The sequence below is a fragment of the Hippopotamus amphibius genome, chromosome 4 (genome assembly GCF_030028045.1).
Source record: "Hippopotamus amphibius kiboko isolate mHipAmp2 chromosome 4, mHipAmp2.hap2, whole genome shotgun sequence".
Taxonomy (NCBI): Eukaryota; Metazoa; Chordata; class Mammalia; order Artiodactyla; family Hippopotamidae; genus Hippopotamus; species Hippopotamus amphibius.
This window is the reverse complement of record NC_080189.1, coordinates 23,202,637-23,274,725: the sequence shown is the minus strand read 5'-3', so window position 1 is coordinate 23,274,725 and position 72,089 is coordinate 23,202,637. Positions and strand designations below refer to the sequence as shown.

At 36.7% G+C, this 72,089-nt stretch overlaps 2 protein-coding genes across 3 annotated transcripts; one reads left to right on the top strand and one right to left on the bottom strand.

Annotated features, from left to right (window-relative positions):
* The first annotated feature begins 14,931 nt into the window (after positions 1-14,931).
* KLHDC10 (kelch domain containing 10) lies at positions 14,932-71,576 on the top strand. 2 transcript variants are annotated; one of them, XM_057731450.1, is made up of 10 exons: positions 14,932-15,365; positions 47,248-47,334; positions 62,212-62,433; positions 63,823-63,977; positions 65,142-65,290; positions 66,889-66,973; positions 67,833-67,899; positions 68,583-68,630; positions 70,432-70,571; positions 71,203-71,576. In XM_057731450.1, the coding sequence occupies exons 1-10, from the start codon at positions 15,188-15,190 to the stop codon at positions 71,410-71,412; spliced, it is 1,341 nt and encodes a 446-aa protein (XP_057587433.1). In that variant the 5' UTR covers positions 14,932-15,187; the 3' UTR covers positions 71,413-71,576. The 2 variants fall into 2 exon arrangements, with proteins under 2 accessions (XP_057587433.1, XP_057587434.1); XM_057731451.1 differs by having other exon boundaries at positions 15,101-15,269.
* Positions 24,158-25,431, bottom strand: LOC130851093 (UDP-GalNAc:beta-1,3-N-acetylgalactosaminyltransferase 1-like). Its single transcript, XM_057730961.1, is given in 1 exon segment — positions 24,158-25,431. A coding segment is annotated over 1 exon segment (996 nt). The 5' UTR covers positions 25,154-25,431.
* Positions 71,577-72,089: the final 513 nt, after the last annotated feature.

Genomic DNA, 72,089 nt, shown 5'->3' with positions numbered 1-72,089 from the left:
ACTCTGTCAGCTGAATATGGTTAAAGAAAAATGCATGACATGCTGATTTGTCTCTCTTTGTATTGTTGACCTCAAGTGGGCCCTTAATTCTGCCCAATAATCATACTACATTTCCCTAGTGAACCTTCTCTCCAACTTTCATAGGTGACTTTCATATCTCTCTCCTCAAGTCTTCAATGCTTCTTCAAATCCATCCTCCGTCTGCTGATGTCCTTGTTCCCTATTTCACTTATAAAATTTAAGCAATCAGATGAGAATTTCCACAAATTTCTACCACCACATCTACCCACTAGCATATAGAGTACTGAGAATTTTTAAGTTCCCACATTCTTGTGGTAGTAGCCAGAAATCAGAGCCACTTTTAAGTTCAATAGATTGTTAACTCACTGCAGTGAACATGCTTTTGCAAGCCCAAACACAACCCATTGATTCTGAAAGTCAGCCAATCACAGACACACTTCAATACACACACCTCTGAATGCCAACCAGTCAACAATGGTCTCATCCAAGTCATCACTTCTGTAGAAAATGTCAACACACTTAGACCATTGAAAGGTCACCAATCCTTGAACTCCCCACTTTCTCAAAATCCAACACGAGATTAGCAGTTTGGCCTTCTCTAAGCCTGTGCCTGACAAACATGACTCTCACTGCCTATAGTAAGCAGTAAATGCAGCTTTGTCTTTTCGTTTCGTGTATTGAATGGTTGTCTTATCATCTGACAGTACTTTACCTTTCCTCTGTTACTATAGATCAGTGGTTCCCAAATGGGCACAGTTTTGCCTCCCAGGGTACATTTGGCAATTTCTAGAGATATTTTTGCTTATTACAAATGGGGTGATGGTAGAGGCTGGTGTTGCTTCTAAACATCTTACAATGTACAGGATAGGCCCTCACAACAAAGAATTAGCTCACCCAAAAGTATGAAAAGTGCAGAGATTGGGAAATCTTGCTGTAGTCTGTGCTCCTACATGAGTCCAAATTTATACACTCGGCCTAATCCCCTCTTGCCTAATCAAGGACATTGCCCAGTGATTCTCCCCTCCACTGAACATCCCTGTCAGCATTAAGATATTATTTCTCCCATCCTGAGAACGAGATACAACAAAAACCTTCTCTAGTTGCAGTTCCTTGACCAGATACCACTCCATTGTTCTGCTCTTCTTTACAGCAAAACTTGAAAAAAAATTACCTATTCTCACATATTCCAATAACTTCCATTCTTCCCCTCATTTTCCCTCTGCTTCAGCTACACTGGTCTCCTTACTAGTCCTTGAACATAACAGATATAGTCCTGCCTTGAGACATTTGCACTGCCTGTTCCCTCTGACTGGAAGGCTTTTGCAGACACCCATGTGACTCTGTCCCTTACCTCCTTCAATTTTTTGTGACTTCTTTATTCAAATGTCACCTTCTCAATGAGACCCACGCACATCACTCTAGAGAAACTTGCAACTCCTCCCCACCCACACAGACACCTGGAATTCCTCTTCCACTTACCCTGCTCTGTTCTTCTCTATAGTGCTTATCTTCTTCTAACATACATAATTTTCTTATTATGTTTACTTCTGTCTCTCCTTGTCCCCACTAGAGTATAATCTTTATAATTTTCATAAGAGTAGTTTTGTGGGTTTTTTTTTTATTGTTGTTGTTGTTCATTGCTGTATTCCCAGTATTAACAACAGTGCCTGGACCGGAGTAGATAGTCAATAAATAATTGTTAAAATAAATGTATGTAAATCTTCTAAAGGATTTAGACTTTATCCTAAAAGCCAAAGGTAGCAATTGAAAGACTTTAAGCAGCGCAGTAGCGTGAACTGTTGTGCATTTTGGGAAAAATCACTTTGAAGTCTAGGTGATGAATGGATTGGAGCCAAGAGAGGATACGGAGTGACCATAGGGGGTTGCTAAAGAAACCCCAGCAGAAGATGATGATGGGCAAAAATAGCTGGAAGTGGGCAGATTCAAAATACATTTGGGAGCTAGAAACAATAGGATGTGGTGATGGGTTATACATAGAAGGTGAAGAAATATAGGTTTCAAGGAGGACTCCAAGAATTTGGCCTGAACAACTATGTGTGTATACATCTACCTATCTATCTATCTATCTATCTACCTACCTACCTACCTACCTATCTATCCACACATAGATGTTTACATACTTACATATATATGTATTTCCACACATACATATATATGTATATTTGTGTGCATGTTTGTGTATGGCAGACATTTTATCTTTTTTCTGTAATTTCCCAGTGCCTGGGCATAATAGACGCTCGGAAAATGTCAATTTTAAATCATGAATCAATAAATACTTTTGAAATTTCCAACTTTCAAAGAGTCACTTGGCAAATGTGATTTAGAAGAGTTTTGGAATCAGAGATGTCCTCTCCTCTCACTTCCATCACTAACCTTGTGACCAAAAAATGCATGTGGATAAGCTTTTTATGCTATGTAGGACCTCTCCTCTTAAGAGTAAGTCAAATATACTATGTTTGCTAGTCTAAGTCTTTCATGAAGTAGAAAAATGTATCAAACAATAAAATTTATATTTCTAGTGAAAATTTAGTTTCTGTAAAACATGATACGTAATAGGCTATTAAGTGAGCACACATTTATCAAACATTTTGATTTCTTATGGGCTACTTTATATTGATTTATAACGAAAATAACATAAAATTCACACTTTAATAAAGTGTACGTCAGTGATTTTTAGTATATTCACAGGGTTGTGCAACCATCATCACTATCTGATTCCAAGACATTTCATCACTCCAAAAAGAAACCCTGTCTATACCCACTAGCAGTTACTCTCCATTCCGCCCTTCCCCTAGCCCTTGGCAACCACTAATCTTTTAGACACTGTAGATTTGCCTGTTCTGGACATTTCATATAAACGGAATCATACAATATGTGACTTTTTGAGTCTGCCTTCTTTTACTGAGCATGTTTTCAAGGTTCATCTATGTTGTAAGCATGTATTAGTACTTCATTCTTTTTTATGGTTGAATAATATTGCACTGTATGGATATATCATATTTTGTTTATCTTTTCTTCTGTTGATGGACATTTAGGTTGTTTACGCTTTGGGGCTATTGTGACTAATGCTGCTATGAATTTTTACAAGTTTTTCATGTAGACATATGTTTTCAATTCTCTTACATATAAATCAAGGAGTAAAATTTCTGGATCATATGGTAACTTTTTTTTTTTTGGTTTTGTTTTTGTTTTGGCCATGCTGCACGGCACATGGGATCATATTTTCCTGATCAAGGGTCAGACCTGTGCCCTCTGCATTGGACGTGTTGAGTCTTAACCACTGGACCATCATCTGGTAACTATATGTTTAACTCTCAAAACTATTTGCTGAAGTGACTATACCATTTTACAATCCCATTAGCAATATATGTGGGTCCTAATCTCTCTGCATCCTTGCTGACACTTGTCATTGTCTATCTTTCTGATTTTAGATATCCTAGGGAATGTGGAGTGGTATCTCAGGTGGTTTTGATTTGCATTTCCCTAATGACTAGTAATGCAGAACATTTTTTCATGTACTTATTGGCCATTTGTATGCCTCCCTGGGAGAAATGTCTATTTGAATCCTTTGCCCATTTTAAAAATAGAATTTTGTTGTTATTGTTGTTGAAGTTTAGGAGTTCTTTATATACATACATTTTTTTTTTACACAATTCAGGGTTAAAGACCTGAGTGTCTTTTTTTTAAATTTTTTTAAAAAATTAATTAATTAGTTAATTAATTTATTGGCTGCATTAGGTCTTTGTTGCTGCACACGACCTTTGTCTAGTTGTGGTGAGTGGTGGCTATTCTTCATTGCAGTGCGTGGTCTTTTCAGTGCAATGGCTTTTCTTGTTGTGGAACACAGGCTCTAGGTGCGCAGGCTTCAGTAGTTGTGGCACATGGGCTCAATAGTTGTGGCACATGGGCTTAGTTGCTCTGCAGCATGTGGGACCTTCTTGGAGTGGGGATCGAACCCACGTCCCCTGCATTGGCAAGCAGATTCTTAACCACTGCGCCACCTAGGAAGTCCTGTAGGAGTTCTTTATATATTCTTGATATTAAACCCTTATCAAATGTATGATTTGCAAATATTTTCTCCTATTCTGTAGGTTGTCTTTGCACTTTTCTGATAATGTCCTTTGATGCCTAAAAGTTTTAAATTTTGATGAAATCCTATTTATCTATTTTTTCCTTTGTTGCTCATGCTTTTGGTGCCATATCTGACAATCTATTGCCAAATCCAAGATCATGAAGAGTCACCTCTATGTTTTCTTCTAATAGTTTTATGGTTTTAGCACTTATACGTAGGTCATTGATCCATTGAGGATTAATCTATTTTTAATTTAAAAATTTTTATTATTTTTATTTTTGTCCGGGTTGGATCTTCATTGCTGCACGTGGGCTTTCACTAGTTGCAGCAAGAGGGGGCTACTCTTTATTGTGGTGTGCAGGCTTCTCAGAGTGGTGGCTTCTCTTGTTGCAGAGCATGGGCTCTAGGCAAGGGCTTCAGTAGTTGTGGCACAGGGGCTTAATTGCTCCACGGCATGCAGGATCTTCCTGGACCAGAGATTGAACCCATATCCCCTGCATTGGCAGGTAGATTCTTAACCACTGAGCCACCAGGAAATCCCTAATTTTTATATATGGTGTGAGTAGGGGTCTAGCTTGATTCTTTTGCATGTGGAAATCCAGTTATTGCAGCACCATTTGTTGAAGAGATTATTTCCCCATTGAATGTACTTGACACACATGTCAAAAGTTCATCATCCATAAATGTATGGTTCCCTGCCTCTTTTAATGGGGTACGTTGACTAGTGTTTTTCATTTCATTGTTATGTGGCAATTGTAGTATGTGTTTATCCAAGGATGGCTTAAGTCTAGGAGACTTTGGTCATGTTCCTCTTATATTAAAAGAATTAAACATGACTCTACATTTTTCTTTGAGAGAGATTTTTAAGGTTAATCTGCAACTTCACAGATGTATAAAACCAGGAGCCTGACTCCTCTTACCTGCCAGGGTCCCTTTGCCTTTATGCTGGTGAAATTATCCAAAGTCGAATTCAAAAGAAACTATTATCTAAAAAGTTGCCGATGCTTAGAAACAATACCATCATCAAAGTAATGTAATCATATTCCAGAACATTCTGAAAATAGAGAAAAGAAGGAAAAAAATCCATAATTTCACTCTCCAACACAATAATCATTAGCATTTTCCATCATTTCTCTCTTTCAGAGTTAGTACTGATTCCATTTAAGCTAGGAGTCTGTGAACTTGGATAGTATACTGTGTTGAATAGTGTCCCCCCACCCCCCCATTTATTTCTACCTGTAACTTCTGAATATGACCTTATATGGAAATGGAAGTTTTGCAGATGTAATAAGTAAAGGTGATGTCATACTAAATTTGGGTGTGCCCTCAATCCAATATGACTGGTGTCCTTACAAGAGGAGGGAAATTTGGACACAGAGATGCACAGGGAGAGCATCATATGGTGATGGAGGCAGAGCTTGGAGTGATGCAGCTGCAAGCCAAGGAATGCCAAGGATTGCCAGCAAGCACCAGAATCTAGGAAAGGGGATCAGAACAGATTCTCCTTCAGAGCCTCCGGAAGGAACCAATACTGTTGATACCTTGATATCAGACTTCTAACCTCCAGAGCTGTGAGAAAATTAATTTCTTTTGTTTAAGTCACCCAATATGTGTTATTTTGTTATGGCAGCCTTAGCAAACTAACACACCAAAGAAACTAATATAGATAGGAAAAAAAATACCATTATTTAAAAAAACACTCTAACTGAAATTCAGCATTTCCATGAATTATAAATGTAGGCAGCAAAGAAGCTACAGTGGTATTAACTGTACTGTGACTTTGTCACCAGTAGAAATCCAGATATTTTCATATCTCATTACAGGTACTGCAAATACCTTGAAATAGTGTTTAAGCCCTATTTTAAACTATAGTAGTGATTAGATTCCCACTTGACCTTGTCATTTAATGTATTAATAGGGAAGCACATGAATTACTATATCACATATTTAATTATTTTATTTTGATAGCTACATTTTAGTATAATTTTTTTCCTTGGTTATTTCGTCTTATGCATTGAAAACAGTATTCTGAAAAAATATCCATCGGCATCACAGAGTAAAAGAGATTCAAAACCCCCAATTTAAGTGAAATTTGCATGGAGAAACCAGAATATTGTCCTGTGAGCAAATCTCTCAGGGAAATGAAAGTCAGTGGGGCTTTTTCAACCTACTAAGCAGTGCAGTCAACAAGGGTATTCTCAGATCCACTGAGACCTTGACAAATTATATTTCTCATTTGGAGAAATTCCCCTTCCCAGCCCCTACTGTTTTGCTTTGTTTTGTTTTGTTTTGTTTTTGAAGCAAAAGATTGTTCAGGTGCTGAAGGCAACTCTAACTTTGCTTAAATTTGTTTGGAGTCTTTGGTTTTCTTTAACACCTTTTTGTTTGTTTTTGCTGTGCTTGTAAACTTACGTTCCAAAAGACAGTGTGCTGATTTGGGGCTAAGAGGCCTTTACTCTTATTGTTTCCACCAAAGGGGACAGAATAATGGCTGCAGGTTAAAAAAAGAATGACCTGTTAAAGAATGAATACCAACGTATCTAATGTACCCAAGACATATTGTATACAAGAACAAAAGCCATGCAGAATACATTCTGTAGGGTCCCATTTTTGTAATGAACTAAAATAGAATAGCTTCAAGAGTCCACATATGCATATATCAATACATAGAAAACCATCTGGAAGGATAGACATCAAATCCTTAACAGTCTTTCGGAGTGGGGAGTAGGATTGGGTAGAGGGTGAAGGGGAGAGTTTCACTTTTTATGTATATTCTTCCATTTCTTGTAGATTATACGTTTGTATTCATTATTTTTAAAATTTAATTTAAAGACTCAGTATAGTTACCCATATAGCTCTTGGGACATATAGCTATCTCAGGACTATTACAACTTCATATATTATTATCTTATTTCACCTCTCTCAGCTGACCAATTAAAAAGTATTTCTTAAGAATCTACTTTGTGTAGTAAATATTTCACATTTGTCATTTACTTTATGATTTGCATCTATTTCTCACAACTCTAGAGGTAGTGTATTAATTAGGATTTTATTGGCTTCAGGTAACAAACCCAGTTTAACTTAAGAGAATTTGCTACAACAGTATCTCTTAAAATTGAGTTATGTTCCTGGTGGGGAGGGGAAACTGGATGAAGGTGGTCAAAAGATACAAACTTCCAATTATAAGATAAATAAGTACTAGGGATAGATAATATACAACATGACAGCTATAGTCAACATTGCTATTAGTATATATGAAATTTGCTAAGAGACTGGGTCCTAAAAGTTCTCATTACAAGGAAAAAACCTTTTTTTTGTATCTGTATGAGATGATGAATGTTAACTAAACTTATTGTGATAATCATTCCATGATATATGTAAGTCAGATCATTATGCTGTACATCTTGAAGATATACAGTGCTGTATGTCAATTATATCTCGATAAAACTGGAAAAAAATAAAAATTCAAATTAAAAAAATGAGTAACGTTCATTCCATGTTTTAATTTTGTTCATCCTCTTTCAAACAGAGAAAAAGTTCCCTTCTCAATGTTGACAAGTTATTTTTATCAAAATGTTACTTAAATGCATAAATTATTTAAAGCTCCTTATGCTTATAGTGCTTATAAAACATAAGATCAGAATACACTTGTAAATTAAATAGTCGTAAACTCAAAACCGTTCACATTAAAGACATTAGTCTGATGAATGATGTTGCTTTGCTGAACTACAATCCCCCAGCGTTGGAGAAAAGTAGAAAAATATGTCCCAGTTTAGGTTCTCCATTTAGTTTGCTTGGGTAATTTAGTTTCACTGATATTAACACATGCAGAGAGTACTTGTTCACAGAAGCCTGTCACACCAAAAGTACAAAATGATATTAATAATTTCAAGGCTTTGCTTACTTGTTCAGGATCATCCAACTTAATACTTCACAAATCTGTGCCAGAGAGCATTCCTCTAATGTCAGTTTAATGAGATGTCAGTTGGTATCTTCATAAAACTGTCTTGTTCTCTTGCAGTTAAGTTAGTGTTTTTTAAGTCTGCATTAAATGAGTATGTAAGCCAATTATTCTGGAACTGGGAACAGGAAATACTATCTGGACTTCAGGTTCAATATTGCAGATGTTGGAAAGAATTGCCTAGTTTTAGCCCCAAACTTTCTATTAGATTATTGAAGGAAATAAGTAAACACTCAAATGACTCATTCACATAACTTTAAAAATGGTTGACCCTTATTCAGTTTTCTTTATAAACTTCTACTTTCTATTGGACTTGCAACATTAGGACTACTGTGAAACTTGCTTTTGGGCTGCCTGCTGTGATGTCATGCAGGCTTCGTTTGTTAAGAGTGCACATTTATATGTTATATGGCAGCCCTTGCCCTCTTCTCATTAGCCTGCAACAACTAAAGTAATATATTATTGCATTACATTATGTCATTTTCCTGATGTCAAGTAAAAAACTAAATTTATTAAATAACAGTAAACTAAAGTCTAATTCTGTTCAGTCTTTCAGTTACAGAATACCACTATAAGAACGTTGTCTTCATAATTGATGGTTATAAGACTGCATGGCTTAGTGCTAGAACAGTATTGCATTTAAATCATAGACTAAACAAGAATTCCAATCTTTAGTTATATTGCTTGCAAACACGCAAAATGTGACCTGATAGATCTTTACTGTGGCAGATTGAAGATATTTGGGATCAGAGGTCTTTTCCCTGAGGCTGCTGCCTATAGGCAGGTGCACCTATGGCAGTGGACAGCCTCTGGGATAAATCCTCAACCCAATTCACTGCAGTGATCTTTGAAAACAGAAATCTGATCATGTCACCTCTCTGCTTAAAGCCTTCAATGGCTTCTCGCTCCATTAGGATTCAATCTAAACTCCTTGATGAGGCTCACCTTTCCAGTGTCCTCTTCAGCAGAATTGTTTAACTCCTTCCCCACTCCAGAATGAAATCTTGGTTTTACCTGTGCAAAGCCCAAAGTCATTTTTCCAAACCTCAACAGCAAATTCAAGCCTTTATGTCCAGAGCTACACAAAGAAACATGAAAGCTTTGAAATTCATTTTGTTTTGTTTTGTTGTTTTGTTTGTTTTGTTTTGTTGTTTTGTTTTAAGTGGTGGTAGGAGAAGGATAAAGAGTTGCCTTTACAATTAGAAGATTCATTTCTGAAACAGGGCTCAAGTTACTGGGCTTCTGGGAACCTAAAACTTTGCTAAACATGTTAGCTGCCTGCTCTAATGTTGATCAAATACCTGCCTGAGAATCATGAGAGGGAAGCTTAAGGGCTGTAGAGTCCATCTTCCCTGGCAGGCCTTTCCAACTTGAATACCTCTAGGCAACGTCTTTTAAGAGCTTCCCTGTGTGGGGAATATAGTCACTAACTGTAATATCTTTGCATGGTGACATAGCATAACGAGACTTACAGTGGTAAAAAAAAAAGCTACTGGTCATAACCCACTAAACTAACTTCATAACTTAATGTTTCAAAAAATACCATCATGATAATATACATGAAAGTACCTAGTTCACAAAAGGTGGCCAATAAATGGGAGCCTTCTTCCTTCTTTCCCTTGGGCAGCCTTAGCTACAAGTTGTACTTTGCATTTCTGTGACATTTATATGTATAACGCATATGTGTGTAATGTTTTTATGTGTAAATGCTTATAATGTTTGTAATGAAGTAAACTAAGACGTAATTACTTTGGGCTTTTCAATATCAATGCTCATTTGATCTGGGCTGAGGACAAGCAGTTAGTCACCTCTCACTAGTCACTTCTGACTAGTCACCAAGGAATTTACAGATCCTGGGTTATATTTAATCTACAACAATAACCAACAATCCAAGAAGCAACCATTTTTAAAGGATTGCTATACAGCGATTGCTAACATGGGAATATGACCTTACATTTAGGTGAAACATACTTTTCCATGTACTTTCACATACACTATTTCATTGGTCTCTCACTATAACACTCAGATGTTGCTAAAACAGAAGATATTACTTTGATTTTGTATGTGGTAAAACTGGAGTTCAGAGGATTGCATTCATTTTCTCAACTCTGGCTGTAGATTAGTATAATTCTGGGCAATTTTAAAGTATGGCCAACGTCTGTGCTCCAGAGATTCTGATCTAATTGGTCTGAATAGAGTCTGAATGTCAGTATTTTCCAAACTGGCCTAAGGTTAGTCCAAAATGCAGTCAGGACTGGGAGTCACTGGGTTACACAGTGCAGTGTTGAGTTTAAGACACTAATATGATAAATAAAACTAGATTTCATAATATAAACAGTGCTTTTTACCACTTCCCCAATCCTCTACTTCCTCATAACATCAAATGTAATCACAGAATCTCTGATGCAAAACAATTCTGGTAATTCGTTTGAATCACTGTTTGTATTTAACATTTATAAAACAGAATTTTCTGGAAACTATTCTCCATGCAGACTTCTTGCTAGTTCCAAATGACTTGCTTTCCAAGTTAGTGTCAACTGTGAATTCTAACTGCTTACAATGCTATCTTCATGGGTAAGCCTCAGGAGGGTAGAATGGTCCTGCGCTCTCAAGGCATAATGATAGTTCATTCTTAAATATTTTATTATGCATGTCTAAAAAATAAAGAGATTTTCTTATATAACTGTGATATCGCTATTACACCTAGCAAATATAACATTAATGCCCTAATATCCTCTAATAACATTTCCAAATTTCAATTTTTCCAGTTGTCCCCCCAATTTTTTTAAGGTTGTTTTGTTCAAGAGGACCACATACAATCTATTGTAAATTTCCTTTAATCTGGAATTGTTCTTTCAAGAACCTTTTTTTTTTTTTTTTTGGCTGCAGCATGTAGAATCTTAATTCCCCAACCAGGGATGGAACCCATGCCCCTTGGAGTAGAAGCCCAGAGTCCTAACAACTGGGCAATCAGGGAATTCCCTTGAGAACTATTTTCTAAAAAATCTTTCTATGAGGTAAAAATTCAAATATTCAAAAAACAAAAGAATAGTATGATGAACTTCAACTACCCATCACCTAGCAACATTAAGCATCAACTCATGGACATCCTTGTTTAATCTACATTCTCATCCTGTATCCCATGTCCAACTTCCTGGGTTATTTATTTATTTATTTATTTTAGCTCTTTATTGGAATATAATTGCTTTACACTCTTGTACCAGCTTTTGAGGTACACCAAAGTGAATCAGCTGTATTTATACATATATCCCCATGTCCCCTCCCTCCCACGACTCCCCCCCACCCGCCCTGTCCTGGCCCTCTAAGTTCCTGGGTTATTTTGAAGCAAATCCTAGACATCATAACATTTCACCTGTACATATTTCAATCTGCTTCTTCAGAATAAGACTCTTTAAAAAAAAATCTACAGTACCTAAAAAAATTTAACAATTATTCCTGAATATAATCCAATGTCCAATCAAGTTTTTCCACTAAAAGTAGTTGGCTTATTCTAATCAAAATGCAAAAAAGGCTCAAACACTGCATTTGCTTGATATATCTCTTAAAACTATTAATCTGGGACTTTCTAGGTGGCACAGTGGTAAAGAATCCGCCTGCCAATGCAGGGGACACGGGTTCGAGCCCTGCCCTGGGAAGATTCCACATGCCACAGAGCAACTGAGCCCGTGTGTCACAACTATTGAGCCTGTGCTCTAGAGCCCGTGAGCCGCAACTACTGAGCCCATGTGCCGCAACTATTGAAGCCCACGCGCCTAGGGCCCGTGCTCCACAGCAAGAGAAGCCACTACAATGAGGAGCCTGCGCACCACAATGAAGAGTAGCCCCCGCTCTCAGCAACTAGAGAAAGCCCGTGTGCAGCAACAAAGACCCAGCACAGCCAATAAATAAATAAAATAAATAAATAAATTTAAAAAAAGAAAAACTATTAATCTGTAGGTTTCCTTTTCCTCCCTCTTCTTGAAATGTAATGTTGAAGAAAACAGGCTATTTGTTCTATAGAGCTTTCCACATTATATATTTTCCAGGTTACGTCCCTAAGGTATCATTTAACATATTCTCTGTCCTTTGATTTCCTGTGAACTGATAGAGCTAAAACTTTGATTTTATTCAGATTCATTTTTTTTTTGATAAGAATACTTCATCCACGTGTCTGCTTGTTTCTTTTTGTTATGCTAGCAGCCAGTGATTATCATTGCCTAGATCTAGTATGTCATTAGGGGTTACCACCTTCCCATTTTGTTTTCGTGTTATTTCATTGTTTTTTATAACGTTGACTTACTGGTGAGATCAGTCTAGCTATTACAGAGACTGTCCCTCTGGATTTGTTAGATTATTTCACATGCCATTTAACTTGTTCCTTTGTCCCTTGAAAATTCCTGTAAACTGGACATTAGCACTTATATCTTTATTAATTCAAGTTAATGTTTTTGGCATGATTACTTCATAGGTGATATTGTGTACTTCCTATTACATCATGTTAGCGGGTACACATTGTCTGCATGCACTTATTTTGAAGACCCCTCTCCAAATCGTGTCAACACCCATCAATGTACCCATATTCCACGTTAAAAAAATTCAGATGTAACTTTTTAAAACAGCTTTTAAAATGATTTAATAATAATTTTTAATTTAGTTCAGAATAAATCTTTCATTTTATTCCTGGAACTTAAAATTGATTATGTTTATATAACTATATGAGATGGTTTTCAGTTGATTGGTTAATATCATCTAATTTTTGTATATTTTTTCCTTATTATGAAGAATTTTTAACATAGACAAAGGTGGGCTAGCTCCCCTTCCACTTATCCCTTCTTGTATTATCAAAAATTGTTTTTAATGAGATATAATTCTTGTACCATAAAATTCACTTTTCCAAGTGTACAATTCAGTGGTTTTTAATATATTAACAAAGTTGTACAACCAATACCAGTCAATGATTTTTAATATATTCACAGAGTTATACAATCATCACAAGCCTCTCTTGTTTTTAATAAATGTATTTATTGGCTGTGTTGGGTCTTTTTGTTGTGCATGAGGTTTCTCCAGTTGTGGCGAATGGGGGCTTCTCTTCACTGCAGTGCTCGGGCTCCTCATTGTGGTGGCTTCTTTTGTTGCGGGGCACAGGTTCTAGGTGCGTGGACTTCAGTAGTTGTGGCACATGGGCTCTATAGTTGTGGCTTGCAGGCTTAGTAGCTCTTCCTGGACCAGGGATTGAATCCACGTCCCCTGCACTGGCAGGCAGTTTCTTAACTACTGCTCCACCAGGGAAGTCCCACAAATCCCTTTTTAATCTATAGATTTTTTCCCCCTCCAAATCTCTTTTTCCTTTGTAATTTTTTTGAAGAAATTTGCTTATTTATCCTGTAGAATATCTATAGTCTGGATTTTGCTTTTTGCATCTCCATAGCATTTTTTAATGTTCCTCTGTCCTCCATATTTCCTACAAATTGGTGGTTAGATATAGACCACTGATGGGATTCAGGTTCAATTTTTTTCTATAAGACTACTTCATAGTCATGTTTACGTTATAGAAGCATATGTCTCAACTTCCTTTTTGTGATTAGCAGCACTGGTTATTGCTAAACGGGTGGATCTCTGAATTCATTAGAGGTTACAAAATGGTGGTAGTCTATCACTCAACACTTATTACCTGGAATACTCCTATAAAAAGAAAATTTTCTTCATCTACTATTTGGTTACTCAATGGTACAGTTTCCTCATAAAAATTAACATTGATTAATTTTAATTTTCATGTTTTAGAGTCATAGACTTTTTTTTTCAGGTCTCAAACATTTTCATAAGCAGTGCTTTCTAATGCTTCATGGGTAAAATATCTGCCCACAGGGGCTGAAAGTAGCAAATTAAGGAGGCGGGACCAGTGGGACATGAAATTTGCCCCAAGAGGATAAGCATCCTCAGCTCCAGCAGATTTTCTTTTTTCTTTGCATCACATAAGTTTCTCCTATATGAAGCGTCACGCAAAAAAAAAAAAAAAAAAAAAAAAAAAGCCACCAGATCTAAGAATCTTAAAAAGTTTTGTTTCCCTTGAAAAATTAATATGGTTTCCCCTTACGATTCACAAACATCAGTGAACAATCTATTTTCCCACTTTGCACTGCACCCCGTAAGTTCAAAGCCACATTTTCTGTTTAATTTTGGAACAATAGGAATTCCTTATTTGTACATCTACATTTTTCTTTGATCTTGATACTCCGTCTCTGTTTCTGTCTTCCAGCTGATTCAAATTTTCTATGAGCAAAAAGGAGTTTGAACAAAAATATTTACATGGCCATCAGCCATCTATGAAAGAACCTTTTTCTTGGTACTCTAATTCACTGCTGGGTGTGATTTTAAAAATCTTTCTAACGTAATAAGCCTGAAATGGTTTCTCAGTGGGGTCTTAATTTGTATTTTATGATTACTGGTGAGCTTGAACATCTTCCCACGTTTGTTAACCAGGTTTAAAACTGTTTGCTTGGAACGTGGCTTATATTGAAATTAGGGAGGTGTTCCTCCATTCGACTGAGAGACAAGACAAATGAAACCTCATTCTTACAGTTAAGCTTTGACTCCTCCCCTGTTTTTTCCCCTCGAAGAGAGCTCTTTGTGTTGTCTGGGAAAGGGAGCTCAGCCCGTAAAGCTGGGAGGACACCGTATTGCCTCAAAACGTGTATTATGTGCGCGTCCTGTCCCTGAACCCAGACACGCCTGGAGTCAGGTGTAGCCTCTCTCACTCGGCCTTCGATTGGCCCGCCTGATCCCGCAGGAATCACCGGGCTTGCTTAGCGCGGTGGATGCGAGTGATGAGTGGCTGCTTCTGCCTTTCTGTCCCCCTACTTTTTTTTTTCTTTTCTTTTTTTTTAGCCATAGCTATGGTTACCACGTCTCTCCCCGCCTCTCTCCACCTACCAAGAAGACGACTGGCCATTGGCTGTCTGTCACCAAGTCAGTCAGTCATTGGCCGTTGGTGAGACCGGGCGCTCCCCCTTCCCCTGCCTCCCGGGTCTCTTGAGGAGCCCAGGAAGGAGGCTCCGCTAGTGCCGCCGGGCCACGGGCTGCCGCCACCGGGCTGCGGCAGTCGGTAGCGGGTCATGTCGGCCGCCCAGGGCTGGGACAGGAACCGTCGGAGGGGAGGAGGCGCCGCAGGCGGTGGCGGCGGCGGCGGCGGCGGAGGTAGCGGGGCCAGCGGGGGCAGTGGGGGCAGCGGGGGTCGGGGGACCGGCCAGCTCAACCGCTTCGTGCAACTCTCCGGGCGGCCGCACCTGCCAGGTGAGTCGTGGGGCTCGGTCCTGACAGCTCGCGGGAGCGGCAGGAAGGTGACTGCTACCTCTTCTTTTCTCCCTGCCTTTCTTTTTCTTGGAAGGAGGAAAGGCAGGCCCCACGCATAGCAGAGCGACCGGGGCTTAGGGAAAAGGAAAGGTGTGTTTGAGGTCAGGGAGGGAACAGGAGCACAGCATGAAAAAAAGGTGTTCTTGCTCTGTTGACTGCTCTGTGCTGAGAGTTGTGTTTTCAAAGGAGAGGCCGCTGTCTCATTGACATTCCCAGATGTTGCGCTTACTCGGTTCGCAGTCTCGTCCTCTTCCGCAGTTTGATCTTGTAAAAGAAAGACTGGCGCCTAGCTGTAGGAAATTATTTTTAAGGAGAGAAGAGGGAAGAGCATCCCAAAGAGTGATTTTTGTAGAAAACCGCCTCGAGTGTGTAAGAGTTAGGCATTCTGAAACGAAAAAGGAGGAGGAAGTGGGTGGGAAACAGCACCAAGAGAATTGGGGAAAACTAGTTGCATTATTAATATTTTGGAATGTACAGAGACAGAATGGATAGTGTGTATGGATTTTAACGGGAGAAAATGAAGACCAAGAATGTACTTAGTGACAAAATTAGGCTGTGTCCACCATATGAAAACAGCTGATTGAGAACTGGAAAAATGTACCCAGTGTGATTATTTCACGTTTTTGCCTACAATTTCCTATCCTTGTGTTCAGATGCCTTGAAAGATAGACAAATCAAATCAGCGTGTGTGTGCAGCAAATTTTAAAGAGCTACGTTTGTAAGTGAATATTTGGTATAGTAGAATGAAGGTGTACTGCCCAGAATGTCAAATATTATATTGGGCAAGCTTATTTTTACCATGAAGAGATCTATCAAGAATGTGTGTTAATCATTCACCATGTTTTTTGTGAATAAGATTGAAGTTGATTTTATCAGTGATACATGTATTTAGCTCATGAGTTATGAGAATATGAGGGTTTCTGAATTGTATTTATTACCGTGCCTTGTACATCTAAGTAGTCAAAAATCATTTGATTAATTTGAAGATAGAGGGAATTTTGCATATTCAATGGGACAGTCGCTTGTGTTTGTGATAAGGTTATTGATGTATGCTTGAAATGCACATTAATTCATTTATATGCGCCATTAAAATGAACAATGAAGCAGTTTTAGTCAAATATACACCAGGAGTTGAGTTTGAGATGATAGACTGCGTATTCTTAAAATTGCTAAATACGTGCTGTTTACCATGAAAAAGAAAAAAAGGAGAAATCTTTTTTTTGTACCTCAAATTAATAGCAAAAAATTTCATTTTTGTGTATTAACAGGTTAGAAGATAAATTTGTTACCAAAGACTGTAACCAGTTTGTCCTCTACTACTGCAATCTTGGGTCTTTGATCTGAGATTAATTATACCATAGGCTTCATGTAGGCATTCCCAGGCTCCAAGAAACTGGTTGATGCACTTCCTCACTGCCACCACCTGATGGCAGTGGAAGCCATGATTTCTGAAAAGGGGCTTAGGTGTGGAGCTATTTCTGCATTCTCTTAGCACAGGAGGCCAAGAAAAGCCATTTGTCCAGAGGTAAAGATAAATGTGTCTAAACTGTGAAAATTCATGCAGTGGGGCCATCAGCTCTTCTTTCTGCTCTCTTTTCTCATTGACTGGCACTTAATTCTTCCTTCCCCAAGTAGGAAGGCGCTGTCTTCTCTTTGCTCTTAGAATTAAGAACACCTGATATTTCAATACATACTTTGAAATTCTTTCACACCAGTTCTTTATTTTTCCAAGTATTGCATTTTAATCTTTATCTCTCTCCTTGATTGAAAGATTTTATTTTGAGATGTTTAAAAAGATTTTAGGTGATAGGGAGGGGTAGAAGTCTCTAGACCTGTTTTATGGCTGACCATGGAGGTTAAAAAATAATGTTTTTGTAGCTAACTTTCTCCCACCTTTGAATTCTAATCCCATTTTCCATTGTCCATGCTTCTCTGCCAAGATTTTCAGATACTGGGCATTCGGAACCCTTTCTTACTTTTTTACACATCTACTCTCTGTCTAGCCCCTAATGAAACAAAACAAAACAAAACAAAACAAAATCAAAACACTGGTCTTGGAGTATTCTCTCTTTCAGTGATAGCATCTTTATCCCCGCAGTTATACAGACCTGAAACTTGGACATCCTCCTTCCTCTCCCTTGCATTTCAGGTGTAATCAATCACCAAGTCCTATTTATTTTATTTGTGCTATAACTCCAGTCCATGCTGCCATCATCCCTAATTTAGGTCTCCTGCACTAGCTTTCTAAGCAGTCTTCTAGCTTCTACTCTTGCCTTCCAGTTTGTATAGCACACTAATCTTTTGCAAGTAGAAGTCTGTTCTCATCTCAGTTTACAGCCCTTTACTAGCTTTTCATTGCTCTTAAGATGAGGCAAAAATCTTTAACATGGCCTTAAAGCCACCACATGGTCTGGCCCCTCTGTAGCTCTCCAGATAACCCTACATCATGTTGTCTTGCTCTTTGATCTTTTTCCACCTCCTTAGATCATGCTGCTTTCTGCCACAGGGCCATTGTACTTGCTGTTCCATCATCCAGCAACCCTCTTACTCCTCATCCTGTTCTCTTTTTTAAAGTTGTTTTCCATTGGATCTCAGCATGATCACACTGTGTTTTTCAGGGAAGTCTTCTTTGACTTTCTATTTGTTCTCTTCTCCCTATACACACTTGTAGTCCCCTGTGGTTCTCCTTGGGCATATATTACCATTTGTGTGTGATTCCTTGATATGCATGATTTATTACTCATTATATATATACACACATACATCAGATATATATGTATATATATGTGTATACATACACACACATATATATTCTTAAATTCTAAATTAATACATTGGCATTATGTGTAAACAATTAAATTCTTGTGAATGTGATTGATTAGTGTGTTTCAAGTCCCTGTAGCCCCATTGACTCTGGACAAATGGATACAATCAATTTCTTAAACATAAAAATAGTGGACTAGACTCTGCATCCATGGTGGCAGCACAAATAATGTTTTGTGAAACCTTGTTTGAGCAGCTTCTTGCCTTTTTTCTGTCTCTAAAATACAATAGTGATTATGTGTTTGCCCCATAGGCCAAGAAATCCATAGCTTCTTAGTCCTGGATTTCTCCTAACTCATAATCTCTACATACGCAGTAAAGAACAGGGACAGTGCTCTCTGTAGAATAGGTATGCAGGCGTAGAGCTCAGGGGCAAGGAGATGGGGACAATGAACCCACATTACTACTGTGATTTAACTGTGTGAATTTGAGTAAATGCCATGTATTACTTGGGGAAACAGTTAAATGTTGCTAATGTAGGAATTTGAAAACTGACAAAGAGGAGGAAAAATATAACAATTGGTAAAGCTGGGTAAAAATACTACTGAAAATCTTAACTTAAAAATTGTCAATGTGATATATGTTCATGATATAAGATACAAATGGTACAAATGATAAAAGGCAAATTTTCTTTCTTCCTTTGACCCCAGCTAATTGGTTTCCTTCCCTAGACGCAACTAATTTTTTGTGTATCCTTTCCAGAAAGAGGGGTGTGTGTGTAGGAGGGGAGAAAAATGGTAGCATTTCTTTATTTGGATGGGCACTTAAAACATTTACAGTCTTACTAATACAAAGGATGGTACAATTAATATCCCTTTAGAATAAATTTCTAGAAGTACAATTGCTGGGTCACAGGATATGTGCTATTTAAATTTTGGTAGGTATTGTCAAATTGCTCTTCATAGATGTTGTACCAGTTTGTGTTTCACTATCAGTGTTGGAGTTCTGGCCTCCCATACCTTTGGTAACAGAGTGGATTATTAAACTTTTTTTTACATTGCCAATTTAAAAAAAGGTATATTTTTCTTCATCTTTTCAACAGGTATGAGAACCATGCAGCCATATTTGTTTCCTTTATCTATAACATCTGCTTATTGTTCTTATTCATCTGGCCATATTTTTTGTTCATTTTTCTATTGGGATATTTAATGTTGTTTATAGGAGCTCTGTTTTACGAAATTAATTCTTTGTCTTGGTTATGTGTTGCAGATATTTGTCACAGTTTCATTTAGCTTTTGACCTTGTTTATGGTACATTTTTTTCAGCAGAAATTAAACAATTTTTTGTAGTTGTAATTATTAATCATTTTTTTGATTTCAATTTTTTGTCATAAGAAAGGCCTTTATTTCAATATTATTTCTAATTAAAATTAAAATTTTTATGTTGTTTTCCTGGTAACTTTATAATTTATTTTTAAGTTAATTTATTCATACAAAATTTAAATTATGTGAAGTATTTAGGTAGGAATTTACTATTCTTATAGGAGGCTACCCAGTTATCACAGTACTGAAATATTATCTATAGGTATACTTAGTTCCTACATATAATTTGGCATTCTTACTGGACTTTTATTCTGTTTCATTGATCAGTTTACCTTCTTATACCTAGTGACCCCATTCTTTGATTATAGAACTGCTCATTCTACTTCTTGGAGTTTTCCTGAATGTTCTTTGCTTGTTCTGTGAAATTTAGAATGTTTATTGAGCTCCCCTCCCCCATCTTTTGGTATTTTTATTGATACTGTATTATATTTATAGATTGACTTAGAGATCATTGACGTCTTTTTGAGATTCAGTTTCCTGTTCAGTAACAGGGTGTACATTAATTTCTTGTTGTTCGTGTCCTTTTGTATCCTTCATAACTTTTTAAAACATAAATTTATTTATTTATTTATTTTATTGGCTGTGTTGGGTCTTTTTTGCTGTGCGCGGGCTTTCTTTTTAGTTGCGGTGAGTGGGGGCTACTCTTCGTTGTGTTGCACGGGCTCCTCATTGCCGTGGCTTCTCTTGTTGCAGAGCACGGGCTCTAGGCGCGTGGGCTTCAGTAGTTGCAGCACATGGGCTCAATAGTTGTGGCTCACAGGCTCTAAAGTGCAGGCTCAGTGGTTGTGGCGCACAGGCTTAGTTGCTCCGCGGCATGTGGGATCTTCCTGGAGCAGGGAGCGAACCCGTGTCCCCTGCATTGGCAGGCGGATTCTCAACCACTGCGCCACCTAGGAAGCCCCCTCATAACATTTTAAAGTTTTTCTCGTGTAGACCTTTCACATTTCTTTTATGTTTATTCCTTGTGTTTTATCTTTTTTGTTGCTATTATAAGTGGGGTTTCTATTGCTATTATATCTTTTATCTTGTTTGAATATGGTAATGCTATTAGTTTCTGAGTAGTAATTAATACCTGGCCACCTTTGGAATTCTAAGACTATCTGTAATGGTTTCCCACTTGTTTTTCTAGGGTTTTGCAGTTAAATAATTGTATCATTACCAAATAAAGATAATTTTATCTCCTCTTTTCCAGTTTTTATACTTATTTCTTTCTTTTGTCAAATTGATTTGGCTATACTTTACAAAAATATTAAACAATAAGATAATAGTGGATCTTAATCCTGACATCATGGTGAGTTTTTTAGTGCTTTCCTATTAAGATTATACCTGGCTTTAGGTTGAAGTGTACATATGTTAAAGTAGTCAGCTCTTACCATTTTATAAAGATTTTTTAAAATATGGAAGTAAAATTTCAGCCTCTATGGAAATTATGTAATTTTTCTCCTTTGGCTACTATTGTGGTGAATTGTACTAATAGATTTACTATTACTGGACCATCCTTGCTTTCCTGAATCAATTCACTTTGTTATTGTGTATTATTATTTTAAAAATGCTGCTGGGTTCTATTTGCTAAACTTTATTTAGAAATTTTGCATCATTCCTCTTAAGCTGAATTGCTTTGTAGTTTTATGTATTTTATCTTTGTTGAATTATGCCACTTTCATAAAAATAACTTCAAACTTTTCTTTCTTTTTCTGTGCCCCCCCCCCCCCCCCCCCCCCCCCCCCGGTTAAATGGCATTGAAGTTAAAGGTTTGGTCGAATTGCCTGTGAAATTATTTGGACCTTGAGTATTTTGGGGGGAGAATAGCTCTTTGACAATTATCTCTTTACTTCTATGATAATCCAACTGCTTATAGTTTATATCTTTGAAAGGAAGCTTTGCTAAATCATAGAAAATACCCCATTTCATCTAAGTTTTCAAAATTATTTGTGTGAAGTGAGCAAGATAGCCTTTTCTGATTTAAAAAAACATCCTGTGTTTGTGACTATGTAATCACTCTACTCACCATCACTTCTTGCTTTGTACAAATGAGGCCTTGCCCTTTCTTTTTCTTTGTTTAGAACCAGCAGCTCTTGTATTTAAAAAAAATTAGTTCTATTATTTTCTCTCTTATTTATTATTTTCTTCTTTCAGGTTTTAAATCCTTCCTTTAGCTTTCCTTGTGTTTATTTTGTGGTGGTTTTTCTGTCTTATGTTGGATGCTTAATGTTCTTTTCATTCTTTCTAAGTGTTTAAATTATGAGTTTTCTTCTGAATACTACTTGAGTAGTGTCTTGTAGGTTGTAGGCTTCTTGTAGTTATTTTCTAAATATTTTGCAGTTCAGTGTTTTATTTTTTTTCTTTGGCACAATAGTAATTAATCCTTTTAAACTTTAGCATTTCCATTTATGTGGTTTTAGTAGTTTTGTTGAGATATAATTCACATACTGTACAATTCAGCATTTAAAGTGTACAATTCAGTGGTTTTTAGTATATTCAGATTTGTGGAATTATTACCACAGTCAATTTTAGAACATTTTTATCACTTTAAGAAGAAACCGCATGTCCTTTAAGCTGTCAGTCACTTATCCTTCTGCTCCCATCCTCCCCCACCCACTATCCCAGCTCTAAGCAACCATAATCTTCTTTCTGTCTCTATAAATTTCCCTACTATTGACTTGCTTGTATTAATGGAATCATAGAGTCTTTTGTGACTGCCTTCTTTCACTTTCCATTCTGTTTTCAAAGTTTATTCATTTGATGCAAGTGTCAGTACTTCATTCCTTTTTCTGGTTAAATAACATTCCATTGTATGGATATACCACATTTTGTTTATCCATTGATGGACATAGAGATTGTTTTCACTTTTTGGCTATTATGAATAATGCTGCTGTAAACATTTATGTACAGATCTCTGTGTGGACATATGTTTTCATTTCTCTTAGCTATATACCTAGTTATAAAATTGTTGGGTCATTTAGTAACTATGCTGTACGTTTAATCATTTCAGGAACTGTCAAACTGTTTCCCAAAGTGGCTGGAATTTTACATTCCTACCAGCAATATAAGAGGGTTCCAATTTCTCCACATCCTTGCCAACACTTGTTGTTATCTGACTTTTTGATTTCAGTCATCCTAGTGGGTATGAAGTGGCATCTCATTATAGTTTTTTAAAAAATACATTTATTTATTTATTTTTTGGCTGTGTTGGGTCTTTGTTACTGCACAGGCTTTCTCTAGTTGTGGAAAGCAGGGGCTGCTCTTTGTTGTGATGCACATGCTTCTCATTGCAATGGCTTCTCTTGTTGTGGAGCACGGGCTCTAGGTGCATGGGCTTCAGTAGTTATGGCATATGGGCTCAATAGTTGTGGCTCACGGGACTCAGTAGCCCATGTGGTGCACAGGCTTAGTTGCTCTGCAGCATGTGGGATCTTTCCAGACCAGAACCCTTGACCTCTGCATTGGCAGGTGGATTCTTTTTTTTTTTTTTTTTTTTTTTAGTTTTTTCTTTTTATTCTCAAACTGATTGTTAATGAAAAGAACACGGAACAGTTAACAATGCAACTCAAATCTTTAGTCTTTTCTTTCCAACTCAAGCAATGAAATATGACACTCCTTTCATAATATTCCAGCCATCACATTCTCCCTTTTCTCTTTGGCTTCAGAGTCCTTTCCAAAGGAAACATGCTGGCTGCTGTTCTATATTACTCCTAATTTCCAGGTGAAAAAATGAGATAGATTAAGTGACATCTAAAAACACTGGGATTATATTTTTAAAAACAAGACAATAATTCAGATCTTCTTACTTTTATTCTCTTCTATATTACCATGACGAAATATTTATCAAAGTCCAAGAGATTACTAATATGCAATAATGGCCAATGACTACACATTAATGGAGCTATTCATAACAAACTCATCAGTGAAGTAACTGGAAAAGAAGTTTAAATATAAAGAGTCATTTTCACTGTTCTGTTTATACAGTATTGAAACAACCATAACATTCAAACACCCATAAAGTACAAAACTCTAAGTAATATTAAGTAATAATTGATAACTCTGAAATACTGCAGCATCCTGAAGTATGTTCCGAATGACCAAAAATGGATGAAATTTTGTTTGGTATAACTTCAGTTTTTTTTACACAGAACTATATATTTTAAAAAGCTGGTAATCCATGTAAAATATACACAAAACCCTGAACTGACTAGATTGTTCAATGAATAATACTCCACACTGCTTTGTTTTTATGGACAAATGAGCTTATAATTCAATGAAACCCATTTAAGAAGTTCTAATCTGTAGAATGACATGTTCAAATTGTTTGGTCCTATTAGTGTTATTAACAAAAACCTCCCATTCCTTTATAAGATGTTTAATTCCCCCGAATATCATCTTTAAAAGGCCTGACTTGATTGCTGTCAAAATAAACCACAGGTCAAGTGCAACCCTCCAGTCTCCAGACTATGGGCTCTTCATGAGTTTCAGTTCCGTGTAAGCCACACAGTGACCTTCCCATGAGTTTCTCATTGAAGATTTCAGTCTAACTTTAACACTTTCCACAAAGTATCCCTCCCTTCTCTAGGCTTTGGGTAGAATGTCAAATTAATCATGGCATGTGGTATTCCTTAACATAACCTGCCAAAATGTGATAATTTCCTTGGAAGAAAAGCGATGGGCTGCAGTCACGCGTCTGAGTTGACAAACATCCAAATGGATCCTATATAAAAAGAAAAGGTTGGTGTCTTCTGGAATATGAATGTCCACTTTTAATAAATTCAAACAGATCCCGACATAAACATCTTCAAACTTGAAGGGTTTTACATGACTCATCATTTCATAGATTCTTGGCACCAAATCTCTGGACATTATATAACCCAACCCACTGCAGTAGGGAGGAAACACCTTGAAGGGATACTCCTGGTATGAAATATGGGTTTTTTGGTAAAATCCTCTATAGGAATAATTATCAATTAGAGGATAACCTGTGAAAAACTTTTCTGAGTGGTTTAAATTTAAAAGATACTTCACTAAATTGCCAGTATTGATGAAGACATCAGTGTCCGTCTTCATGATATACCTGGCATTGGGACAAAACTCAGTTACCCACTTAAATGCCATAATTGTTTTCAAGGTCAGGTTATTGTATGTGTCTAAAAAATCTTGTTGTATTATGTCACCATAAAGGAGGTGTTCATCCTCTAAGGATAGTGCTAACATTTTGTCTTCCCTTTCAGCCTGTTGGCCTAATAAGAAAAATGTAAGAACCTCATATCCCCACCAAGACTTCTTTTCACCCCGAGTAACTCTAATGGCCTGCCTGGCTTTCACATCTGAGGGGTATGAGGTCACCAGGATGACAAGGAATGGGTTTTGATGAGAGCAGTTCGAATGCTCTCAAAGTGTGAAGTGGAAGTCTTGTCTGTAAATGGGCTCATACTCATAGAAGTACATACAGTTCACACGTTCTATCACATTGTGCTGGGGAAGACTGAGGTACCATATCACCAGGAAACTCAAAAGCGACAGCAGCAGGAGGCTCCACTTCAGGGATCTCAGCGACATCCTACCCGCAAGGGTGGTCAGGAGTGCCAGGGCCATTCACGGCAGCTCAGGAGCACATGAGCCTCGGGTTCTTCTTCTTGATTTATTTCTTCAATTGAAAGACCTTCAATTTCAATGGCTGAACATCCAGTAGCAAGTAGAAGTAAAAAGTAATGCTTGCAATTTCTACTGAAAAACAGAGACTCTCAGATTGGCTTAAAATTCTGCCATCTACTGCTTATAAGATACATGCCTGTAGAATTTCAGATGAGACTAAAGCACCAACTGAAGTTTTTTGTTTTCCGTATTCCATGTTTCATTAAAAGATTTGCTGTGAACTAATATCTGGCAGTTGATGATGCCATCCAGTGAAGGCCATGACTCTCCTGCTTGGAGGATCCTCAGGGCTTCTCATCCCCCGTGGGCTCCATTGTCAGCCTGCTGATCTTGGAGAGTCTCCTGGAGAGGCAGGAGGCACCTGAAGCTCACGCTGGGGACACAGACACTAGAGGCAGCTTTAGGAGTTCATCCTACACGCACAATGGTGGTGGCAAGCACCGGCAGGTGGATTCTTAACCACTGCTCCGCCAGGGAGGTCCCTCATTATCGTTTTTGATTTGCATTTCCCTGATGACTAATGATGTCAAGCATGTTTTCTTTTTCTTTTTCTTTTTCTTTTTTTCTTTTTCTTTTCTTTCCTCCTTCCCTTTTTTTGTTTGTTTGTTTTGTTTGCATTGGGTCTTTGCTGATGCGTGGGCTTTCTCTAGTTGCAGCAAGCGGGGGCTACTCTTTGTTGTGGTGTGTGGACTTCTCAGTGCGGTGGCTTCTCTTGTTGTGGAGCTCAGGCTCTAGGCGCATGGGCTTCAGTAGTTGTGACATGTGGGCTCAGTAGTTGTGGCTCATGGGCTCTAGCGTGCAGGCTCAGTAGTTGTGGTGCATGGGCTTAGTTGCTCTGCAGCATGTGGGATCTTCCCAGACCAGAGATCAAACCCATGTCCCCTGCATTGGCAGGTGGATTCTCAAACACTGTGCCACCAGCAAGCCCCTTTCCTCCTTCTTTCTTCCTTTCTTTCTGGTTTTTATGAGGTATGATTGACATTGAGCATCTTCTGGGGTATGATTGACATTGAGCATCTTTTCATGTGTTTGTTGACTAATTGTATGTCTTCTTTGGAGAAATGTCTGTTAGATCCTTTGCTCAATTTTAATTTGTCTTTATTATTGAATTGTAAGAGTTCTTTATATATTTTAGATACAAGCCCCTTATCAGATATATGATTTGCAAGTATTTTTCCTGTTCTGTTGTTGTCTTTTAACTTTCTTTTTTTTTTTAATTTTATTTATTTATTTATTATTTTTTTTGGGGGGGTACACCCAGTTCAATCATCTGTTTTTATACACATATCCCCTTATTCCCTCCCTCCCTTGACTCCCCCCCACCCTCCCTCGAGTACCCCCCACCCTCCCCATCCCAGTCCTCTAGGGCATCTTCCATCCTCGAGTTGAACTCCCTTTGTTATACAACAACTTCCCACTGGCTGTCTATTTTACAGTTGGTAGTATATATATGTCTGTGCTGCTCTCTCGCTTCATCTCAGCTTCCCCTTCACCCCCGCCCCCTCCCAAACCTCGAGTTCTTCAGTCCATTCTCTGCATCTGCGTCCTTGTTCTCGTCACTGAGTTAACTTTCTTAATTGTGCTCTTTAAAGCCTAAAAGTTTTAAATTTTGATGAAGTCCAATTTATCTTTTTTTTTCTTTTGTAGCTCTTGCTTTTGGGGGGGCATATCTAAGAATCCTTTGCCAAAATCAAGGTCATAAAGACTTACCTCTGTGGTTTTTTTTAAAGAGTTTTATAGTTTTGCTCTAACATTTATGTTTTGATTCATTTTGAGTTAGTTTTTATATTTGGTATGTGGTAACGGTTATCTTAACTGACTGTTCTGTTGTGCCAGCACCATTGTTGAAAAGGGTTTTCTTTCCTCCACAGAATAGTCTTGGCATTCTTGTTGAAAATCAGTCGACTTTAAATATATACAGGTTTATATCTGGACTCTTGATTCTTTTCCATTAATTTATATGTCTGTCCATGTGCCAGTACCACACTGCCTCAGTTACTGTTGCTTTGGAGCAAGTTTTGAAATCAGAAAGTGTGAGTTCTCCTACTTTATTCTTTTTCAGGTTTGTTTTGGCTATTTTGTGTCCCTTACAATTCCATATAAATTTGAGAATCAGCTTGTCAATTTGTATGAAGAACTCAGCTAGGGTTCTCATAGGGATTGTGTTGAATCTGTACATCAATTTGGAGATATCACCATCTTTTTCTTTTTTTTATACTGATTTTGTTTATTTGTTTATTTATTGGCTACATTGGGTCTTTGTTGCTGCATGTGGGCTTTCTCTAGTTGTGGTGAGCGGGGGCTGCTCTTCGTTGCAGTGTACGGGCTTCTCTCATTGTGGTGGCTTCTCTTGTTGCAGAGCATGGGCTCTAGGCAGGTGGGCTTCAGTAGTTGTGGCTTGCGGGCTCTAGATCACAGGCTCAGTAGTTGTGGCACACGGGCTTAGTTGCTTCATGGCATCTGCGATCTTCCAGGAGCAGGGATCGAACCCGTGTCCCCTGCATTGGCAGGTGGATTCTTAACCACTGCACCACCAGGGAAGTCCCATATCACCATCTTAATAATGTTAAGTCTTCCAGTCTCTGAACATGCAATATTTTTCCATTTATTTGGATCTTCTTTAATTTTTTCAACAATGTTTTGTGGTTTTTAGAGTTTGTTTTTATCTTTTTTTGGGGGGGGGAACATTGTTTTTTAAAATTTTTTATTGGAGTATAGTTACTTTACAATGTTCTGTTAGTTTCTACCGTACAGCAAAATGAATCAGCTATATGTATACATATATCCCCTCTTTTTTGGATTTCCTTCCCACTTAGGTTATATCTTGCTTGCCTTTCTCTGTCCTGTTGTCCAGGTCCTTTACTATGTTTTCAGCAGGGTTTGTACTCCTTTGTGCTAATTACAATGAAGATTTCATTTCTGCATTGGTTTTATTTTTTTTCTTTCCATTTCTTTTCTGCTCTCTGCCTGCTAATATTTCATCTCTCTCTCTTATCTATCTTCCTCAAGTTAGAATCACTTAAGTCTTTTCTGCCCCTGAAGTATCATTAATTTTCATACAGCTTATTGTCTTCCACCTCCTGCCACCACCACTATGAAAGGAATACAAGCTGTCATAGCAGCATTATTTACAATAGCCAATATATGGAAGCCACCTAAGTGTCCATCAACAGATGAATGGATAAAGAAGATGTGGTGTATATATACATATATATATGCATATGTATACACACAATGGAATACTACTCAGCCATAAAAAAGAATGAAATCTGGCCATTTGCAGCAACATGGATGGACTTGGAGGGCATTATGCTAGGTGAAACAAGTCAGACATATACTGTATGATAGCACTCATACATGGAATCTAAAAAAAACACTTCAAACTAGTGAATAAAGCAAACAAAGAAGCAGACTCACCAATACAGGGAACAACTAGTGGTTACCAGTGTGGAGAAGGAAGAGGGGAGGGGCAATATAGGGGTGGAGATTAAGAGGTACAAACTATTAGGCAGAAAATAAGCCAGAAGAATATATAGTGCAATGTGGGGAATATAGTAAATATTTTACAATATTTATAAATGGAGTATAACCTTTAAAAATTGTGAATCACTATATTGTATATCTGTAAAATATATTGTGTATGAACTATACTTCAATTTTAAAGAAGGGAATACAAGCTCATTATTAAAATTTGGAAAATATTGAAACAAGGGGAAAATCATCTATAGTAATTCCACTTAAAGACAGCTATGTCAACATTTTGATATTTTGCTTTCCTTTTAGTTCTTTATCAGTGAATTATGTTTTATTTAATACTATATAAATAAGTACATATTACTAGCAGCAACTTGGGATTCTCCTAAAACTGTCTATATTTAAATATTTTACTCATGAACACATTTATGTTTTCTGTTATTTTACTGAGTAGAATCTGTTTCTCCTCATTTTACCATATGAATAACCTTTTAGGTTTTTTTCTAGCTGATGTGCTATTTTACTTTTTTCCTTCACAGCCAGACTTTTGGAAAGAATAGACTCTATTGTTTAATTTCTTTTTTCACTCTTCAATCTATTGCAGTCTCACTTCTGCCTCCATCGTTCTACTCAAGTGCCCTTGCTAAGGTAATAAATTCCTAATTGCCAAGTCCATTAGATATCTCTTAGTCTTCATCCTGCCCAGTTTCTCTAGATTTTGATTTTGATTACCTTCTGTACTAAAGCCTGGGAATACATAGCTAGACACAGTCTGTATTCCTAAAGAGCTCTTAGTTATCCTTTTTATCGCTTGAATTTCCTATTAGTTTTTCTTTATCTGCCCCTTAGTATTGATATTCAAGAGTATATCTTTGTGTTGTTTCCCTCCTTATTCTTATATTTTCCCCTGGGTGATATCATTAATATCCTGACAACATCCAAATCTGTCTTCCATCTAGACCTGTTTTCCTGGCCTGTTTGCCAATGGCTACTAGACATTGCCACCCAGGTGACTGAAGAGTGCCTTAAATTCAGCATGTCCAAAAACAATTTCATTATCTTTCCTGCCAAACCTGTTCTCCCCTCTAAGCTCCTTATTCTGACTAATTTAATGGCTACTTCATCAATTTAGTGAATCAAGCCAGAAATCTGAGAATCACATTAGTTTCCTTTCTTTTGCTTGCCCCTTATCCAGTTGGTCATAAAGTCATGTCAGTTTTTCCTCTTTACCCTAACTTTTCAGTCTGTTCTTTTCTGCCTCTGCAGCCTCACCATTTGTCTTTAATTTTATATTTCAGCTGTAGAACTATTTGCAGTTAGTTGCCTTAAATCTCTCCCAACCTTACTTTTTCCAAGATTTTTTTTTTAGAGTTGCAGTTTCCTGCAGTACCACACTGTGTCATGGTTCTGCACATAACCGTTTTTCTTCCTAGATTGCCATTCTCCTGTCTTCTAAGGCTCACACAAGTATATTTTATACGGCTTTTTTTCTATTCTCTCTTTTAATACAAATAAGTTACTTGTACTGAGTAGTGACTGTGTGTCTCACTCTGTTCAGGGTGTTTTGCGAGTATTAACTTTAATCCTCATAACTTTGTGAGGTAGTTAACTTTCTCATCTCCTTCTGTGATGAGGAACTGAGGCTTAGAGAGAAGCTACAGAACTTGCTCACAGTTTATGTAGCTCATAAGTGTCAGAGTTAGGATTCAGACCCGGTCTGTTAGACTTCAGAGTCCATGCTACTGTGCCTCTTCTTCGTGCCATCACCTTCCTTTTTATATACAAAGGATCACAGTAATTATACCGAATTGCAAGTATATGTTTTTTGAACTTATCTGCTTACTAACAATGGGCTTCTGAAAGGCAAAAATAATCTTATTCTCTGTCACCTTCCACAGAGACTAGAACACTGCCCTGCTTATAGCAGACTTTCAGTAAAAGTTTATTGAATGAGTTACTAATTGTCAGTGTCTATAGTTATTCATGCAAAAGAGTTGACTTTAGATTATTTTACATTACATGTCTAAATACACATTTTTAACCTAGGGATTTAGCACATAAATTTTTAAAAAATTTTTAATTAATTAATTAATTTATTGGCTGCGTTTGTTGTGGTGTGCAGGCATCTCGGTGCGGTGGCTTCTCTTGTTGTGGAGCATGGGCTCTAGGTGCACGGGCTTCAGTAGTTTTGGTGCATGGGCTCAGTAGTTGTGGCTTGCAGGCTCTAGAGCGCAAGCTCAGTAGTTGTGGCGCATGGGCTTAATTGCTCCACAGCATGTGGGATCTTCCTGGACCAGGGCTTGAACCCGTGTCCCCTGCATTGGCAGGCAGACTCTTAACCACTGCACCACCAAGGAAGTCCTGCACATACAAGTTTTGTATGGTTTTTCCAAATCCTTTTTTTTCCCAAGTACAATTTTATGTTTAGTGTTATCAGAAATAGTTGTTGCATCCTTCCATCTGTGCCTTAATTCCATCCCTTCCTGCCTTTTCAGAAAGTTTACATTTTTATCATTTATTTGTGTCTTCAATCTTTTTCTCTCCATCAAATCATCCCTATAGCATTTGAACTTGCTCAAGTTTTATCTCTCTGGTGTCTCCCTTTTCTTTCATAAGCAAGTTCATGAAAGCATTGACTAGAGTTGCTGTCTTCATTGCCATCTCTCTCAATCATGTTTTTAAAGTAGCTCTTACTAAAGTCACAAATGACTTATGTGTTGTCAAATCAAGTGAGTGTCTTTCAGTCTCCATCTTACCTGATCTCTCTTAATTTTGAACCACCCTTTTTCCTTGGCATCAGGTTTGGTTTTCTTTTTATGCGTCTGGACTCTCATACTTAGTCATCATTGTTGATCCTTCTTCTTCTACCAGGCCTTTAAGCTATTGGAGTTCTCAAGTCTTGTTCCCATGGCTCTGCCCTTCTTTTTTCAATTTATTTTAGGTATTCTCTTCCAAATCCATGGCTTTCATTTTTCATTCATATGCTAATAAGTAAGGCAACTTTGTAACTTCTGCCCAAATCTCTCTTGGATGGCCACATACTTGCTTTCTCCATGTCCCACTTATATGGCTTTTACGCCTCAAGTTTATCATGTCTAAAACTGAATTTGTGACCTTTCTTTATTCTAAGAGGGGGAGCTATTGGACAATTTTAAGCAGGGAAGTATGTGATGTGATTTACATTTTTTAAAGCTCTCTCTAATTGCCGGGTGGAGAACGGATTGTGGGAATTGGTAAAAGTGAAGCATCAAGGCCATTTAGAAAAACATTGCAGTAGTCTCCTAAAAAAATGATGGTGGCTTGGAGTAGGGTACAGTGGTGTAGGTGGTGAGAAGTGATTGAGTATGAGATATATTTTGAAAGTAGCATTAACAGGATTTACTGTGAGATATGAAGGAAAGAGAGGAGTCAGCATGATTCCTAAGTTTTTGTCTTGAGCAACTGGATGGATGATGGTGTCATTAAATGTTATAGAACAGACAGAGAAGCAGGATTGTGGGGGTCAATCAAGAGTTCTGTTTTGGCTGTGTTAAGCTTGAGATGACTATTTGACCTCCAAGTAGAGGATATGGGGAGGCAATCTTCATATATAAATCAAACTCAAGGAGAGGTGGAGGCTCAGGATATAAATTTTGGAATTATTAGCATACAGATGGTATTTAAAGTCACTGAATTAGGTGAGATCACCAAGAAAGATTAAATAGAAATAGGGGCAGAAGACTATAACTCTTGAAGGTGAGAAGGAAAGGAGAAGCAAGTGAGGAAGGTCAGTAAAATAGGAGGAAAAGCAGGACTGCTTGGTTTCACAAAGGCCAAGAGAAGAAATTGTTTCATAGAGGGAGAGCTCACCTTGTCAGATGTGCCTGAGAACTTGAGTGAGATAAGGTTCTAAAGTGGTGGACTCTGTGTGGCTATTACTGCAGTACTATAGTAATCATTGTGGGTGTAGTAAGCTTTTGTGGGCTGGCCTAGGGACTTATTAACTATATGTAACATGGGAATATATATTCAGAATTTCAAATCACAAACTGACGTATAAATTTAGAATTTTGAAATGCAGCCTAGTTTTTAATTAGCCTGTATACTTTTTAAGATTCATTTTGTTTATTCTCTCTGAGCTATTTTAAAGACTATCTTTTCTTTTCTTTTTTTTTTAAGTCTTTAGTGTTTTTGAACTCCCAGATCATTAGACCATTACCAAAATCTATACTGGGCAGACTTGTGGAACACATAAAAGTTATGCTCACTTAAATATGTAAATATGATTTCTTTCTATTGAACTCAACCTTCCCTGCCTGTCATTTATTTTTCATTAATTTTTTTAAACTGAAAAACACTACATGAACATGATAAAATCAAATAGTATACAAGGGAGACAAAATCTCTTTTCTCCCTAGATCCCTGATTCTCTAGTCTCTCCCCAGAGGTATCATCTGTTAGAGTTTCTGGTGTATCTTTCCAGAATTAGAATTTGTATATATATGCACATAGGTATATGTTATCTTTATTTTTAAACAAATTAGAGTAGATCATAAAGTATTCTTTCTGCACCTGTCCTTTTTTCTTTTTACTGAAAATATATTTTGGGGATTATTCTATATTAGCACATTTAGATTGATCTGATTCTTTTTCATGGGTGAAAGTATTGTATTGTATGGATGTACACTAATTTACCAGCCACACATATTTTTTAAAATTTTTATTGGAATATAGTTGATTTATAATGATGTGTTAGTTTCAGGTGTACAGCAACGTGCCAGCCACACAATTGTTAAATACTTAAATTGTTTCTGGTCTTTTACTCTTTAAAAACATTGTGCAATGCATAGTGATAAATATTGCCAACTTTCCCTTTAATATCTGTGTTTTTAAAGTTATCTTCAAGTTACTGAAATTAAAAACTCACACTTATAGTTATCTCTTTATCTTACTCAGCTTTCCCATCCAGCTAGTCTTTAAGTCCTTGTGTTTTATCCCCAAATAATATTATCAGCTAAGCACTTTTATAAATATTTACTCATAACCGAATGAGGAGTAGGTACTGTTATCGTCCCCTTTTCTTAGAGAAAGAAGCTGTCCAAGCCATATAGCTAGCAAGGGACAGAGCTGGGATTTGAATACAGGATTTGGATACAGCAGTGTGGTTCCAAAGTCCATGCTTTTAATCACGGTGCTGTCCTCATCTCTGTTGCCTGTCCTTCCCAGTTCTGCTGTAATTCAGGCCTTCACTGCCTCCAATTGAACAATATTAATACAGGTATGCCCCGCTTTTCCAAAGTTTGCTTTACACCACTTCACTTTTAAGAAAGACCTATGTTAGCATCTTCTCCTACAGGACATGGGAAAGAAAGAAAAGACAGTCAGACATAAGAGACTATCTGAATGACACCCATTATCCTTTCAGGCTGGATAAAGATGCAATTATCAGTAATGCAAAGGGGAGGGGGAGCGGCGGAGGACAACCACAAGACCACCAGTGTGAACATTGTCAGGTTTTCTGCATTGTGTGACAAATTAAAACTTGTTTTCAGGGCACCATATTTTTGTTCTCCATCACTATATGTATTGATATTTTAAAGGCAAAATTACCTACCACATTCTCTATGTAAAATAAAAAAATTGAAGCTGCTCTAAAAAAAAAAAAAGACCTATGTTAGTCTGTTTTCACTAACTGAAAGAAATCTGCAAAGAGTTTTCACTTTTATGAAAAAAGGTGAAAAACAAAAATTGGTTCAGCGTTTATTTTGCAGCGAGCTGTTATAGAGGCAGGGCACACCCTGAGCAGCATGAGTAACCCCGACAGGCTTCTTCCCTGGGAACTACACTCAGCATCTCAGCATCAAGCCACCATAGCTTTGCACTGTGTCTGTGAGTATCTGTGCTTTTTCAGGATTTATTTTGTGCATCAGTTAGCACAAAGGTAATTAAGGTATTACACCATTTCGACTCAGGAAAGGTTTCATTAGAAACAGTCTACTTTCGGATAACAGGGGAAACTTGTAATGTTTTCGTCATTCTCAGTCTTCCTTTCCTATTTCATTCTATGTACTGAAACAAGATTAATCTTACAAAAGCATAGCTATGCTTATTGCGTCCCAGATCAGAATCCGTAGTGGCTTCCTCTTGCATTTAGAATTCAGGGACTTCCCTGGTGGTGCAGTGGTTAAGAATCCTCCTGCCAATGCAGGGGACACGGGTTCAAGCCCTAGTTCAGGAAGATCCCACATGCCGCGGAGCAACTAAACCCGTGCACCACAACCACTGAGCCTGTGCTCTAGAGCTTGAGAGCCACAGCTGTTGAGCCCACATGCTGCAACTACTGAAGCCTGGGTGCCTAGAACCTAAGTTCCACAACAAGAGAAGCCACTGCAATGAGAAGCCCATGCACCACAATGAAGAGTAGCCCCTGTTCACCACAACTAGAAAAAGCCTAAGCTCAGCAATGAAGACCCAACTCAGCCATAAAATAAATAAATTAATTAATTAATTAAAGAAAAAAAGAATTTAGCTCCATCTAATGCTTTTCCTTTTTATACATGCTGCACTGTCAGTGAATTTGGTCTAAGCTTCATCTAAAGTGTGATCATTGAGTTGTGTATAAGACTAGATAGTGAAATTAGAAGTAATTAAGCCAAAAAAAAATTAGGTAGAGAGTCATTGGAGTTGAACAGTGCTTTTTTATCCTGCAACTTTACCAAATTCATTGATTAGCTCGAGTAGTTTTCTGGTGGCATCTTTAGGATTTTCTATGTATAGTATCATGTCATCTGCAAACAAGTGACAGTTTTACTTCTTCTTTTCCAATTTGGATTCCTTTTATTTCTTTTTCTTCTCTGATTGCTGTGGCAAGGACTTCCAAAACTATGTTGAATAGTAGTGGCGAGAGTGGACATCCTTGTCTTGTTCCTGATCTTAGAGGGAATGCTTGCAGTTTTTCATCATTGAGAATGATGTTTGCTGTGGGTGTGTCATATATGGCCTTTATTATGTTGAGGTAGGTTCCCTCTATGCCCACCTTCTGGAGAGTTTTTTATCATAAATGGGTGTTGAATTTTGTCAGAAGCTTTTTCTGCATCTTTTGAGATGATCATGTGGTTTTTATCCTTCAGTTTGTTAATATGGTGTATCACATTGATTGATTTGCATATATTGAAGAATCCTTGCATTCCAGGGATAAACCCCATTTGATCATGGTATATGATCCTTTTAATGTGTTGTTGGATTCTGTTGGCTAGTATTTTGTTGAGGATTTTTGCATCAGTGATATTGGTCTGTAGTTTTCTTTTTTTGTAGTATCTTTGTCTGGTTTTGGTATCAGGGTGATGGTGGCTTCATAAAATGAGTTCGGGATTGTTCCTTCCTCTGCAATGTTTTGGAAGAGTTTGAGAAGGCTGGGTGTTAGCTCTTCTCTAAATGTTTGATAAAATTCACCTGTGAATCCATCTGGCTCTGGACTTTTGTTTGTTGGGAGATTTTTTAATCACAGTTTCAATTTCATTATTTGTGATTGGTCTGTTCCTATTTTCTGTGTCTTCCTGATTCAGTCTTGGAAGCTTATACCTTTCTAAGAATCTGTCCATTTTACCCAGGTTGTCCATTTTATTGGCATGTAGTTGCTTGTAGTAATCTCTTTTGATGCATTTTATTTCTGTGGTGTCCTTTGTAACTTCTCCTGTTTCATTTCTAATTTTATTGATTTGAGTCCTCTGCCTCTTTTTCTTGATGAGTCTTGCTAGAGGTTTATCAATTTTATTTATCTTCTCAAAGAACCAACTTTTAGTTTTATTGATTTTTGCTATTGTTTTCTTTGTCTCCATTTCATTTATTCCTGCTCAGATCTTTATGATTTCTCTCCATCTACTAACAGTGCTTTTTTAAAAAGTTGTTTCCCTTTTTACCCACAGTAGCTTTTGCCATTTGGTTTCATCAGCACACTGTCAACTCAGTTAATTTGAATCAGATGTGTAATTGATCAAACCAAAGCTAACCACAAACATCTTGGTGTCGCATAAAATAAATTCCTTAACACACACACAAATATGCAAATGATGCAGGAATATGAATTTTCTAATGTGAACTGTGTACCTTAGAAAGAGGTAATGTATTTAGCTTTAAATACTGTGCATATACAAAAGAAAACATTGAGAAACCATTCAGGGAGAGAAATAACTTTTTCAAAAAAAAGTGTTTATTTAATGGCTATGTTGGGTCTTTGTTGCTGCACGTGGGCTTTCTCTTGTTGCAGAGAGTGGGGCCTACTCTTTGTTGCAGCATGTGGGCCTCTTGTTGTGGTGGCTTCTCTTGCGGAGCACAGGCTCTAGGCACGTGGGCTTCAGTAGTCATGGTGTGCAGGCTCAGTTAATTGCGGCTCGTGGGCTCTAGAGCGCAGGCTCAGTAGTGGTGGTACATGGGCTTAGTTCCTCCGAGGCATGTGGGATCTTCCCGGACCAGAGCTTGAAACCATATCCCCTGCATTGGCAGGCAGATTCTTAAGCACTGCACCACCAGGGGCCCTATTTTTATATTTTTTAATAAGCTTGCAATGAGCCATCTAGTCCAACATCTCGGGAACCATTACACTGGGTAAGTTCTAAGATTCTTAGAGCATTTCTGATTCCATTGAAAACTAGAATTTTTAGAGCTTTAGAGACCACCTAGTATACATACAGTTTGTGGTGTGCTTGTAGTTAATTCTTCCTGTCAGAAGATTAAACTGGTCCAAAAGGGTGGGGTTTTTATTTAAAACTTTATTTCAGTCTTGGCAGCCATTCTTAAACATTAGGAATGTGATGATGCTATTTTAAATCAGGAGTGTCCCTAGAATTTTTGTTAGATCCAGATTTAATATTTTAATCTAACACAAGTTGATGAATTATAGTATTTTTTGATTAATTTTTAATCTGTAAATTTTTAGCCTCTTTTATTTTTACTATTTCTAAGGAAGGATAGTATAGCTTAGAATTCAGTCATTTGTGAACACTGGTTTCAGTATCACATCTACCTTTTGGAACAGTTTGAGCCTGATACAACTCCTCCTGTGCTCCCTCCCTCCCCCAAAAACTACTTACCCAAACAAGTCTGTTTTTTTCAGTAAAGTAATACTTGAATAACTAATGATATAAACCAGAATGACAAAGATGGGTTAAGATTTGAAGATGTCTCTCAGTGTGCTGTGATTACTTCATTTTTATAGAAGGAAAGAAGTCTATGATAGGCCTGCCTTTTGCTACAAATGTTAGAGGAGTAATGTCAGAAAAGAGACTAAAGTGAAAGAGAACAGAAAAATGAAGCATGGCAGGCAAAATGAACATGTTTTAATGATCAACAGATATGGCAGGGAACAGAAAGGCAATTTTCATTCATTTACCATTTATTTCTCTCTTAGTGCCTAAATATTTGAGTTGACTTATAAACATATATATGAAAATAGAATATTTAAAATAAATAAGGTTGTGGTTAAAAAAACAGAAGGTATAACATATCTGGTGTCTGGGGGGGCAGATAGCTGCTTTTGCCTCAATATTGTTAGCTCCCTAAAGATACATTTCCTTTGCATGTATTTGGGAAGTACTGTAGAAGTCAATAAGTAGTCAACAGCTGCTCACACCCTACTGAAGGCCCTTTAAAGAATCAGAGTGATGTTCGAGTTGCCAGCACAGTTGTTCTTAACCATTTTTGATTCCTAAAAATCTAAGGGATAGGAAGTATTAACAGTTATTCCATTAGTTACAATGACCTCCTATGGTTTTTATTCTTAACTAAGTGGCAGTTGGCCCTCTGTATCTGCAGGTTCTGCATTCATGAATTCAGCCAACCTCAGATCAAAAATATGTGGGGAAGATAAAAGTTCCAGATAGCAAAAATTGAATTTGCTGCACTCCAGCAGCTATTTACAGATCATTTACGTTGTGTTTACAACTACTTACATAGCTTTTACATTGTATTAGGTATTGTAAGTAATCCACAGAGGATTTAAAGTATAGGGGAGGTTGTGAGGATAGGTTGTATGCAAATACTTACCCATTTTACAGAATAAGGGACTTGAGCATCCTCAGATTTTGGTATCTGTGGGGCTCCTGGAACCAATCCCCAGTGGATACTGAGGGATGACTGTATAATGGAGAATAATACCAGAACCTTGGGAGAGGAAAGCAACTTTTTTAGGGAGTTGGGATAGTTTACCTTTGGTTGAGATTTACTGCCATAATATTCCTTCATTCATTCAACAAGCATTTATCAAGTGCCTCTATTAGACATACTTTTTCAGGTGCCAAATTGAATTGTGATTATTAGCGTTATTGTAGAGTGGTTAAGAGTAATTTGGATCCAAACTGCGTGGGTTTGAATCCCAGAGTTTTTACTTGTTTAGCTAAATGGCCTTGGACAAATGACTTAATCTCTCTACGTCTTAGTTTTCTAATCTGTGAATTGAGGATCATAATTTTGTATCTATCTCAGAGTTGTGGTAAGGATTTAAATGAGTTCTTGGAACAGTGTTTTTATTAAGAAATGCAGTTGTTTTCACACACACATACATACATACATACATATGAGGGTGAGTCAAAAATTATCCACACTCTGGCTGTAGAATTTATTTTAATTAACCTTTAGAAAAGACAAATACATCATTTTTTGACATAATCTCCTTTTTAATACACTCTGTCCATCTGTCAACATGCTTTTGTATTCCCTTGTTAAAAAATGTGTTAGGCTGAGCTGTGAGCCATGAATGCACCACTGTCTTCACTTCTTCTGAAGTGCATGTGTCCTCGTAGGGCTGCTTTCCAGGGACCAAACAGGTGAACGTCCGATGGAGCAAGATCAGGGCTATAGGGAGGATGCCTTAACACCTCAAAATGAAGTTATTACAGAGTGTCAACAGTGTGGGCAGTTGACGATGCGTGGACGTGCATTGTCATGCAAGATCACAATGCCCTTGGATAGCAGTCCTCTGCATTTAATCCAAAATTTGGCTTCAGCACAAACTTTTCGAAACCTAAGTTTGTCATGTATCATTTCATAGGCAGAACCATGGCTGATTTGCAAATGATTTGCCACGTAACCTACTGTCACTTGTGTATTCAACAGAATCATTTCATGTGTACGCTCAATGTTGTCATCAGCCGTGGATGTGGATAGGCGTCTGGCTCCTTCTTGATGGCTAACACTTGTGTGACCTCCCTTGAACTTCTCTATCCATTCATACACACTTCTTTGTGACAATACAGTTTCTCCATACTGTGCACAAAGTCGTTGATAAATAATGGCACCAGGTACACCCTCAGGCCACAAAAAACGAATCGCTGCACACTGCTCTTCTTTCATGCAAATCACGAGTGGGGCATCCATTTTTGCTTGCACTGCAATTACAAATGAACTGATGTAACACATTCATACCTGTACAGCAGTGACTGGGGAGATAGTCACCTTGAATGGAGAGCGCTGATAAGACAGTGTGGCCAACAGAAGTTTTAATATAACCGGAGTGTGAATGATTTTTGACTCACCCTCGTGTATATATAATGCCATGATTAAGTAAACCCTAACACAGTACGATATTGCACTGTAATTCATATTTTGGTTTGTATTAATTTATATACCACTTTGTCCTGAAAAGGATTTGAGGCAGAACTGAAGCCTCCTAAGGAATACTGTATACCCAAGCAGCACAATAGAACTAAGATATGGTTTCAGATCTTATTTTGAAAGCCAAAGGCAGAAATTTAAAAATGAGTGTATAAATGCTAGGAATAGAGTAGATACTTAATAAATGTTATTTCTCTTATGTTTAAAAGAAAGTCATTTACTTAACAGGTTGGTCACTGCCAGCCCAAAGTGTGCCATGGTGCACGTAGACATAGTTCTGTGAGTACCTTGGGCAGTAGAGTGCAGGCTGGATTTTAGCCACCATTTAGCCACTTGGCATGGAGCTCTCGTGCAGTAACCAATCTGCACAACCATGCAGTGATTCTGAATCCAGTATTAATTTGCTTCTCTTTTGAAATTCTTTATAGATACTGAATTGTATAATGCAGTAGGACCATATCACCTAAACCAGAATTTTTAGATCATGTTCTCTATCAATAGTTCTAATTGTTAAAATATCCATAATTGTTTCAGGTATGTCATTTTGAATGCAGTCTGCCCCATATCAACAGTCAGGTTTTTTTCTTCATTTTGGTTTTTATTTATTTAATTTTTCATACTTTTTACTTTGAGATATTGTAGATTTACATGCAATTGTAAGAAATAATACAGAGATCCATATACCCTTCATCTAGTCTCCCAGATGATAATGTCTTGTTACTACTGCATAGTAACGCAACCAAGAAATTGACATTGATATCATCAACTTACTTTACTCAGATTTCATTAGTTTTACATGCACTAATTTGTGTGTGTGTTGTGCATGTTTGTGTTGAGTTCTGTGTAATTTTATCACATGTGTAGATTTGCATGGCCACCTAGTCAAGATATGGAACAGATTCATTTACAAGGGTCCCTCACGTACCCTTGTATAGGCATAGCCACCTCCTCCTGGCAAGCCCCTGGCAACCACTCATCTGTTCCCCATCTCTATAATTTTGTCATTTCTGTAATGTTATATAAGAGGAATGTAACCTTTTGACATTGGCCTTGTTTATTCAGCATAATTCCCTTAAGAGCCATCCAAGTTGTTGCCCCTGTCAGTGGTTAGTTCATGGATACTAAGTAGTCAGCCATGGTATGGATGAACCACAGTTCGTTTACCCATTCTGATTTGTTGGAAGGTTGTTGTCAAGTTTTGGCTATTATGGGTGAACTTTCTATGAACATTTATGTACAAGGTTTTGTGTAAGCATAAGTTTCTTTTTCCCCCAGTTTTCTTGGTGTTGAATTTTATCAAATGCTTTTTCTGCATTTATTGAGATGATTGCATAGTTTTTCTCTTCCTTTTTTTTGTGGTGAATGTTATATCAGTGTTACATTTTTGGAACAAATTTCACTTGGTCATGATGTATTATCCTTTTTATGTAACTTTGATTTGATAATATTTTGTTTAGAATTTTTGTGCCTATGTTTATAAAGGATGTTGACCTGTAATGATTTTTAATGTCTTTATCGGATTTTGATATCAGGGTTCTGCTAATCTCATAAATGAGTTTCTCATTCTCTCTCTCTCTCTTTTTTTTAAATAGTTGTGGCTCACGGGCTCTAAAGCGCAGGCTCAGTAGTTGTGGCACACAGGCTTAGTTGCTCCGTGGTGTGTGGGATCTTCCTGGAGCAGGGATTGAACTCATGTCCTCTGCATTGGCAGGCAGAATCTTAACCACTGCACCACCTGGGAAGCCCCTCTCTATTCTCTGAAAGCATTTGTGTCTTCCTTAAATGTTTGGAGTGAACCATCTTAAATTTTTTATATAATACTTAAATTTATATTTTCTGTCAATATCTGTATTAATCACTTTTTGTATCTTTTTTCTGAATAAGACAAGGACTTTACCATTTACCTGCTCACCCTTCTCCCAACACTTCATCTTACTCTCATAATTATTCCTGTCAGTATCATCTGAGATTACAGTTTTGAATGTTAGTAAGCCTTTGTGTTTTGTTTTGTTTTCCAGTCAGCACTTATTTAAACTTACTTTACTGATTTCTCTGCCTACTCTTTTCTTATACCTTGATTATTATTCTTGGATTACTTTTTTGAATTTTAGATATGTATCTTTGAGTAATTTGTTCACCAGAACTCTGAGGGAAGCAAAAATTTTGTGTCCTTGTACATTCTTAAATGTCTTGGGAATTTCCTGGCCGTCCAGTGGTTAGGACACTGCAGGGAACACGGGTTTGATCCTTGGTTGGGGAACTAAGATCCCACAAGCTGTGAAGTGTGGCCAAAAAAATAAAAAATAAAAAGCCTTAATTTCACTCCCGCAATTGGCTGCGAGTTTGAGTAGGTGTAGAATTCTAGGTTTAAGAGTATATCTAGTTGTCCCAGGACCATCTGTTGAAAAGGCTATGCTTTCCCCATTGAGGATTCTTGTCACTCTTGTCAAAAGTCGATTGACCATAGATAATGGGTTTACTTGTAGACCCTTCAATTCTGTCCCATTAATACACATCTATCCTTGTACCAGTACTACAGTTTTGAATACTGTATCTTTTTAGTAAGTTTTGACACCAGAAGTGTGAGTCTTCCAATTTAATTCTTTTTCAAGATCGTTTTGGTTTTCTGGGTTCTTTGTATTTCCATACGAGGTTTCAGATTAGCTTGTCCATTTCTGCAAAAAAAGGCAGGTGGAATTTTGTTTGTTTGTTTTTTGTTTTTTTTTTTCAATTTTAATTTTATTTATTTATTAACTATTTTTTGGGGGGTACACCAAGTTCAATCATCTGTTTTAATACACATATCCCCGTATTCCCTCCCTCCCTTGACTCCCCCCCACCCTCCCTCGAGTCCCCCCCACGGCAGGTGGAATTTTGATGTAATTGCTCAATTCCCTTTTATATCTTAACTTCTTAAAATGCTTCCCACCTCTTTTTCCTTCTTACTATATTCTGATGAATTTCTTGGGTCTATCTTTTAGATTACTAATTTAATTTGTTCTTTATTTTTTTTTCAGTCCTTAATTAGTTTTTTTAGTTAAATGATCAAAATTTAATTTCTGAGAGTTCCAGCTTACTTCTTTTTAAATAAATGTGTTATCATCTTGCATATCTCAGGATATTAATTGTACCTAATCTAAGGTTTTCATTCTTTTTAATTTGTTAACTCCCTTTCTTGGGGTGTGAGTTCTTCTGCTTGTCACATTAATAACTTTTTCATGTTTGGGTCTTGGTTTTGTGCTCATTCACCTTTATTTGACAGTCCTTGTTAGCCTTCCTGTGAATGTTACATCTGTTTATTGCAGCAGGTCTCCACTGACTGTGGGTAGAGATGGAATGTGCAATGAGATAGAGTGTACCAATTGCCAGTCTTCTTTAGAGTCTGTCCCCTCTTTTGCCTGGGATTTAATATCCACCTCTGTCCTGTCTTTCTGATCCAAGTATTTATACTCATTGTTCCTACCTGGGGAGTGACACCTTTCTTGTTTGATGCCACTGTTCCCATCTGGGAATAAATTATGTACCTCTGTTCTATAATGCTTGAACCAAAATAGTAAATGGTGGGAGAGGTTGACCTGCTTTGTACCTTCCGTGCCACCCCCTAACAAGTTATGCTATAAATTCTGTAAATTATTTCAGTTCTTTCTGGTGTCTTCCACCTCTGGGGTTATTAGTTTACTCTGAGGGCTATTCAGATAACTTGCAATAGTCCTCTACTCTGGGTGTGTAGGACTGTGGTTTCCTACTGTAAGCTGATTCTGTCAGCTTTTCATCTTTTAGTGATTGACTAAGACCATTTCTTGCTTTCTTTTGATTATAGTTTTTTTTTTAATGGCTTTTGTGTTATTTGTGGGGCTTTGGGAAGAGGGGAGCTTGCTTTCATTGTGCTCAGCCTACCATCTTGACTGTCAATGACTGTCATATTTATAGTGAAATAAATAAAAAGGAAAAATCGAAAAGCTAGCAAAAAATATTGATGAAATGATTGAAAAAAATTATGGTTTTTGTTTTGAAGAGTAGAAGCAATCACAAATGAAGATTGGCATTCAAATATATAAAAATTAAAGCTTCAATGAACAGAACTTAAGGAATGTATTTACCTGAAATTGGAGAGGCATATATTTGCTATGTTGCTGGTTTCTCTTTTTTTCTGCTCTTTGGCTGAAGGGAAAAAACATGGGTTCTGAAGTTACTGCCTACTTTGCATGAATAACCTCTGTAGAGTCAGCCTGTGCTTGTGACAGACTTATGTTGGTTGCTGAGAGAAGGCCAAAGATATTTGGCAGAGCTCTGAGAAAACATCAAAAAGGATTTTTGATTACAGTCTTGGTTCAGTAGTTTTCATTCTTACTCCCTCATTGTTATCTAAATTTGTTTTATATTTTTCCATTATAAAATAATACGTCTTAGAATTTTGGGATAATATAAAAGGGGTGATAATCCTCGACCTGAATCATAACCACTGTTGATACTTTGGTCTATTTATTTGCAGTATTTTCTTATTATAGCTTCAAAAAAAAAATAAAGTAATATGGTATTGTTTTTTTTCCAGTCCAAAAGTAATGCCTACTCAGTGAGAGAGATTGAAAAATAAAGACCAGCACTAAGGAGAAAAAAACAAAATTACTCATAATAACTGCCCAAAGATAACCACAATTGAAATGTGATGTACAGCCTGCCTGTACTTTTCATGAACATATACACTTTTTCCTTTGTTAATATGGTGTCATACGCTGCTACTATTTTGTACCTTGCACCTTTCATTTGCAATATATTGTGAATGTTTTCTCATGTTAGTAAATATACTTGTATGTACTTTTTAATGGTGCGTAGAATATGAATATATTTAAATGTTTATTTAGCTTACTTAATCATCTATCATTGGACACTGAAAGTGTTTCTAATTTTTTACCATTATAAATAATATCACAATGTGTATCTTTGTCCATACATCTTTCCATGCATCTATGATTATTTCTTTAGGAATAAATTCCTAGAAGTGGAATAGCTGGGTCAAAGGGTATGTACATTTTAATGCTTTTGATACATAAAAATGTCAAATTTTAAGCTAACTGCTTGTTTTATGCTGTCTTGTTTTGCTCTCTAATTGTTTTATGTGTTTGTCTTGTCTCCCTAATTAGAATATAAGCTTCTTGAGGGCAAGGGAAGTTTCTTATACATCTTATGTATCCTTTAATAGTATGGTTTACAATGTTGGACTTAGGAGTAATTGACAAATATTGTATTGATTTAAAGCTGTGCTTCTCCAGTCTTTGAATGTCATAAACCTATAAATTAAAAAAAATATATATTTTGGGGATACACATGGGCTTGCAAATTTTCTACTTTTCCAAGAAAGAATATTAAAAAACAAAATCAAATACCATTTTCTGGCACCTTCAGCTCATAAAATAAAAGAATATTTAATAACAGAAATTTCTAATTTCTGAAAAAAGGACAGACTTTTAAATGAACATTTTAGCATTGCCTTATCCATATTTTTCTCATTTTGTGTTGGACTAGTGAATCTTCATCTTGGTCCAACAGTGGTGTGTAGATCAACGTTTGGGAATGACTGATTTAAAAGACTTAGAGGATTAGCAGATAAACCCTTTTGCAAAGTAAATAATTCTTTCCCTTGCCCACTAGTCTGTCTCCTCCACAGTATTAAGTATACATGTACAAGTAATGCCATTTCATTACACAGAATTTATGTATCTCTATGTATAAGTACTATGGTGAACAAACCAGACCTTGCTGATGAACATCTAAGATATTTCCAGTTGCCAAGACCAAAACCTATACGTTTTTTAAGGAATGTGAGACAGGTTAAGTGTGGTGTAGTAGAAGGCAGACTGCCCAGGCTTGACTCCTGACTTTGGCATTAAGTCACTTAATTTTTTTTTTAGCTTCCTTACTTGTAAAATTAAGATGATAATATCTTCCTCAAAGTGTTTTTATAGCCCCTATTATAGCAGTTACTTCACCTTAATGTAGTTATTTGTTTAGGCATCTGCCTTCCTCATAAAACCATGAGTTCTTGAAGCTAGGAGTCATATCCTCCTTTGGCTACTGTGGAGCCTAGCCTAGGGCTCAAGGCATAGCAAGTGCTTAATGAAATGACTGTTGAATCCATACAGGGTTGTTGTGAGGATCAAATGAGATAATAGGTGTGGAAGCTCTGTAAACTTTAATTCTTTACCAATGTTAATTGTTTTTATTGCCTATAAGAGCTGTCTTTGGGAGCTATCAAACCTTTGGGAAGAGACAAAATTATCCCATTTAATACTTCTATTATGTTTTGCATTTTTCTTCTGTGTTATAAGAAAACAAGTTTTAATTGGGGTTAATGTGCAGTTAACTTGCTTCCTGTGAAGGCAGAGGAATTTCTTTTTTTCCCTCCCCTGACAGTGGAAGTGTAAAGATATCAAATGTTTGTTGGATGCTACCATAAAATTTTAATTATAGCAAGATCAGCTTATTTCATATTTAAAGAATGGTGCCCCTTGCTTTATCCTCTTAACCATATAACTGATAAAAGAATACCAAACCTGGAAGAGACCAGGAGCCTACGTTATGCCAAATTAATTTTAGTCAGAACTCCCTTTCTAACAGTAACTGACTTTTTAAAATGTCATTGTTTCTAATCTGTTTATAAAGCTCCTGGTGAATTTTTGCCACAAGATGGCATTGGTGATTATTGAATGCATGTTCTGTTGAACCAGAATTCCAAAAAATGGTGAACATAATTGTTCGTATTCTTTGGGGGATGAGTTGAAAACCATCACTGCTTATATATTAATTTAATTTTGTTTTGACTTACAAAACAGGGTTAAATGCAACCTTACATCACTTCTTTCTGTATTCAAGTATTGTTTTGTTTCCTGTTTTTCTGTCTTTATAACTACAGTTACTATGTATTATTTGCCATGTGTTGTATGTGTCTGACTTATTGCTGATAATTGTGGTAACAGGTAAGAAGAAAATACGATGGGACCCAGTTAGGAGGCGCTTCATTCAGTCCTGTCCCATCATAAGGATCCCTAACAGGTTTTTGAGAGGTGGGTGATAACTAGCAAGAGATCTGTGCTTCATATGGGTTAAAGGGAACTTTGAATTTTCTAAACTCAAAACTCTGGTTTTTAAAAATTTTCTAAACAGCTAAAATTGGATAAGGAAAGTCTAGAATTTAATTTTAAACCTGTGTTTCGTATTGACCACTGTTGGAATTGTAATTATAAGTTTTAGGAAATTAAAATCACCTAGTATGTATTAGTTGGTAGAAATAAATCATCTCACTGATGTCAGTATTATTCCACTGTAAACATATTGAAAAGAACTTTGAATAATTTATAAAATATGGGTGTGGGAAATAATTTTCTAAATATGACTTTAAGGAAGAAATAAAGTATATGACTGTAAAACCAAAAATCTCTTATGTCAAAAACCATAAATAAAAAGATAAAAGGGGGAAATATTTGTAACAAATGGTTAATACCATGAATATATAAAGAGCTCTATAAAATCAATAGTTTACAAGCAAATACCCACTGGAAAAATAGGTAAAAGAACATGCATAGTCAATTTATAAAAAAAGAAAGCTCAATAAATATGAACAAATGTTTTTTTTCCACTGTTGTTATAAACATAATTCAAATAATAAGGTTATCATTTTTACCTGTTAGATTGGCAAAGACTAAAAATAAGAATACTCAGTGTTGCAAGGGTAAGGGGAAATGAAGCTCGTATTTTGAAGGAAGTATAAATTTAACACAGCCTTTCTGGATTTAATTTGGTAATATGTATCAAAAGCCTTAAAAATGTTCACGTCCTTTGACCTATAGTAATTCTTACTTTTAGAAATGTTTCATTCTTTCTATGTTTTACTTCTTCCAGTAAAACATACTCCTTACTGAAAAAAGAAAATCTCAGAAGGTTGAAAACTCTGGTTCACACTATTTTTCTGCATATAACAAATTGTCAGACAAACGTTCTTAATGTTATAATTTAGACCTTATTATTTATAAGCCAGTATATCTAATTTTGACTGAAGAGGTTATTTAAAAAAAAAAAAAAGACTAAAGTCCTGCAGCAGCTAAAGATGTTTCTATATCTAGTGTCTAACCTATTTTTAGCAGCCAAGCTTCAGATCATGAAAAAAAAAATCTAGCCTAAATGGGTCAAGATAAGATACTTAGGGTGCTATGCTACATTTTATTTTATTTTATTTTATCTTTGGCCATGCCGTGTGGCTTGCGGGATCTTAATTCCCCAAGCAGGAATTGAACCTGGGCCACGGAAGTGAAGACACCAAATCCTAACCACTGGACCGTCAGAGAATTCCCGCTGTGATACCTTTTAGCATAAATAATTTTATTGATAGAAGCTAAGAGGTAATTTTAGGGTTATGTAACAAAAAAACCATGCACAGGTGGCCAAGCAGTACATCTAATTCGATAACATTTTTTCTTTTTTCTATTTTAAAATTAGAATGCTAATTTATTGATTTACAATGAGAAAGCTCACTTGGGAGGCTGACTAAATTTAATTTTAATTAAGAAATTGTTTAATTAGGATATAAAATTTAATATAATATCAATTTTGTACAAATATAAACATAAAAAAGGAAATAGTGAAATAACATCTGGATGGTGGGATTTTATTTTCTTTTGTATGTTTTCTGTTTTTCAACATTTTAATCATGGAAAAAAAGAGATTAGCACAGGTAAGTTTCATACCTTTGGTTATTTTTGTAAGCCCTAAATTGCCTCAAAAAATGGCTGAGGAAGATGGTCTCTGACAGTGCTGAGAAGAGTGAGGCGGGAGTAGACTCAGCATTAGCAACATCAAGATCACCAGTGACCACCTGTAAATCAGTGGCCTTGTGTTAGTTCTCACCTTCTTTGACCTGTTTGTAGTGTTTGATCTGTTGACCACCTACACCTTCTTAAATTTTTCTCTTCTTTTGGGTTATACTTTGCTGTACAATCTGAGATGTTTTCTTCCTACCTCTTTGATTGTTCATTCTGTTTCCTTTACTAGCTTCTTTCTTCCTACTCACTAAAGATGGGTATTGCTCCAACGTTCTGTCCTCTCCATTAACTCCTTTGGTTATCTCATCAGATTTCACAGATTTAACTAACCTCGTTCGTTCGTTCGTTCTGTTCATGCTTTCATTCTTTCAGTATTTTTTGATTGCCTCCTGTGTAACAGGCTCTGTGGTAGCTCAATCAACTAGATAATAGAGAATCAGGTAAAGAAACAATGACAGAATAATTTGAGTGTAATTCTTTGTGATAAGTGTCCTGATGAGGTAGTATGGTATGGTAGCACACAGAAGAGATACCTGACTCAGCATGGGGGAGGGACAGAGGAGGAGAAATAGCCATCAGGATGCCTTTTCAGAAGAGATGTACTGAGTAGTCTGAGTATGTGTTAACAGGGGAGGGTTGGAACATCTCAAACCATGGACCAAACAGCTTGAGTAAAGGCAATAGGGCAAAACGGAGTATGGTCTTTCAGAGAACTCTAGGAAGTTCGGCAGTATGGGAAAGAGTGTGGAAAGAAGAAGCTGGAGAGGGGCCAGATCAAGTGGGGCACCACCCAAGGAGAGTTCCAGGATCAGTTTATTTAATTAGCTAAGAGACTTAATTGGAAGACCAGATAAAGGGTTATTAGAGTTATCAAGGTGAGAAATGATGGAGGCTGCAACTAAGGTAGTTACAGATAGTAGAAGTAGAGAAGAGGTAATAGATTTGAAATACAAGGAGGTGGAATTAGATGAGACTTGATGACCAATTGAAGAGGAGGAAGGAAAAATCAAGAAAGCTTCCAGCTCTCTCTGTGGACCATTTTCTCTTTACCAGGTGTTATATAGATGGATGGAAGGGCAGATTGAGGGAAAAGGTGATAAATTCAGTTTAATCTCCCCAAGGCAATGATAGCATATCCTTGAACACTTAGTCTAAGACTTATTTCTAGGGAAACCTCCTTGGAAGGCCTGTCTCTTTGTTTTGATTGCACCCTCTGTGTACCTGCCTGTATCATAACACTTATCACACTCAATTATAGTCATTTGTTTACTTGTTTGTGCCTGCCATAGACTGTAAGCTCTGTAAGGGCAGGGCCAGTGGGACAGTGCCTTTCATTTCTTTATCTCCAGTTTGTAGCACACTATATGTAGTAGGTATATCATATGTATTTGAATTATATGTAAGGCTGCTGTCAGGGAATAGGATGGGACTAAAATCTTAGTACATTCTCAACTTCTCTCTGGTGGTGACAGTACACTAAATGGGTTGCTGAGAATACGAAAATGCTATTTAGTTTTTCCTTAGATTTTTAAAAGAACTTATCTGTACTTTTGAAATTGCCACTTTCAAGCCTATTGTTTTGGGACTCCTACACATTACCTTTTTTGATTCTGATTAAAGAGTTTCATAGGGCTTATTTTCTGTTGCTAGATTCCTTCACTAGACCCTACATCTTCTCTAAAATGTTTCTACCCATTAAAAGTGATGTGAAAACAATATTGGTGTGGTGAAAACAGTGTGTTTTCATTACAAAATGATGGACCAATTACACCCATTTACCTTCCCATATTTCTCAGGTGTTATTGAAAATGACAAAACAGGCATACAAAAAAGAATGAATCATAATTATATTGAAAAACAGAAGAGGAAGGCTTTGAAGCCAGATTACCTATGTCTGAATCCAGGCTCTGCCATTTACCAACTGTGTGACTTTGGACAAGTTGCTTATTCTTTTTTTTTTTTTTGCCTCAATTTCCTCATCTGTAAAATTAGGATGATGATAATAGTACCAACCTCCTACGGTTGTTGTTGTGAGTATCAAGAGAGGTAATATGAGCAAAGCACTTAGAAGAGTTTTTACATTTAGCCAATATTGACTTAATGTTAGCTGCCGTCATTCTTGCTGTTATTATAATACCAGGAAATTTGAGGAATTTTAGGGAAATAGAAAGCAGTTGGAATTATAATGATTGAGAAACCAGAACAGAATAAAATGGAACCCCAAATAATGGAACCCCTGTTGCATGCTGGAAGTCAGAGAATTTCTTAAAAGAGCCCCTTTCCTGACACTATAAGCCTAGAATCAGCAAGTTTAGGAGGAAGGAGCAGGTAGGGGGAAGATGGAATATCAGGGCAGATAATTAAGGGACTGCTTTCAAAACTGTTATTTCTCCTACTTCTTCTCTCCCTTCCTGGCAGTGGCATTAGTTCTGAGATAAAGCTCTGAGAACAGTTCTTCAAGCAAAGTACGGGATTTGTTTGGGGAAGTTTGAGTAGGCAGTGCTCTCATGGACTGGGATTGGAGAGAGTGCGAGCACAAAGCAGAGGTTTGGGTAATGGACCTCCACAGTAGATTGGATGAGGAGCGTGGAATTGGGGGAGGAGAAGAAAGCAAACTCCACCAAGGACTGATGTACATTAAATGAGCATATCATCAAAGTGCAGCCTTCCTTATTTTGGAAAAACTGCTTTTTCTCTACTTCTAAGGAGAAAGCTGACTGTGAGTGTACCACTTGCCTGCAGAGACCTACAGTCAAACACATCTCCCATTTGGAGGTTTGGAGACAGAGTAATACAACTGTGGAGGAAATCCATTATCTCTTAGAATACTAATCAGTGTAGTGCTTCACGTATTAATATGAATAAGTGATCAAGACTTACGAGACATTTGAGGGAAACTAAATTTGAAAGAAGGTGACTAAGCTGAACAAATGGAACAGCTGACCGTGGTAGAAACAGATACTGAGGAAGCAGAATGGAACTTGAGGAAGTTCTGATCATAACAGGTTTCCTCACAGTCAAGAGAGAGTTGGGTCCACAAAAAAAAAAAAAAAAAAAAAAAAAGACAGCTGCTGTGCAGAAAGAAAGAATGGTTAAATTAGTTAATTGGAATGGTTAAATGGTTAATTAGTTCCATATTGAAATTTGATTTAATTGCTGAAATAAAGATGCAGTTGGAGGATTAAATAATACACAGGCTTAAGACCAATTTTTACAAAAATAAAGTAGAGAAAATTTACAGACCATAAAGCAAGAGGACAAAAAAAGTACATGAGGAGAATTATACTTTGAGGATAGATGTAAGTGATCCAGTATCCATTTTATAGTTACATAAAGAAAGACAGTGAAAGAGAGAAAGAAATAAAGAATATTTCCCTATGCTGAAGAAAGACTCTTGAGTTTTCAAGTATAAAGAGCCCACCAAGGAACAAGCTAGAAAAATGTAAAAACAAAAAGTGTCTATCTGTACATTACTGACCTACTTACCATTCCAGAGATAGAAAACAGGCTACATAGAAAGAATCAAGACTGAGCATCAGATGTGTTGGATTTCTCACCTGCAACATAGTTTGCTAGAAGATAAGTGCCTTTAGTGTTCTAAGGGAAAGTTATTTTGAACACAGAGCTGTACTCAGCCTCACTAATATTTAAATGTTTAAATGGGGATCAAATAAGAATTCTGAAAGTTTATGACCACACCCTCTTTGAGAAAATTACTTGAAGAGGTATTCCCAGTAAAATGAAAAACAAAGCCAAGAAAGATGAAGGTTTGAGCACAAGAAGCAGTAGTGTACAAAAAAAACACAGTAAAATGTTGTGTCTAAAGGGACTGTGAAACCTGGTATAATTGATAAGAAACGATTTCTAAATATATGGAAGAATAATATAAATATAGTGTGTGTGTGTATGTATATATATAACATTCTGTAACTAACATTTCAGATGATTTAAACAAACTGGGGAAAGGGAGAAAGTAAAACTCTGCTAAAGCTCTTATAATTTTTCATTTTAGAATTTATTGGTATAATATATGCTTATTAAAATTCAGATAACATGGAAATATATAGGGTGAAATATGAATGCCCTTATCTCAAGCATATATAACAAATTTGTACAAATTGATAAGAAAAAGACATCTCAATACAAGAATATATAAAAGGCTTGAGCAGGCACTTCCCAAAAGGATCAGTGCAGTTGGCCAATAAACTTGAAAAGGTCCTCAACCTCATTAGTAATGAAGTAAATGCATGTTTAAACCACAGTGAGCTAGGTCTACAAACCCACAGGAATTGCTAAATTAAAAAAACTGATGGGGACTTCCTAGGTGGCGCAGTGGTTAAGAATCCGCCTGTCAATGCAGGGGACATGGGTTCGATCCCTGCTCCGGGAAGATCCCACATGCCACAGAGCAACTAAGCCTGTGTGCCACAACTATTGAGCCCATGTGCCACAACTACTGATGCCCGCACGCCTAGAGCTCATGCTCCGCAACAAGAGAAGACAGCGCAATGAAGAGCCTGCGCACAACAATGAAGAGTAACGCCCACTCACTGCAACTAGAGAAAGCCTGTGTGCAGCAATGAAGACCCAACACAGCCAATAAATAAATAAATTTAAAAAAAAAGACTGATGATACTAATACTAAATATTTTGTAAACAGTTTGGCCTTAACTAGTAAAGATTTCCCTATATTATGACTCAGAAATTCCATTTCTACTTTTATAGCTAATAAATATTGGGCCCCTGTGTACCTGAAAACATGTACAGAAATGTTTATAGCAGCATTAAGAGCCACTAATTTGAACAACCCAAATGTCCATTCACACAACATAGACTAGATAAATTGTGGTATATATTCATACAAAGAAATACTATTTGGCAATGGAAATGAACAGACCACTTCTAACCCCAACAAGTAGATGAACCTCAGAAACATGATTGTGAATGAAAGATCCCCAAAAGAAAATATACCATTCTGTACAAATACACTTCAAAACTAGGCCAAAATAAACAACATTGTTTAAGAATACATACTTAGGTATAATAAAGCTATTAAAAGAAAGCAAGTTTTATGATTGCCATAAAAATCAGGAAATAGGTTTCCTCTAGAAGTGAAGACGTTGGGATGGAGAGGGTTGTGATCAAAAGAGGCAGGTAAGGGACATCTGTGTGCTGACAAAATTCTGTTTTTTTGACCTGGATGATGACTACATGTTACCTTTCTGTTATTTTGTTAAACTATACATTTATAATTATGTGTGTTCCTATACATGTGTTATATTTCACAGTAAAAGAGATTAAATTGAAAAAGCAAGGTCCCATTTTACATCTTTTACTCCTCACCTTGCTCCCCTTTTTTTCGAGAAGTAACTGTTGTTAATAGCCAAGTTTCTTTCCAGATGTTGTTTACTCTTAATATTGTTAGAGAAATACAAATTTATGGGTTTTTAAAAAATATTAGAGGTAATAGTGTCTAGATCTCCCTAGGAAAAAAGGAAAGGAAAAAAGAAAGTTTGATTATTTCAGTAAAATTAGAAAAGTGGGAAAATGAAATAATAAAAGAGACTGGTAAAAAAAAATATATATATATACACATATATATAAGATGGCAGGGATAAATGTAAATAAAAGGAAAAGAAATCAAGATCAAATTGGATTTATCTGTGAAATGTATTTAATTTAGTACTTTAAAAGGTTAAAAGAAATAGTTTGATTTTTCTGTTATCAAAAAAACATTTAATAAAATTTGATACTCAGTGTGTTCATTTTATTAAAATGCATCAAGCTATATACTCTTAAGATATATATACTTTTCTATACATACATTTTAATAAATACTTTATTTTAAACCGTACTCATTCCTGGTTAAGAAAGAAAATGTGTAGGTATCCAGGAATAAAGGAAATTTTGTTTTACTGATAGACTGTCTACAAGAAACCAATAACACATATTATATATAGTGGTGAAACATTACCAAGATCCTCATTAAAAATGTAAAAAGCAAGACAAAAATGCCCATTTATCATCTCCACTATTCAGCCTTGTTCTGGAGGTTTCATCCAACATAATGAAGAAAAAAATAAAAGGTACATATATTGGAAAGAAAGAGCTGAAAGTTGTCATTAATAACAGGATGATATGATTGTCTGCTATAAAATTCAAGATAATTAATGATAACTAATACTAGATTTTAGAAAATTGGCTGGATAAAATTTAAACTTGCAAAGATGTTATTTTCCTATATATTAACAACCAATTAAAAAAATAAAAGATATCTATTCACAATTGTATAGAAAATTATAAAGTACTTAGGAATAAAAAACAAGAAAACAATGAAACTTTACTGATAATATCCAAAAGATGAGGATAAATGGCTAGAGATTATATTCCTTCATGGGTCATCTCAAGTAAAATACTCAAGGGACTTTCTTAAATTTAGTTTTAAATTTTAGTCTGACGTAATTTCAGACTTACAGAGAAGTTACAAGAATGTAACTTCTTGTAACTTCTTGTAAAAAGGGGCTTCCCTGGTGATGTAGTGGTTAAGACTCCATGCTCCCAATGCAGGGGGCTCCGGTTTCGAACTCTGGTCAGGGAACTAGATCCCACATGAAAGCCACAACTAAGAGTTTGCATGCCACAATTAAGGAGCCCACATGCTGCAGCTAAGAAGCCCACGAGCTACAACTAAGGAGACCACCTGCTGCAACTAAGACCTGGTGCGACCAAATATATTAACAAATATTTTAAAAAAAAGAATGGTAAAAAAATTTACCTGTATTCACCCAGATCCCCCAAGTGTTAACATTTGATCACATTTGCTTTATTTTGCTCCGTCTCTTCTCTCTCCTCTCGCCTTTCCTCCCTCTATCTGTAATGCATATGCACATACATATTGTTTTTCTGTTTGAACCATTTGAGATTAAGCTGCAGACACTATGCACCTTTACCCCTGAATATTTTGATGTTTGTTCCCGGAAAACAGATATTTTCTTATGTAACTGCAGAACAAGTACCAAAATCGAGAAATTAACACTATTAACACTATAAATAATGGATTAAATTAACACTATTATCAAATTTACAGACCTCGTTTCAGATTTTGCCAATTATTCCAATAATGTCCTTCATAGTAAAATAAAATCTTAGATCATGTGTTGCACTCAGTTCTCATGTGTCTTTAGCCTTGATTATTGATATTTTTGAATAGTACAGGCTAGTCATATTGTAGAATGTCCTTTAGCTTGGGTTTGTCTCATGTTTTTTCATGATTACATTCAGCTTATACATTTTCGGCTGGAATACCACTGAAGTAATACTGTGTTCATTTCATTGCACGTGATGTTGATTTTTCCCATTACTGGTGATGTTAACTTTGATCACCTGGATAAGATGGTATCTGCCCAAGGAGCCTCTTATAGATTTTAACAAACTAATTCTAAAACCCAGTGTAAGAGTAAATGGGGAAAAACAGCTAGGAAGTTTTTGAAAGAGTAACAAAGGGGAATTTGCCCTACTAGATGTTGATAGATACTTTAGAGCTGTTGCAGATAGAACAGTGTGGTGATGGTACAAGAACTGATAAATAGGCAGTGGGACTAACTAGAGCCCAGAAGCCCTGGACGATATGTAGTGACAGCTATCCCAAGTGTGCTTTGTTCAGCACTTGAAACTAACTCATGGTAACACCAGAATCTGTCAAAGCAAGTTTCTTTTATTGCTGCCAGCTTAGACTTAAGGTTACTCTGCCCTAAGAAGCCAGATCTTTATGTATGAATCTCATACAGCAGTAGGAGATGCTTACGTAACCAAGAGTATTGTGTGCTGCTGTGAATGGATGGCCTTTGCCTGAGCAGCTTGGACTCTGGGAGTAGTAAAAAAAAAAAAAAAAGTTCTGCCTACCAATCAGGGGTGGGAATCAGCTGTCCCAGTCTTCCCTGGCTTTCCTGTCCAGGCTTCCAGAAGACCTGTTTTCTCATGTAGAGGTAATGCTGGGCTTTATATTTGGAAAGAAGTGACCAGTTAAATTAAACTGAATTTATCCTTTAGGCTATGTGATATTTATAACTAGTTAATACTTTTAGCAATAAAGGTTTTAATTTTTTTTTACAATGGCCTTATCACAAATGTTTTGATAGCACATCTAGAGGTGGCTACATCTTGTGATAGGCTTATGAAGCAAAAATGTTATGTGCTACTTTATTTGCAAGCTATTTAAGATTGTGTGATATGTCTTTATATTGATTATGTGCATTCTTAAAGAGCAATAGGTTTTGTGGCCAAGGTGGTTAGACCTGGATATTGGGATTTTCCTAATTCTACTCTAGAACATGTCAGTTTAGTAAACGATAAAGTTGGCATTTCAGTTTAGTGTAGAAGGAATGACTTTCCATAAGGACAATGGCCTATTCATTTTGCAGGAAATATTAGAGCCCTATCTCGTAAAATACACAAAAATATGTTCTGAATGTATTCAGATTCTGAATATTAAAAATCAAAACTAGGGGCTTCCTAGGTGGCGCAGTGGTTAAGAATCCGCCTGACAATGCAGAGGTCACGGGTTCGATCCCAGCTCCAGGAAGATCCCACATGCCACGGAGCAACTAAGCCCGTGTGCCAAAAAAAAAAAAAAAAAAAAAATCAAAACTAAAAAATTATTAGAAGTAAATAAGTAATTTTATAATGATGCAGAGATAAACGAGATGTAAAGCAAAGGAGCCTTTTGTTGTTGTTGTTGTTGTTGTTGTTGCAAAGGAGCCTTAAGAGAAAAGATTGAGAGATTCGTTTACACAGAAACTTCCATATGTTAAAAGATACCATAAACAAAACTAAAAGACCAGTAGCAGGCTGGAAGAAATAGAATAAATCAGTAATTTCTACAAATCTGTGAGAAGACAACACAATAGATAGGAAAGTCGACAGGGGATATGACCAGGCAATTTGCCAAAGAAGAAATACAGATGGGCCAATAAGCATGTGAACTAGTAAAGATCAGAGAAATACAAAGTAACCTGACACCCATCAGACTGGCACAAACTAAAAAGGCTGAGGAGGACGTGAGAAAATAGGCACTTCCATACACTATTGCTGGGGGTATAAATTGTTCCAGTCTTTTTGGAAAGCAATATGACTCTGTAACAGTACTATATCTGTGACAATTTTATATTGTATATAAAATGTATATTCTTTTGACCCCAGAAATTATATTTCCAGAAATACTTCGACATTTGCGTATAAATCTACGCAAAGGAAGCTTTGTTACAAAATTATTTGTAGGAGTGATAACATTGGCGCAACCTAATCTTTTGTTGCCTTATCTCAGACAGCTAGCCTCTTTCTTCCTTTGGGCGACAAACTAAAGCCCATGTCCCTGGTTACAGTAGGCTCTGGCTCACTCCCTGGGGTGAAGAGCAGGTGTGCTCATCACTGTGACATGATGGGCATGTTGAAACAAAAAGGTGCTCAGTTACCACAGGTACTCCCTCAGCTGGATGTTCCCTTCTGGCTATTAAGAGTTCACCTCTGCATACAGGTTCAGTTTTAATGTTTGACTTCTACATTTTCTAATTGGAGTTCTTCAGTCAGGTAACCTAAGTCTATGGGTGATTTTATTAGTAGCAAGTACTTTTTAGGAAAGTGGGGTTTGCACATGGAGAATTTGGGACAAGATTCAGAGAACTGCTTTAAGGATCTAAAACCCTATTTCATTTTGGTCAAGGCTGAGGAGTCTATGCTATATTCTGCATAATGAAAATTAATGCATCGTCTCTATGGTGTTAACCATGGTAAATTCCCATGATTTATTCAAAATAAAATATGGCTTTCTAATATGTTAGTTACTCTTGGGCTATAAATATGTACAAAGAAATCTTTAGTTACTGACTAAAGAGAAAGAATAGTTACCGACCTCTTTACTCCCAGCTATAAGACTTCTTGACAGGATGTTTAATATTTATCAAATGTTGATCAGATGCTCTTTACTCAGCAGTTTAATTTGCATAGATAATGGCGTTATTTACAAAAGCCAGCAATTGAGCTAGACCAGTGCTTTTGATAGAAATATTATGAGAGCCACAAAATTTTAAATTTTCTAGTAGCCACATGAAAAAGGTAAAAAACGGGTGACAGTCTTAATTTTTATTTAACTCAGGAGATCGAAAATGTCATTTCAACCTATAGTCAGATATAAAAATTAGTAACTTTACATTCATTTTTGGATACTAAGTCTTTGAAATCCAGGGGCTACTTTACATTTAAAGCATGGCTCAGTTTGGACCAGACTCCTTTCAGATGCTCAGTAGTCATATGTGGCTAGTGGCCACTGTATTGGATAGTACAGGACTAGACCGTAAGCTCCGGAGGACAGAAAGAGTACCAGTCTTACCGTTGTATCCTCAGCATCTAGTACAGTACCTGATATGTAGCAGGGGTCCAGTAATATTTTTGACTTAGTGAATGAATGGATGTATAAATATAAAATCATCTTTTCATGGACACCGCAACCTTTAATCCACGTGAGTTACATTTGTCTCAAAAATTGTTGGCAGTAAACTTATAATGGAATGTATCCTCTGCTTGTACAGTCATTTAGAGAAAATCCTGGAATATTCTGTATGTCTTTTCATATTTGCCTGAAAACAGTTTCAAAAAGTATCTGTTGCCTCCAGGTAATAAAGCAGATGACATTATAGAGATGCTTAGAGTTCCTGTCTGTTGACCATAGCAACTCTAAGTTTTTTCCTTTAAATCTGTCTTACAAATTCTTAGAAGCATTTGTGTTTTGAGAAGACCATTGCATAATCCAACCCCTTTCCCCAAAATTGTATCTCTCTTAAGCACAATATCAGAGTCCACTGATAGCCAGCTGTACACTGTTTTGATCATCCCTGTTACTGTTAACTTTGACCTGAAGTTAATATCAATGAAACTTCTAGTATCTGTTATATATCTCCAATTGTTTTAGGTGTTGTGGGTGATAGAGGATAATTGCTATACATGGTTTTTGCCCTTGAGAAACTTATAATTATTTGGAGAAGAAAAATAAATATTAATGAAATGAGTACATAAAAGTTAAATTTGTAAATTTGTTCAGTGTTTTCTGTGTTCCTTAGGCTTGGTAATAGAAAGATGAATACAAATACATTCCTCTTCCCTCAAATAGCTTATAGCCTCCTGGGAAGATACATATATTATTAATCAATAAACATATTTTAACATAATGGCAAGTATAATAAATCTGTGAAGTACAGGAATAATAATCCCTTCATACAGTTGAAGAAGCTGAGACTCAGTGAGGGTCAGTGACTTGCTCAAGAAAGCAGTTAGAAAGAACCTGGATTCACATCTAGATATTTGTAGAGGTTATTGTTCTTTCTTCTACACCACATTTTCTGTTTCAAGATTTTAGAAAAAGAAATTGAGTTCTTCACTTGAGGTAAATCACAGCTTGTGAGTAAATTTCCTAACTGATTATAGTTTGCCTGATATTTTTACGTATTTACATAGTTATGGTGTAATCATCTTATTACTTGTCTATGTCTATTCTAATCTTTGAGTGATATGGTACTGAACTGTAAGGGCTGTAGGTTTTTATTTTTCTTTTCTTGGCTGCACTGCACAGCTCGAGGGATCTCAGTTTCCCAACCAGGGATTGAACCCAGGCCATGGCGGTTAATGCCCAGAAGCCTAATCACTAGGCCACCAGGGAACTCCCAGACATTGAAGGCTAAGTAGACCAGGTCAAGAGCTCAGGGAAGGACTCGGCTTTCCAAGCAGACAGACAGAGTTAAACAGGCAGAAGTGTGAGGGATCAGGAAACGCTCTGAACTGCTGTTTCAGGACTTCTAGCTTGAGCAGTAAGGAGCCAAAGACTCTCAGGACCAACGGGTTGGACTTGAGTGATTCGATAATTCATGGTTTGTTCATTTGGTTTTTAGTTTTTCTAGATCTGTGCAATTTTTTCTCAGTTCTTATTTAAAAGCATACTGTAGGAAGTGGGATTTTGATTTAAAAATATAAATATGTGGGCCTATATGAGACTGGTAATAAATGTTTATATAACAAATGTTTATTAGGTATCCAGCATTGTCATAAATATTAATGCTATACTAATATTTATTCCTAATATATGAAAGTAGTTTAGGATAACAGACAATCATAGTAGCTTATTCCATCCAGTGTATATGTAAGCATCTTTGGTTCTATAGCTATGTAAGGGTTTGCGTAGACTGGTATAAAAATTGTAAGGATAATAGAAATAATATAAATTTGGGATTTTTACTCTAAAATAATCTTGAAGTAAATTTTGTAAATTAGTTGACATAATTTAAACTTCAGAAAGCTTTCAGATACAAATTGTAGAAATAGGTTTTTCTTTTTTGGCCGTGCAGCTTGGGGGATCTTAGTTCCCTGACCAGGGGTTGAACCCAGGGCCCCAGCAGTGAAAGCACCAAGTCCTAACCACTGGACTGCTAGGGAATTTGGTGAAATAGCTTTTCTTAGCAAAGTTCTTAATAGAATGAAAGATGCTCTTTGAGATAAATACAGGGATATTCTTTGTTAACTACTATAATGTCTGGAGTGGTATTTAAATTCTAAGCTTTGCTATAACTCTTTGAAAGCCAGTTTTAAGTGTATAATTATATATTGTGGAAAAATCATAGGTTTTATGTATGTGTATTTTTATTTATACATGACATTCACATTTGTGATTATATTTATGTAGTTCTCTAATATTTTCAGTTTAATTTAGTTGGCCCGTGTTTTTTTTCTCCTCTAAGAAAACAGAATAGTCCTTTTAGCTTTTGGATTATTAAACCCCTCCTCCTCCTTTTCTTGAAAATTCCAAGTTACCAGCCATTTTCTCGAGTTTATGATGCCATTTTGCCTCCCTTGGGAAAAATCTTTTTACAGTTACCAAAATCTGAAAATAGTCCTATGAAATAGAAATGGAGACTAGCTCCTTAAAATCCTAAGTAGTGTGTGTGAATAACCTAAGTAAAAAGGTACATTCACGTTACAAATTTTCCCTGATTCCATTTTAAAGATAAAATGTTTGTTACCAGATTTTGTTTGTGCTTTTAATCTGCTGGGCCATCTGTGGAAAACTGTCCTCTTCTCTCCTAGGCCACAGACCTCCACCAGCACGAAGCGGACATCGTTGTGTGGCAGATAATACCAATCTGTATGTGTTTGGAGGTTATAACCCAGATTATGATGAATCGGGAGGGCCTGATAACGAAGACTACCCTCTCTTCAGGGAGCTTTGGAGGTATCATTTTGCTACAGGAGTATGGCACCAGATGGGCACAGATGGCTACATGCCCCGAGAATTGGCGTCTATGTCACGTGAGTGCAAGCAGTTCTGAACTTTTGACTTTATGAAATATCTGAGAAGTCTGGTTCAATGTCACATGTTTTCCTTGTTGATAATTTTTAATAATACTAAATCATAATAGTAATATGATTAAGCCCTGTTAATGGATAGACTCTTACTGTGATAATATTGTATCAGTACTATAGCATGGTGATTCAGAATCAGTTGTGAGCTGGATAGTCCTGAGTTTGAATTTAGTTGTATGTCACTTACTTGCCAGATGATTTTTAGCTTCTAGTTCCTTACCTATAAAATGAGATTAATAATATCTCAGAGGGTTCAACATAAAGTATCATATATATGCTAGGCAAAATGTAGTAGAAGATAAACATATGGGGTTTACAGCTGTTGAGCAAAGTACTTCACACATGGTATCTGTTTAATCCTCACAGCATCTCCGTGATGCCAACACTGGAATTATTGCTGTTGTACAAATGAGGAAACTGAGGCTTTAGAGAGGCCCTTAACGGCAGTGGCTGTGAGCGCAGGCTCTGGAGCCAGACTGCCTGGGATTGAACCCTAGCTTAGCAAGGTTCTTTTTAGGAAACCTTCAACAAATTATTTAAACCTCTCACCACTTCCGTTTCATCGTTTATAAAAATGGAAAAGATAATAATAGTTCCTACCTCACAGAGTTGTTGGGAAGATTAATTTAGAGAGATTAAGTAACTTTCCTGAGGTCATACGAGACTTTAAAGCCAGCTCTCATTGGCTCCAGAGCTCATGCTGTTCACTTACACTATATCAATTGAAGAATTGGTTAAAAAAAAAAGGCATTGAAATAATACAGTAGCAGTATTCTGGAATATTTGCCATGAGAGAGAGAAAGAAAGTATATACCAGTGTGTGTGATGACAGGAACAGAAAGTTACCAGCAGGATATTCGTGTTCTTTTTATCTGGTGAAGGATTAAGATGACAGAAGCTATAATTTAAAATGTAGAGATCATTCCCCTGGCAAAAACAGAATGATCCTTTTATCCCTTCATCCTGAGTCCTACTGGGTCTTTGCTAAGGCAAAGATGATCCTTCATTTTCTTCCGCTTTACTGTGTACTTGAACTGTGTTAAACAGCAGTGGTGGATTGTAGTTCATATCATTCTGTATTGTTATATACAGTGTTTCATGAATTTCACAAATGTGCATTGAATACATGTCGTGTATCAAACAGTGAACTATGTGAAATAGTGTGAATTAAATCTTTTTCTGTAGAACTTTATAGTAGTTATATGTCAGTGGTTTGAGCTATCTGCTGAAAGCATTAAAACAGACATTTTTTAGTTTCTCAGATATTCTGGGTTAATATGGCAGCACATTACAGGTAGCCAGTACGAAATGGAATTTGTGCTTCTCCTTTCCCAGTTGTGCTGCATGGAAACAACCTGTTAGTGTTTGGAGGTACGGGCATCCCATTTGGTGAGAGCAACGGCAATGACGTCCACGTCTGTAACGTGAAGTATAAGAGATGGGCTTTACTCAGCTGTCGGGGGAAGAAACCCAGTCGTATATATGGACAGGTACCAATCTATGGCTAGTCATTGTGGATGTATTTGTTCAGATTTTCTAGTTCCAGGAACAAAGTCAGAATATTTATGTTACCACCAATTTTTTTTTTTTAATGGAGAACAAATTCATTGTGGTTACTATTCACTTTTTCAGTTCTAATGTAAAATTGTAGTTTGTAAATCTGGTTGCTTGTCTTCTTTCCTTTTTTCCCCCTTACTCTTTGTTTTTAATCCAACTCAAGATCAGTGATCTAGACCTGTATGAAGGTTTCTTTAAATGTCAGGACCTCACCCACCCCCAGTGAGGGATTTGGCTATTTATGGTCCAGGTCCTATTGTCTTCAGAGTGATATGATGCTCTGAAGAGCTTTCTAACCTAAGTAATAGAGTAGATAACCCCTGTACTTGGTTAAGAGACTTTTATACAGATCTGAGTTAAAACAGAGATTATACAGAAGTTACTTTCCAGTTAGGTTCTAGTGCTTCAAACCTTAGGTTTGAAAAGTTATATCTAAAAAGGTAGGAAAGTAACTCACCATACATCAGAGATCCTTTGAGAGTAATGGGCTATGCTTAAAACAACCAAAGCTGTGGCTTCTTTCTCAACTAGCTGGCATTGGTACTGATACAGAGTTTCTGAACCACATGTAGAGGCACATACTGGATGACTGTATCCCATCACAGGAGGCATTTAAACTCTAAGAAATGACCATAGCAGTAGCCAAACTTACATTGAGAAGAGTCTGGTGGAAAATGTCACATTTTGGGGACTGCCAACTCTAGACTTCTTACTTAAGGGATTCTGGCATCTTATTTTCATATCTGCTCCTTCTTCTTAAGGGCATTTTTCTTCATACTGCTTAGAAAGTGAAAGGGCTTTCAGTGGAAATGCTCCTGTCCCTGATCTGTAAATTTTTTGGTTGGCTAGGATCCCTAAGGATCATCTGACGCCCTTTGCCTGGCTAGATAGAACTTGCTTTCCAGTTGAGCGAAGTTTACTTTTCTAAAAATAATCTCTGTTTCTCTAAAATCTTTAGTCCTGTAAGGGTCTGATTTTTAGAAGGTTAAAAAGTATAAGAAAATTTCATAAAACCTGACTTGGGAGTATCTAATAAGTTTACATTCTTTAATCAAGTGTTGACGAGGAAGTCTTGTTTACCTTTCCTCATTATCCAGGCCATGGCTATCATCAATGGCTCCCTTTATGTCTTTGGAGGGACAACTGGCTATATTTACAGCACAGACCTGCACAAGTTAGATCTCAATACCAGAGAGTGGACACAACTGAAACCAAACAACCTGTCCTGTGATCTACCAGAAGAGAGGTGAGATTCTAGGGTTAAAGCATATTTATTCTTTCATGCTAAGATTTTACTTTTTTTCATAATATTGGCAATATAGTTTGAAAAAAACCCTTTGGCCTGGTTAAAATAGCTAACTGGCTGTTAGATCCCAGTTCAACATTAAAGAAGGGTCTTCTGGTGAGGGAATGGTATTTCCCTCTGAATTACAGAATTTTTTTCATGTTATTTTCTTTTATTCTTCAGTTTTCCTGCATTAGGAGAATAGCAACCCTTTAAAGAAACCAATGGTAACAATTGTAACTAAGTTTCATATTACAGGTAAAATAATTACATTCTAGTTAGTTTTTGATTTCCCTTCTTAGCTTGCATATTAGGATTCTTTGGGGATTTTTTGGCTCCTTTGCTTACAGCCGTATCCCCAGTAAGGACACAGTTCCTTGCCGCCCATAGTGGTACTCAGTGAATATTGGTTGGATGGATGGAAGGAAGGAAGGGAAGGTCATTTATTTTAAGTGCTCTGTTAAACACTCAAACATCACATGATTCTCTTTAGTTGCCTTCTAATAGCTGTCCTAGATTTTTCACTTTTTTTTCCTAATAGCAGTTGCCTCTTAGAATTAAACTCACTGGAAAACTTAAGGAGTTTTTTTTTGCCCTGTAGTTTAAAAGCAAAGACAATAAATAGTTTTCTATTCACTGTTTAGACTATCATCCCTTTGTTGCCTTTAAAACAATGACATATGGGTGCCAAGGAAGACTTATTTCTATTGTGGTATCTTAGTGGGCTGATTATTGCAGAACTACCGTGAGAGAACTTGGCAGAAGGCTTGGTATGGGGAATAATTTTGATGTAATTTATTTAGCACCAGGACCTTCAGGGAAAGGAGGAAATAGATTAAGTTTTCAAAGCATTTTCACATGGTTGCCTTCTTTGAATCATTTTATGGACATATTATACATTGTTTCAGCTTTTAGCTAGACTGCTTGGATAAAAGTTCTGGTAGGTGTTTCACATTATATTCACAGTTTTATGTAGTATAATTTTTCTGATATCTTTGTATCTGTTTAATAAGTGTCTTAATTTGAAAGCCCATAGTCTAAGCTTTCTAATTAAATGTAGGCAGATCATTTTTTAAAACTCTGTAATAATTTCCCCTCTTATACGAAGTTATCACAAAAAGATTCTAGAAAGTCTAGAAAATACAAATAAGCAAAATGAAGAAAATAAAAAGCAAAATCTAAACTCAGGGATAACAAAGTTAACATTTTGCATGTGTCCTTATAGTTATTTTCTGTGCATATTTGTATACCTATAAATTCTTAGTAGGATTATAGCCTATCTGCTCATATGTAACTGTTTTTTTTTTTTCAGTTAATGACATGAAAAGAAGTTCTCAGTATATTAACCATCCTCTGTGCCTACATTCTTATTGGTTGCATACTAATCCATTTTTTATATATTATATAATTTATTTAACCAGTTCACAATTATTAAACACTTGGGTTCTTTTCCAGTAATTTATTATTATAAATAATGATGCATTAAAAAGTCTTGCAGCCAAATTTTAGGTAGATCATTTTTCCTTTAATTATAAATGCATTTTATTGTATATTTTCAGATACAGGCATGAAATTGCACATGATGGGCAGAGGATTTACATCTTGGGAGGTGGTACTTCTTGGACAGCTTATTCCTTGAACAAGGTATATTAAAAAAAGAGAGGAAGAAGGCTAGAGAGAGGCATGTGTTATACTCAGCATAACCCGTAATAAGTAACAGTTCTGTTACTGTAGATATTTTAATTTTCAAGCAGGTTCTTCATCAATACCTATTTTGTGTTAGATGCTCCTTATAATATAAGGTTGAACTCTGTGCCCTTAATGTGCTTTCCAGTTGACAGTTGCATAATCACACACTGAAAATACTTTATTAGAATTATATATTTTTGAGATGAGAAAAGGCATTAAAAGAAAGATATAGTAGCTTAAATGGAGCAATTTTAATTGACGGGAACCAGGATTCTCAGAATGTCATATCCCTCTCATTGTCAGTGCTGTGTATCTAAAAAGAACAGGCATGTTTAGGACTGCACATCACTAACTTTAGAAAGCTGAGCTCTGTAGAGCTTTTCTTCATCCATCTCTGTGGCATTTCTAAATCCATATGTCCCAGGGGAAATCTGTAGGTGTCAGAGCTCCTGGTTTGGAACCCTAATGGTCTTTTTCAAGTTTTGTCAAAACTGCATTCCCATGTTTTCTTACCAACACTTGCTTTTTTCTGTTATAAAAATGATACATGTTCATTGTAGAAGATGTGGAAGTTGCAGAATTCCAACTTTTTTCTTCATTCTTTTCTATGATTTAAAATTAATAAAATTATGTATGTGCTTAATTTTTAGTTGCTTCATTTAATTCTTTGCCTTATATTAGGAATTAGGAAAGATCAGAGAATAACAAAGGAAAAGAAGGCTTTTTAACCAAGAATATGTTTGTACAGGCTGTTGTGAAAAATCCAATTTTCAGGATAGCCAAAAAAAAAAATCTTTTTTTCTCTCTCTCCAAGATTCATGCATACAACCTTGAAACGAATGCATGGGAGGAAATTGCAACAAAACCCCATGAAAAAATAGGTAAATTTAACATATTGATTCATTTATCTTTAATAAATGTATTTTATAGTTACTTGTTCTGAAAGGGAAAAAGGTAATTTTATTACATTATATGACAAGAAAAACATCTGTTGAATTGGTATTAGAAATTACTTGTGGGACTTCCCTGGCGGTCCAGTGGTTAAGACTTTGAGCTTCCACTGCAGGGGACACGGGTCCTGGTCAGGGAATTAGGATCCTGCATGCTGTGAGGCGCGGCCAAAAAAAGAACCAAAGAAATTATTTGTATTTCTTAGCCCAGTTATTATTCTTCCTCAGCAACTGAGCAGAGACTTTTGATGGGGGTTGCTAAATTCTGTGGAAGAGGGGAAATCTGGGTAGGTTAAGAAGCAGGCACTTAAATCAAGATCTGCCTGTCTCTTTGTGGGTAAAAGGGCTTGGGAAAGCCACTAGTAACCCCTGTCCACTGCTACCTCACTTTGTTTTCCTGACACCTTAACATTATATATTATGATGAAACTTCTGGTGGCTTTATTTTAGTGTGAAATAAGGAAGGATTGGAAGGACTAGTCAGTGTTTGCTTTAATGCAACAAAGGGATTGTTTTAAGTAAGTTATTCATAGTATATCTTTTGCTGTGTCGGATCACCATTATTCCCAGTCTTTCTGTGAATAATGGAATTTCTGTGTTTATGTGTTTGGCAGGTTTTCCTGCAGCCCGAAGATGTCACAGTTGCGTTCAAATAAAAAATGGTAAGGATTTCAAATAACATGCTTGTTCCATTTTTGTAACTGTGCATCCTGAGATTATCTTATTTCTTCGATGATAACTCCTTAAAAGAGGCATGACTTTGGGGAGAGTCTGTTTCTTGTAGTTTGTACTTAAAGGGAAATCCATAAAGTTATGCCTCTATCAGCAGTTTTCATAAAGTAATGTGGTGTTTGGGTTCCCTCAGTTATCACAGAACTCAAAAATAAGTGATAAATAAGCTTTTACTATACCACCTAATCTTTCAGCACCCCACTTCAACAGGCGTCTGTGGGTTTGGTGGGTAATACTAATAATCCTGACATACATTAGAGACCTTGGTAGACATTGTATTAAAATTGTAATAACTCCTTCAGAGTGTTATTTCATAAAGTTTATTCTGTTCTCTGTCTGATGCCAAACAGAACTCTTAGTTCATTCTTTGGCCATATTACAGCACAAGCATTGTATGGCTTCAGAAAGCAGCTGTAGCTACTTCATCTAAGTGTGATAAATGACTCGTCTTTGGACAACCTTCCTGTCTTTTAATTTACAGCTTATTTTATAGTTGGATATACCACCTTAAATTTTTGGAGGGGAGGAAGGTGTGTATAAATGAGTTTGATAGCCTATATCCTTTCAGCAGCTTAGTTCAGATTTTACTAGGATTATGCTGCCATCTCTAGTAAGAGGTGCTTTTTATTATGCTTCTGCTCTTTGGACAAGATTTATAGATAGTGGCATTGTTCAGCTTTGCTGCTCTAAGAATGGAGCTATACTTTTCTTGACTCCTAGCCAAAAAAATTTCCGGTGTATTTTATAGTTTAATTGTATTGGCTTAAACTTGATCTAGACCTAAGTTAAGACGTGTATTCATTTGATTCTTTGAGTTCAGGCACCATACAAATGGAATTCAGCTATAGTTCTGGGCATTTAGTTTGAAGGTTCATGTCACCTTTGTTACATGTTGTCTACTTAGTTATAACTAACTGATTTTACAAAAGCAAAAACAAAACAACAACAATAATTAAAAAAACCTTTGATTTTGGGAAGGTTTTGTTCCTAACATAAATAACTAGTACAGATCAAATGGACCTTCAAACTCTCCTCTTTGGGCTGAAGAAAGCTTGGAAAAGCCTCTTTTGTGCCCCCAAACTGAACAATGCAGGTTGTCTACATAGAGAACATTTGTCTCTATGGGCAGATAAATGTCTATCCTTTTCAGGACATTATTTAAAAGAAGAGTTTGCAAACTGGTGGCCTGCCAGATGTGTTTTGTTTGGCTCATGTGTGTATTACAGTTTTTGAATTAGTGGCCAGTACTTAAAAATCAAAATGTTTCCACTTTTCAAAAAATCTGGATTTCCAGCTTCTCTTAAAAAATTGGAAGATCTGGCAGTTGCTGACCTTAAGTCCTGCATGGCATCGATCAGCTGGAGCTACATCGCCATCTTCCTCATTAGAGCATGTGCACTCCTGTTTGTTCCCTGAACCTATTTGTTTATTTTCCCTGAACCTTCTTGTTCATTCACTTCCTATGCCTGGCACCTGTAGGTATTTGAATTTGAGAACCTGGACATGAAGCCTCCTCAGAGGCTTGCATCCTTAGGCCTAGCAAAGATCCCAACATAGTGTCCAGACTCCAGTGAGGGACAAGACAACAGCATGAGCGGCCTACCAGCTGAAGTCCTCTATGGTATGGGGACTGAGCTGGTCCCATGTCAGCTAGCCATGAGAGCTACTACAGGACATGCCATCGCTGTGGCTCTTTTCCTTTGTGTGATTTTGGCTTTCTCTTCCTGATAGATGTGTTTATTTGCGGGGGCTATAATGGAGAAGTGATCCTGGGAGATATCTGGAAGCTGAATCTGCAGACTTTTCAATGGGTAAAGCTCCCAGCTACCATGCCAGAGCCAGTTTATTTTCACTGTGCAGCTGTTACACCAGTAAGTTTTCATTTTCATATCTTTTTTATGTAGTTGAGGATGATAAGGAAATATTTTTAGGGATATAGCAAAAAAAAAAGATTCTGATATTAGCAAAGTTTGGATTAAGAATGTGTTTTTAAAACCTTTCTTCCAATGCTAGCTCCTCCTCTGAGAAAAGGGGAGAAAAACCATCATATACAAGCTTAAAAGAGCACCATAAATGGAAAAGAAATGCTACATGTGGCATTCAGGCCCTGACAGTGATATCAAAGGTATTTCCTGGGAGGGCAGAGTAGTTTTACCCCCAAGATGCCATGTTATTGAAGATTCTGCTAGTTTCTTGAATGCAAAGACTTTTATTTTCATCTTTGTGTTCTAATATTTGGCACAATGGATGCTTAATATAGTCTTAGTCTAACGTTGTTGAAGTTGTTGTTGAAGTAAAAACAATCTCTCGTTTTTCTCTTAGTAACTCATTCACTGTATAAAACCTTTCTTGATCTCTGCACTGTGTTGGAATCAGTGAGAAATTTTTTGTTTCACATCATCCAATTCAGCCTACTATGAATTTTTTGGCTGAATCTTCAGCCTGTGTGTCTGTTTCTCTCCCATTTGAATTTATCCTCTTTTGACTGCCATTTGTTCATAGGCTGGTTGCATGTACATTCATGGAGGAGTGGTGAACATCCACGAAAATAAACGGACTGGGTCGTTGTTTAAGATCTGGCTGGTGGTTCCTAGCCTGCTGGAACTGGCGTGGGAGAAGCTGCTTGCGGCCTTCCCCAACCTAGCAAACCTCTCCCGAACACAGCTTCTGCACCTTGGACTCACACAGGGACTCATCGAGCGCTTGAAATGAGGATTTCTGGACTGTTCATTGATACTGGAAATGTTAATTTAAAGAGACTCCTTTATTTATGGGCAGTGTAGAATGTGCCACAAAAAGGATTGGTTACCCTGATCAAGGCCTTATTCAGAAAATACATCAGATGCCTTTCTGTAAATTGTTTTAAGTTTATGGAATCTCACTTTCCCATGTGCTTTTCTTTCTTTGCTTCTCTCCCTTCTGCTCCAGTACACACACACATACTCACATACTCCCTCTTCCTTGATGGAGTTGAGGGAAGGTCTGAAAGTATCTTAATAATGTTATGAATCAAGATAAGATAAAGAAAATTTTAAAGGAACTCTAAACATATGACCATGTCAGGCAGTACTCTAGAAATTAAAGCAACATCGTCAATAAAAACAAAAATTAAAAAAAGATTAAATCCAGCAACAACAACAAGAAGTTTTGGGGATAGAACAAGGAAGCTAACCTTGAGAATCTTGCAGATTATAGGGAAAGCTAGATGTTTAACTTCCTGTTTTCAAAGATACATCTAATTGAGTAGCTGGATCTAATGGCAGCGGTGGTTGACATCTTGCTGCCTAGGTGTCCAAACCTATGCTTTGACTTTGGAGGAAAGTTAAGCATCTCAGCAGCTCTTCATTAATGGTTTCTTTTGTCATCCTTATGGTGCCGGCAGTGGTTAG

What these genes read in the sequence shown, in the direction of transcription:
- KLHDC10 (XM_057731450.1), top strand. Translation starts at nt 15,188, where the DNA reads ATGTCGGCCGCCCAGGGCTGGGACAGGAACCGTCGGAGGGGAGGAGGC. An exon ending in TTGCGTTCAAATAAAAAATG is followed by an intron (nt 68,631 to 70,431) that starts GTAAGGATTTCA and finishes TCTTCCTGATAG; the next exon opens with ATGTGTTTATTTGCGGGGGC. An exon ending in ACTGTGCAGCTGTTACACCA is followed by an intron (nt 70,572 to 71,202) that starts GTAAGTTTTCAT and finishes ATTTGTTCATAG; the next exon opens with GCTGGTTGCATGTACATTCA.